Here is a 72,089-nt window from a genome sequence, read left to right on the forward strand (position 1 = left end):
CCATCCTCCTTCCCCTCTCCCTTTTCAGAAAACAGTGAACTCTAAACCCAGATCTCAGAGCTCATTTGCCTGATCATAAAAAGAGGCATTTCTTACTGATGAAGTATCTTTTCATCAAGCTGCCTAGCTAAGTCTTTGGATCCAAACAAAAGGGCTTCCTTGAGATACAAGGCATTTTCATTTTTTTAATAGCTGGACGCACCCTTATGGATCATAGTACTTTGGTTTATATCCAGCCACCTTTACTATATCTGTGATCTCAGGCAAGTCACTTTACCTCTGAAGCTCAATTTCCTCATGTGTAAAATAATGGGATTCCATTAAGTGACCCCTAAGGTCGTTCCATTTCAAAAACATGAGCCTGTGGTCTAGTCCAATTTCTTCATCTTACAAGTGGAGAAACTAAGGCCTAAAGAGCAGGACATGTTCAAGGTCAGAGTGGATTAGTAGTAGAGAAACAATCAGAACCCAGGCTTCCTGCTTACCAGTCCTGTGACCTTCCCACCAACTATATTGTTCCCTGAGAAAGGAGTTAAGCGAGTGCAATGGAATTTCTGACCTTTGGCATTCGGAGTATTTTTAAGCATCCCCTCTTTTGTGTTTCCGTCTCACTCTGTCACTCTACCTTCTAGGAAAGCTCACCATCAACATCTGGTTTTCCCTTCAGTACGGTTTTCACAATGGATACATTTCGCAATTCATGGATTTATTGTTCCTATAGCCCCTCCTTGCTTTTGATATTATTTCATTATGTACTTAAAGCCTGGACACTGTTCCCCAACTCTGGGGAGCTGTTTATAACTATTCTTTTACAGCTTTAAATCATTCACCACTGAGGATTTGGTTATTCTGAGAAACAATGTCTAGTCACTAAGTCAGAGTGTTGTAGATTCTGATGTTGGGAAAACTTTTCTTCATATCTAATTTTGATTGGTTTATCCTGGTAGGTAGAATAAGCAATAAAAAAAGTTTCAAAAGGATCTCCTCCTTTAGGAAAAAAAAAATGTGTATGTATGCATGCACGTATGTATGTATATATATATATATATATGTATATATATATATATATATACACACACACACACACACATATATATATAATTTGATTCTTACAACAACTCTGTGACATAGGAATTATTATTATCTTTCCCATTTTACAGATGAGGAAACTGAGGCTGAGAAGGGCCAAGTAACTTGCCCAAGGTCTCACAGCTAGTGAGTATTTGAGGCATTATTCAAAATCAAGTCTTACAAACTCCAAAATCAACACTCGGTCCACTTTGCGCCACCTATCCTTTGCTCAATGAATAGTAAAAGTGACTCATCGACAGGGCTTGTTAAGTGAAAATTTGGCTTCCTTGGCACTTTTATGTGAAGGAATTTCCTACATAGTAAGATTAGAGTCACCTCAGTAAGTCCTCAGTCTCCTCCCCCCCCCCAACCTGGCTCAGGGCTTAAAATATCATCATTAGAAAGTAATTACTATGAGTTAACACATTGACTGCCTATCCTAGGCATTCTTGTAAAAAATGCAACTACTAGTACCAGTAACATCTACTCAGAATTAGAGTATCAGTATGTTAAGGTTCCAGAGCAATATCAAGGGACTGCCTCCAAGGAGTTTCAGAAACAGTAGATGGGAAAAGAACTTCCTCGTCATGGACAATGAAAAATCCTCCTCTTAGCATCTTGCTCTGCCTTTCTACATCCTATCTAGCCTTCAAGACCCAGCTCCATCCCTATGCTCTCCAGAAAGCATTCTGTGAAACCTTTCTCAAATCCTACAGGCCTTACAGCCAACAGCTCTAGAATGCAATTTATAGTGACATGTTGAATTATCTTTCCCAGCATATACATTTCATCTCCCCTACTATATCATAAGCTTCTTAAGGACAGAGATCATAACTTGTGGCATCTCACAGTGCTTAGAACAGGGTCCCACATACAACAAATACTTAATAAGTAACTGGATTATGATTTAAAAGTAATTTTCTCTGGTTCTGATCTCATGAAATATAGAGAAGAGTCATCATTATCTGCCTAAGAGCCTCCAGTATATTATAGGATCCTTAGCTAAACTATCCTTGCAAACCAGATGCAATATGGGGTTCTGTAACAAACTTGCTTTGGGACCTAAACTCACGTTTTCAAACTTTATCTGTGATCCCTCCTCTTTATTACAAATGTAGAATATAGAGATTCTGGAGGACATTTATACCAACTCTCACCCATACTGAAAGGGCAAGACTGACTACATCTTCCTTAAAAGTTGTAGGGGTACGCAAATCACTCTGGCTCTCATTAATTGGCCAGCAGATGTTGTTGTTATTTATCCTTTATTCTCAAAAAGAACCATGACATCAAGGAGGTGATCCCTTGACATGCAAGTGAATTGAATTTAAGTGAGGAAGGGCTGTGAAGAGTCACCAGCCTCACTTTCTCCTCCAGAGACATCTGGGTCCACTGGGCAGATATAGATCAAGATGACTGCAGATGGCCCCTCTTGGCCAACAATAGGTCCCAGGTCAAGCCCCACTTGGTCAAGGTTTGGGCCCTGATTGGCTCAGAGTGAATGCAAATAGCAATTATTTCTGTTTTGGCCAGAAACCCTAAGGGTCTTACCTTCCCCAATGATTTTTTTTCTTTTTCTTAACTAGATAAAGAGACCATTCTCTGCCTTTTTTCTTACCTAGCTTTAATCACTGAATGGATGTTGCCTCAAGCAAACTGAGACCCATTAAATCCCTTAGCTTAAAAAGGCCAAGGTTTCCCAGTACATCCAAGGCCTTCTCCAGTCATCCTGATCCATTGGACCCAGATAGTTCTCGAAGAAAAAGTGAGGCTGGTGACTTTGCACAGCCCTCCTTCACTTCAATCCAGTTCATTTGCATGTCATGGCATCACCTGCCTGATGTCATGGTCTTCTTCAAGAATGAAGGACAAGAGGTAGTTAGGTGGCACAGTGAATAGAGCATCAACCCTGGAGTCAGGACTACCTGAGTTCAAATCCGGCCTCAGACACATAATACCACCTAGCTGTGTGACTCTGGGCAAGTCACTTAACCCCAATTGCCTCACTTAAAAAAAAAAAATGAAGGACAAACAACAACCACCTCCGGTAGCTCTAAAACTGAAAATGATATTAAAAGAACCAGAATAAGAAAATTGCCTGGCCATATTAGAACAAGAGGGAAATACAAAAATACTAAGAATCCACTGATCACTTCCTGAAACTCCCAGGAATGTCATAGCTGAAAATCTAGAATTTCCAGGCCAAAGAAAAAAGAATTTGGCAAGCAATCAAAAAGAAAGAAATAAAATACCAACGAACCACAGTCAGTCAGGATCATACAAGATTTATAAGCTACCACTATAAAGAAATGAAGAACATGGAATATACAATACTTCAAAAGACAAATCATATAGGCTTACAATCAAGAATAACTTACCCAGTGAAACCGAATCTAATATTCCAGAAGCAAAAATGGACTTATGATAAAATAGAAGACCCCCAAGAATTCCTGATGAAAAGGACTAAGTAGAAACCTTAAAATACAAAATGGGAGACAGGCTAAATATGAAAAGATAAATAAATAATGTGAGTAATTAGAAAGAACTTTATAAGGATGAAACATTTGCCTTCTAAAGGGAAGGGAATGACATGTGTCCCTCAGAACTTTAATTTCATAGGAGTTGAACAAGACAAAGGCCTGGGCATGGTTTTCTTATGTTTCAATGATCTTAAAAGGACAGAAAGGGAGGGGAGAGGAAGATACACTAGAGAAGACAAAGGGAGGAAGGACAAAGGAACTTATTATCACACTTAATCAGTATGCCCAATTGGAATCAAATGAGGAAAGGATAGGAGAAGCAAGCTTTGCTTGAACCACACTTTCATTTGAATTGGACAAAACATACACTTACACAAACACACAGAAAGGTGTGGTATAGAAATATATTCAAACCAAAAGGAGGGAGCAGAAGTATGAAAAAGGGGAGTAGGTCCAGGAAGGGATTAGTCACAAACAAAACAAACTCTAAACTCAAATGAAGAGATCAATAAATAGGAACATAAAAGGTAAGAAATAAAGGTAAAGAGCCATGATTAAGAGGGTTTGGAGAAGAGAGGGAAAAGAATGAGAGTAAGTATAGAGGGAATTATAGAATCAATTATCATAAATGATAATGTGAATGAAATTTATCCAACCTTAAAATAGAAGACCAAAAAATGGATTAGAAAATAGAATATGTTGTTTACAAAAAACACTCTTGAAATATAAAGACTCATATAGAGTTAAAATAAAAGGCTGGAGCAAAATCTATTAAGATTCTTTGTTGTTGTTGTTCAGTCATTTTTCAGTCATTTCCAACTTTTCATGACCCCATTTGAGGTTTTCTTGGCAGAGATATTGTAGTGATCTGTCATTTCCTTCTCCAGCTCATTTTACAGATGAGGAAACTGAGGTACACAGGGCTAAGTTACTTGCTCAGGCCAAACAGTTAATAAGTGTCAGTGGCCAGATTTGAGCTCAGGAAGATGAGTCTTCCTGACTTTAGGCCCAGCACTCCATCCACTGCTCCACTTAGCAGCAGTAAGCTTCAGCTGAACTCAAAAAAGCAGATGTAGCAATCATAGTCTCATATATGGCAAGAGTAATAGAGTTAATTTTTTAAAAAAGAAACATTTTGTTGAAAGGTGTCACAAATAATAAATTAATATCAATACTTTGCATATATACACTAAATGGCATAGCATCTAAATACTTGAGAGAAAATTTGAGTTAAAGGAAGAAATAAATAGTAAAACTACAATAATGTGGGACTTTGGTATAATCCTTTCAGATCTAGACATATCTAAACAAAAAATAAACAAGAAAGAAGTTAAGGCCCTGAAGAGAATCTTAGGTAAATTAGATATGTTAAGTCTTTAATGATTAATGAATAGGAATAGAGTATGCATATTTCAGCTGTAAATGACACCTTTACAAAAAATGATCATGTACTTGGGCATAAAAACTTTACAAACAAATGCAAAAAAAAGCCAATATACTAAATATATTCTTTACTGGCCACGATATGATAAAAATTCTCTTTTCTAAAGGGCTATTGAAAAAAGAATTTAAAAAGTGACTGTGAACTAAATAACTTAATCCTAAAGAATTGGTGGATGAAAGAATGAAACATAGTAACTATAGATAATTTCATTAAAGATAATAACAGCAATGAGAATAACATACCAAAATTTGTGAGATGCAGTCAAAGGGGTCTTTAGGGGAAATTTTATTCTTCCAAACACTTTCATCTAGAAAAGAAAGATGAGTTTAACAAGTTTAACAAGTAATAAAAAAAAAACTAGAAAGCAAACAAATAAAAACCCAAATTAAATACCAAAATAAAAATGCTCAAATCAAAGGAAAGATTAACAAAATTTAAAAAAAAAAGAATTGATAAAGAAAACTAGGAGCTGAGGTCTTTAAAACAAAACACATTAGATGATTTGGTTTTTTTAAGAAAAAGGAAAATCAAATTACCAGGATCAAAAAATGAAAAATAATTCACAATAACTGAAGAAATAAGGGCCTTTATTTTAAATTATTTTGTCCAAATAAATATGCCAATAAAACAACAACAAACAAAATTAATGTTTGTACAAATATAAAATACCTAGATTAACAGAATAAGAAATAGATAACTTATAAACCCAATTTCAGAAAAATAAATCTAAAAACCCATAAATAAATTTGCAAAAGAAAAACACTATCCAAATCCAGATGGAATCACAAGCCAATTCTATCAAAATTCAAAGAAAAATTAATTCAGATATTACAAAAAAGTCAAAAAAATAGAAAATGGAAGAAACTTACCAAATTCCTTCTATGACACAAATATAGTCTTGATATCTAAATATAGGAAAGTCAAAACAGAGAGAGAAAATTAAACACCAATATCTCTAATAAATAGTGACGTAAAAAATTAAATGCAATATTAGCAAAAAGGTTACAGCAATATATCATGAAGATATATCACTATGAGCCCATTGGTTTTATACCAGGAATGCAGCAGCCATATTAATTAAAAAAAAGTCCCTATTATTACATCAATAGATGCAGAAAAAGCTTTTGATGAAATACAACACTCATTTCTGTTTAAAAAATCATTAAAAACATAGGAATAAATGTGATAAATTAGTATGTAACTAAAACCAACAGCCAAACTTATACATAGTGGGAATAAAATAGAGTCCTTTTAATAAAATCAGAAATAAAGCACTTGCCCATTGTCCTGCCTTAGAGGCAGGTGATACAATGGATCCTGAAATCAGAAAGACCCAACTTAAAGTCAATCTCAGACACTCACTGTATGGCCTTAGTTAAGTCACTTTAACCTCTCTTTGCTTCATCTTTCTCAACTGCAAAATGAGGATAATAATAGCACCTACCTCCCATAGGGTTGTTGTGTGAATCAAATGAGATATTTTTAAGAAGCACTTAGTACAATGCCTGGCACATAGTAGATGAGACAGACAGATAGATAAATAGATAGATAGATAGATAGATAGATAGATAGATAGATAGATAGATAGATAGATAGATAGATAGACAGATATGCTTACCCTCTTCCCTTCCCATTGTCAACATTACTATTTGATATAGTGTTAGAAACGTTAGCTGAGTCAATAAGACAAGAAAAAGAAACTGATGCACAGATAAACAATAGTATTACTTTTGGCTGATGCTATGACATACTTAGAAAACCCTAGAGAGTCAACCAAAAAATAATTGAAACGATAAAGTCATCAAAGTTCCAAGATATAAAATAAATAATCAGCATTGTTTTATATTACCAACAAAACACAACAGGAAAGGATAGAAAAAACCCATTCAAAATAACAACAAAATATACAAAATATTCAAGACTCCATTTACTGTGACACACTCAGGAAATATATAAATCCAAATAGAAAACACTCTGCAGAAATAAAAAGACCCAAATAATTGAAGAAATATTCATTGCCCATGGGTAGATACAGCCAACATAATAAAAATAAAATGACAATACCACATAAATAAATTTACTTATTCAGTGCTGTAACATTACCAATGGAATATTTTATAGATCTAGAAAAAATAATAACGAAATTCACATGGAAGAACAAAAGGTTGAAAATCTCAAGAGTAATACTGCAAAAAGGTGGGAAGGAAGGGGGTCTATCAGTGCTAGATCTCAAACTGTACTAAAATGTACTCAAAATGTAATCATTAAAACAATGTGGCATTGTTGGAAGGGGGGGTGATGGGAGAAAGTAAGGAAGATGAGACAGAGAGAGAGACAGAGAGAGATTGAAATTAGTTAATGCAAAGGAAAACTCACTATATGATAAAAACAACTAGAAAAACTGAGAAGCAAGCAGTCTGGAAAAAATCAGGTATAAACCAATACTCCAGATACCATGATCAAATGATATATGACCTAGATAAAAAAGGTCACATGGTAAACAAATTATAGGAGCAAGGAAGGAATTACCTTTCAGATACGTAGATATGGGAAGAGTTCATGACTAAACAAGCAATTCAGAGGATCACATAAAATAAAATGAATTATTGTGATTATATAAAATGACACTATCTTCCTTATTTTTCCTCTAAGAAGATGTTCCATATCTGGGCATGTTTACTGCCATACATAAAATAAATACACGCATAAAATGCTCTCCCTCTCTTATCTCCATCTCCAGGCTTACCCGACTTCCTTCAAGTCCCAGCTAAAATCCCACCTTTTACAAGAAGCCTTCCTGATCCCTCCTAATACTAGCAGAATTACTTCCTCCAGTCTGCTGAACACCTATGCCCCACTTAATGCAACTTAGATTGCATTAATGATTCTGATTCCTAGATAGAGGCTGTGCTGCACAGTAGGTAGAGCAGTAGGCACAAAGTCAGGGAAGCTGGATTTGAAGCCTTCAGTGCTTTGTAGCTGTGTGAGTAGGGGCAAGTCATTTAACTTCTCAGAACTTCTATTTCCTCTTCTGTAAAAGGAAGATAAAAATATCTGCACCACCAACTTCACAGGGTTATTGAAAGAAAGAACTACTAGAGGATGCTAGAGCCAGAGCTAGAAGGAAGCTCGGTGGTCATTGAGTCCAACCCTGTCACTTTACAAATGAGGAAACTGAGGTCCAGAGAGGGTAACTGACTTGCCTAAGGCCCCACTGCTAATAAGTAGCATAGGTGGGATTAAAGCTTACATCCCATCAGATCAAGTTCAGGAAGAATGTTTGGAATTCTTTCTATTCTTTTTAGAGGCAGCCAGGTAGTGAAGTGTGTAGAGCCCTATACCTGGAGTCAGAAAGACCTGAGTTTAAAATCCACCTCAGACACTGAGCTGTGTCATTTAAGCTGTCTTACTCAGTTTCCTCAACTGTAAAATAGGGATAATGATAGCACCTACCACAAAGGAATATTTGTAAAGTGCTTAGCATAGTACCTGGCACATAATAGGCACTTAATAAATGTTTGTTTCCTTCCTACTATACCTTACTATCTCCTAATTATATTGTAATAATGGCTCAACAAGTTTGCACTGAGATCTTGAGTCTTAGTAGTCATGCCCACTCACCTTGTCTTTTTTTTTTTTTTGCTTTTTGATGAGGCAATAGGGGTTAAGTGACTTGCTCAGCGTCACACAGCTCGTAAGTGTCAAGTGTCTGAGACCAGATTTGAACTCAGGTGCTCCTGACTCCAAGGCCAGAGTTCCATCCACTGCACCACTTAGCTGCCCCCTCACCTCATCTTTTAAAAAAAAAAAAAGACATTTTTATCTTGTTCATTTTTATTTTGCTCCCAGATATAGAACCTTTCATTTAATATTGATAATTGTATTTTATTAGATTTAGTCTACCATTCTAGCTTTTTTAAATTTTATAGGATCCAGACACTGACATCTAATATAGTGGTTATCACCAACAGCTTCATAGAACAGTCCATAAAACTGACTTTATCCAAGTCATTGATAAAAAATGTGAACCATCTCAGGCTCATCATAATAACCAAACCCATACTTCAGTTCACCCCTCCTTTTTGAGATGCCTCTCCCCAGCAGGGGTGCAGGGAATAGCAGCACACCTGGCTGGGAGTTGAAGCCTTGCTTCTAATCCTGGCCCTGAAGCTGATTTGCTGTGCAACTTTTGGCAAATTCTTTCCCCTCTTTGTGAGTCAGTTTCCTCCTCTGTAAAATGGGGATATTGGCCTAAATAAGCTCAAAGGTGCTTTTCAGAGTTAATGTTCTATATGTCCCTTCTGATTTCAGTTACGTTATCTGTACAAGTTGGTTAATTCTGTCAGCTAAACTGTAAAATGATGGAATTGGACTAGATGACCTCCAAGGTCCCCTTTTCAAATTTAAATCTATGATCCTACAATGCCATGCAGCAAACTCAACGATCCTTTTCCCCAAGAATCTTGCCAGTACGCAGTCTTGAATACCCTCTGCCTAAGCTACTACCTAGTCTTAGTACTTCTATATTATGCTCTGGCTTAGACCCCCTGGGGAGAGATGAGCATAGTGCCTCAGGTTTAGAGGGAGCTACAATAACATCTGTTCCAGACTTCCACCTGTCTGTCTCTGAGCTTTCAGGGGCTCGAATTCTCCTCTCTCACTCTCTCTCTCCACAGGACTAAATTGCATTCAGCTCCTGAGTCCCTCCTTCCAACAAAGTAGTTCCAAGATCACCACTCCTCCAGGACAGAGGAAAAAGGGGAAGGAGGTGTTCTCAGAACCCTCAGATTCACAATGGAACATGCAACTGAACTATCAAATCTAAGAAAACAAATCAAAAACCCGTTGATAATTAAAGGAGTTTTCTCTCCAGAAAAGTAAATTGGCCAAAAAGTCAGTCTTCAATTAAAAAAAAAAGCCAAGCACAAGTTTGTTCAGGGCTGGAAGAGACCTTAAGGGTCACTTAGTCCAAACTTCCCCTTTCATGGATGAGGTACTAAGACACAGAGAAATGAAGTAACTTCACACAGGTAGAAAGAGGCAGAGAGAGCATTTAAAGACAGCTCCTGAGACCAGGTCCAATCACTGTTCCTTCCCGCTGTACCACGATAGCTTTCCACTCTTTACAGCCTGTAGCCAAATCTCTATTTTGAGGGATCGTTCCCTCATTCACCCCTAGATTGACTAAGCACTTGACTCATAGCCTGGGTCAACTGGAATTAAGTATTTTTAAAGTCCCAGTCATTTCCCAACAGGTGAAGCCTCACCTCTTCCCCAGGCCAGGCTTGGATCGCTCACACCACAGCTGCATTTGTCCACCCTGCAAGCTTCCCATTGTGGGAAGCAACCCAGTTCAGTCCACTGACCCCTGGAACCCTCACTGACAGAACCACTTCGGAGCCTTGTAAAGAAGTAGTTAGGTATAAACAGCCTCCAGCACCTACAGTGTAAGAAGCCCCACCTCAGCAGTCACTTTGACACATGTCCAAAGAACGACGAAGTTAAGCCTCCATCCCCAGGCTGTGATCTCCCCTCCCCCCCCCAGGGTTCCCCCCTCAAAAAAAAAAAAAGGAAGAAAAGGAAGAAGGTGATTGAGAAATGATACGATTCGGGTGCAGTTGGTGTTCTGGACCCAAACAGTCTGTGTGATCAGACGGGACTGGGAAGGTCTCCTCCCTCCTCTTCCCCCCCTCCCAACTATGTTGAGAAATTGCAGTGAGTCAGAGTTGTTCTGCATATTAATGAGTTCGCTGTGAGGGCAGCGGGAGCTGTTTTAAAAGAGGAGGAGATCCGAGCTCTGGAGAACTGAGAGCAAGCGAGAGCGCACGGAGCAGATACGCAGGAACTGAAACTGACCAGGGCGCAGGAGCACAAGAGACCTGCAACTCTCCCCAAACCTGACTGCCCGAGCGCTCCGGAAAAAGCGGCTACCAAGAAGCCAAGCGGGTAACGAGATTTTCCCAGCTCCCTAGAGACACCTGAGCTCTGGTCATGAAGCTCTTGACAGGACTGTTGCTTCTGCTGCTCCTTGTGTTGTGCTGCGTCGGGGTGGAGGGTAAGTCCGGCGAGCGAGCCAAAAGACCCCCAGTTTGGGCTACACACACACACACACACACACACACACACACACACACACACACACACACACCACCACCACCCACCACCACCACACCACACACACACGTACGTCCTGGCTGGCCCTCTCTGAGCTTTGGAGAGAGAGAGAGTTTGTATCTACTGGAAGAAACCGGGTTTGGGGGAGGGAGGGGGATGGGGAGGACGGACATTCGGTGCGCCCTAATGGACTCCCCCGCTTACTCTGCCTTCATTCTTGGGTTTAAATAAATATGGAAGCTTAATGAAAATATGAATTTCAGGTTATTTAAATGTTGGCTTCCCAAGGGTGACTTTGACCAAGTTTTGTACCTTAATTTCTCCCGAGCTCCAGAGACAATCTCTGGACTGTGAGTCTGGGGAAGAAAGGGAAAGAAAAAAGGGGGAGGAGGAGCGAGGTGGGCTAATCTATGTTCATCCTTTTCCTTGCAAACATGAACTTCGTGATGTGATGGAGCTGCTTGCTCTATATAAGCCCCTGCAGGTAAGGAACTCCGCACTTATCAGACAATCTCCTTCAGGGTCAAAATGCAAATGCTCAAGAAAAGGACCAAAGATAAGATACAGTGATGTCAAGAAGCTGGAAATGAAACCAAAGTACCCGCACTGTGAAGAGAAGATGGTTATGTGAGTCTCACCTTTGCAACTTTATCTTGTCCTCATTTCTGTCTAACCCAATGCCCAAGCTCTATGTGTGTCTGGAATCGCTGTTAAGAGCATGTTTCCATGCCTTTTCATTCTTGTCCAAGCACAAACTGTAGGCGAGTGTGTTAAGCACCAGCATTTCAAACAAGCTACAACACCAGGCTAAAAGAAACTGCATTTTCTAAGGGACCTACAATTATGACAATATTTCTGAAGATGGGATGGGGCCCTTGAAAGATAACAAGTTAAAATATTTGATTCTTAAGTAGAGAACCACACACACACATACACACACACACACAAGTTCCCAATAAAAAGACTAACAAGTTTATTTTTCTCGAAGCCAAAAGTAGGTTCTGTGTTTGAATCAATTGGAATGAGAATTAAAAGAAAATATGACAATTCATTCTTAGACTTTTGTTTCCTTTATGCAGACATTTTAAAAATATTGATGTTCTTGTCTTTATATCACCTTTATTGCCAAATATATCATTCTCCCGCCTCTCCCCAGAGCGTGATTTTTTTAACAAAGAATGAGAGAGACACAGAGAGAGAGAGAGAGAGAGGGAGAGAGAGAGAGAGAGAGAGAGAAGGAAAAAAAGGGAGGAAAGGAAAGAAAGAGCTCAAAATTTAGCAAAAAGCCCATCAATAGAATCTGACAGTTTATTCGATGTTCTCCAGCCTTAGTGCCCCAAATCTACAAGAAAAAAATGTAGAGAGAAGAAAAGAAATATATTTTCTTCCCCTACCCCACCACCCCACCCCAAAAAAAGCTTTCTTCTTTGGGACCAAGTTTGATTTTTAGAATTGTGTAGCATTTAGTTTCAAGGGATACTTTTTATTCTTATTTCCACCACCACCACCACCACCCATTTCCATTGTTATAACCATTGTGTATATCATTTTCCTGATTCTGCTTACTTCACTTTGCATTTAATCCTATAAGTCTTCCCATGCTTCACAGAGACTTCTTTAATATCCAAAAATATCTTCTACAACTGATTCAAATTTACTTTTAGAATGGTTTCTACTAATCAGCTGCAAAATATGTGCTTCTCTAAGGAATGCATCTGTAACTCCCGTGGCAAAATCCCTTGCTCAGGATAACATTCGATAGAGTTGTCTCCGTGCATGTTGAGAATGCTGAAAATATTTTAAAAACTGGGGCAGACTGAAAGAACACAAAGTTTCCTTGCTCTTCTCTTTCAAATTAACCACTTGGGGCCAAAACAACTATTTCCCCATTAGTCAACTCTTGGCCAAGAAGGGAGTCCTTGGCAAAGTAGAACTCAAATATTTGCTGCTGATCAGTCACCCCTTCTTTCAACCCAGAAACAGGTCTTATTTTATTCCCAGTCTGGATAGGCACTGTCCAGCTCAGCCAGGTCCCTAATGGGCCCCAAAGGGTTTCTGAGATCATTACAGCCAACATTCACAACCTGGGACTTGAAATGTGTTAGTGAGTTTGGGGAAAATTCAAAAATCGCCCTGCTTAGGCTGTTTCTCCCCAACCCCACCCCTCTTCTCTTTACTCCTATACCAGCCCAAAGAAGATGCCCAGAAAAGCTTCTAACTGGGCTTTGTCTTGAGACTGAAGAACTCAATAGCTTGGAGAGAAAGAGGAATGGACATAAGACCTTCCTTTCTTCAAATCTGGTAGCATAAAATTAAAAACCAAGGATTCGACCTAAGGTGGAGTCTTGTAAGTGCTACTACCTATACAATGGAAATATTAGTTTACTTGATTCTCTGAGTCATCACTTTCCAAAGACCATAATTCCTGTTTTCACTCATACTTCAGAAGCTAAAAGTTGGGGCATTAGATGTAATAGAATCTCAGTATTAAAGAACCCTCAATGAACAATGTCTTGCTCAGAGTAGTCCCTAAATAAATGTGTGATGAATGAATGGAGAAATGAGTGAATGAGCTGGATTCTAGAGGGAGATGAGATGGTCCCAGGTCATTTTGTTGTATTTTCCTGTACTCTTCTTTTAACTGATAATTGTGACATAAGATCATGTTAAGGAATTAACATTAAAAAAAAATCAAATGTCTAGTGATAGCCTTGACAGAAATCATTGCTGATCTAAATAATAGCCCAGCAGCCCAATAAAAAACAAAAAGCTGCAACTCCTAAACAAAGAATCATGTTCAATAGAACTTATATAGGCAAAAAAGAGATCAAATAAATTCTAGAGATATTTTCTTATTTATTATTATTTTTATTCATTAATTTATTTTTAGTTTTCAACATTTACCTCCATAAGCTTTTGAGTTTAAAATTTTCTTTCCCTCCCTCCCTGCTTCCCTCCCCAAAATGGTATGCAATCAGATATAGGTCTAGAGATATTTTCGATGCAAAGAAGTTTCCTGGCTAAGCCTGAGTGAATCAAAAAATTTAAGTGACCAGTTTGCACTCTCACACATTCCCTTACCATTCCAGTTAATTAGGTTTGGGTGGCAGCAAGCTGACTTTCACATGCCTCATTGCACCTCGAAGAGATTCAGGGAGGGAGATGAAGTATGTGCACTTCACATCAGAGGAGAGTCAAGGGCATTGTAGCATGGTTGATAATAAGTTGTGGCCTCTTAAAATAGAACTCTCCAGGAAAGGCTACAAGAACCGAGTGCAAGTCTAGTTATACCTTTCCAGGTCACTCTTGGGGCTAGTGCCCCAAATCTGAAAGGGAATAAGTACAGTTTACAAAAACATTTCTTTTAAGGAGAATTGAGTTCTTCCAAACCTGCATGATTTCAAATCTCAGGGCTGTGAAGGGCTCTAATGCTCAGGATGAAAGTCTTCCTTTGATCCTGGAGGTAACCCTGGGTCCTCCGAGGTTATACCAATGCAGCTCCAGCTCCAGCATGCCCTGCCATGCTGGTTTCAAGGATAGGCCAGTAATAGTTGGCTGTGCGTCTGTCCTCCAAGCACCAGACTATGTCTAGGAAGACTTGTCATGGGACCACCTTTAATGGATAAATGGATTGGATAATGGATTGTTTGGCAACAGCCTCTCTTACAGGCCAGTCCCAAAGTCATAGAGGTCATAATCAAAGGCACCAACAGCTTCTTGAAGTTGAAAGCTTCCTCGAAACAAGTTTTCTGATGAGAACAGTGCAAATTTTGTTATAGTTGCAGATGAGGAAACTGAGTCTCAGAGAAGTTAAGTGTAACTGAGCCAGTATTCAAATCTGGATCTTCTAACACAAGTCCAGATTCCAACTTTCTATGCTGCTTCTCCAACTAAAACTTGGAAACAGGCAGCAAGGGTATAGAAATCCTTCCATTCCTAGGATTATGGGCCAAGAAAGAAATGCAACAGGTATTTATTTCTGGGTACCTGATACCGTACTAGGCGCTTGAATAGCATAAGAAATTACAGGATTGCAGAATACCAGAGTCTAGAGATCATTGTATCCAACCCCCTCATTTTACAGATGACTCTTAGAGAGTCAAAGAAAATTGCCCCAGAGTCACACAGCTGGCAGAGCTAGGACAGCATGCTGGAGTGCAAAGATTTCTGGATGTGGAGTCACAGAAATTTGACTTAATCCAGCTCTGCTACTTACTAGCTGAGTGACCTTGGGCAAAGCAGTCTCCAAGACTCGTTTTCCTCATGAGAAAAATGAAGGATATAAACTAGGTGATGCCTAAGGTCCTGTCCTGCTCTAAATCCTGTCCAGCTCTATTCCTCACTTAAAGCCAGGTCCTCTAGCCTAAAGTCCTGTACTCATGGTCCCTGTCCACAAGAAATTACAAGAGAGGTAAGGCTGACTTCAGATGAAAGAAACAGTAGCTCCTTTTCTGAGTCTTCTCATAACGTTCTCTGCATCTGATGTCATCAGCTACCAAAATGCATAGTACCAAAAAGGAGTAAGAGCGAAAGTCCAGGTCCCTGACCCGGGATGTGAACTTTGGGTGGGGACACAAGATAAATACAAAAGAGACAGCTAGAGAATATAAAAGTGCTAACAAGGAAGAAAGCAATTTGCTCATGAGCACCGACACTCTCAACGGAATGGATGAAACTATGCAGAATAGTTTTTGTTTCATGACAGGACTCACTATTTATTCATAGTATTTGTGTCTAGGAAATTGTTGGGGTCTGTCCCTTTAGTCCCACTACTATAATTGGTCCTCTACCTGCTGGCCCAACTTTGTCTCCTGACATTCCTTTTCACAGACCCTTTACCCCAACCAGCATAGGCTGATCACTGTCCCCTAAACAAAACTTGTGGGGCAGCTAGGTGGCACAGTGGATAGAGCACCGGCCCTAGAGTCAGGAGGACCTGAGTTCAAATCCGACCTCAGGTACATAACACTTACTAGCTGTATAACTCTGAACAAATGACTTAACCCCAATTGCCTTTAAAAAAAAAAAAACCTTGTGCTTACTTACTCTCTTTGTTCATGTTGTTTCCACTTGCCTGGAATATTCTCCCCACCTGTACAAACTTTTAAGATCGTTGAATTTAGAACTGCACCTTTGTTATTGTTGTTGTTGTTTAGTTACTTCAGTTGCGTCCTACTCTTTGCGGCTCCATTTGAGATTTTCTGGACAAATACACTGGAGCAGTTTGCCAGTTCCTTCTCCAGTTCATTTTACAGATGAGGAAACTGAGGCAAACAGGGTTAAGTGACTTGTGAAGGGTCACACAGCTAATAAGCGTCCAATGCTGGATTTGAACTCAGGTCTTCCTGACCCTAAGCCTGCCACTCTATCCACTGCTCCACCTAGCTGCCACTTTAAACCTTAGCAATCCTTTTACTTCCCAGAACGGAAGGGGATGAGGCTTGCCTAGGATCATAAAGTGACTAAGCGTAAGAGCTAGGATTCAAGTTCAGGTCTCTTGATTCCAAATCCAGCCAACATTTTCCTGATCTCCACAACCCGCATGGCCCTCTTTCTCTCAGCTTGCTCCTGCAGCACTTGCTCCATTTGCCGTGTTCTGCCTTGGGTAGTCTATTGCTGCTTCATGTGAGATAGTCTCGTTGCCCCAAGCCGTGAGCTTGCTAATGGCAGATACCTTCTATCGTATTTCTCTCTGTACCCTAAGCTCTGAGCACAGTGTGGAGCACTCAGCAGATGTTCGATAAATATTTAATTGATTGACGTGAAGGCAGAAAGCCTATGGCAGTGTGTCTAATTCTTATTTCCCTACCACACCTGATTGTGTGTTTCAGGATCCTAATTCATTCAGATGAGTTCCCAGGTCAGTGGGAATTAGTTTAGGCACCAACTTGGGGCTGAGGCTCTGCAAGTATAGACAAAAAAATTATCTCTGTGGTATAATAAAAGGAGCACCACATTTGAGTCAAAGAACATGGGTTCAAATCCTAGCTCTGCTGTATGCGAACTTGGTGACTTAGAGAAAGTCACTCTGCTTCTCTAGACCTCGGTCTTCTCATCTGTAAAATTAGGGAGTTGGAGTGGATGATAGCTAAGGTCTTGTCTAGCTCTGTTATCATCACATAAGCCTATGATCGCTGTCTGTTCTTCATTTCCTCCCCCTAACCCAGGTGTAAGGCCGATAATCTTTGAGCTCTGCTGCGCATCCTGCACATTGCACATAGCCAACCCAAAGAACAATGCGTGAATTCCAATCAGAACAAGGGACAGTTTTCTAACTGCTGAAAGCTTTTCCATTTTAATCAAATTAAACAACCATACATCAGATTCGTACTAAATACCAAATACTGTACTAGATACTGGGAGTGCAAGGACCAAAACAAAACAAAACAATCCCTGTCCTTGAGGAGCTCACGCACTGGAATAGAGTTTCCCTGCTGGAGCACACTCCCAGAATCCACCAAAACAAATTTCATTCCATGCAAAACATTCTGGGAAACACACTTATTTACCGTATGAGCTTAGCACTGACTTCTAGAACACCTAGTCTTAGGTGGCAAGATATAACTTTAACACAGGGTGATGCTGTGAATATAGAAAAAGCAATGCCTCATGTTTATAATCTATTCAAATATTAAAAATAATCACAGCTGACATTTTTATCGTGCTTTGCAGTCTACAAAGCATATACATACGCATGCAAACATGCATGCCTGCATGCCTGTATATACATTTACATATATATGTGTATATATAAAATCAGGATAGTGCCTAGACCTGTAATTTCACTGATATGAGCAAACTCTTTCTACTAACATAGGCCTTCTTAGCAACCCATTGTCTTAGAGAGATGTTTAGGGCACTGAGAATTTAAGTAACTTTCCCAGGGTCACACAAACAGTATCTTTCTGAGGTGGTACTTGGACACAAATCTTCCTGGCTCCCAGGCCAGCTTTCTATCCACTGTACTCTTGCTACCTCTTATATTAAACATATACATATATATACACACAAATATATATGTATACACATATAGGCACCTATGTATATACCTACACAGCTATGGCTATACATATACATGCATATGTACTTATATGTCTATAAAAACATATGTATTTATATGTGTGTATGTATATGTGTATTCCTATATATGTATAAACATGAGTGTATAATTTTATCCTAGTAAGTGAAAACCTAGTGAAGTAGATATTACAGTTGCTAATTATATCCCTATTTTACTGTTGCAGAAACTGAAGTAAAGTGATGCAACTTAGCTAGTAGGTATACAAGTTGCAGTGCCAGTCCGAACCTCCAGTTTTCTAGAATTACAGACTTTCATCCAAGTCTGTAGTATGGACCCCCTAAGCCTGTGTTAGCTTATGCAGCACAATGGATAGAGGGCTAGACTTGGAGTCTGGATAACTTGAGTAAAATCCTGCCTCAGATACTTACTGTCTTTCTGACCTTGGACAAGTCACTGAGTCACTTTTAGCCTCAGTTTCCTCAGCTCTGAAAGGAGGAAGTTAGACTTAATGGCCTCTAAGATCCCTGTCAGCTCTAAATCTATAATCCTATTAACCTTCTTGGCTCCTCAGAAGTCAGATGGAACTAACTGAATGCCTCTTCCCAGGAGCAAGCAATGATCACTTCGAAGCAACTGCTCCTCCTCCTCTGTTAGCAGGTGGAGAATTTGAAACGTAATCAAATATGTCACCTCTGCTTATCCTCAAACACTGAAGAATATCACTGTTGACCCTAAGCCAAATATAAACTCCAAGAACTTCTCAGAGAATACAGTTTGGAAGATCTGAGCTTCAAATACGAAAGTATAAAGCAGTTATCACCACAACTCTAGACATTGGTGTCCCTGGTCACAAATCCAACATTTGAAGGAACTTCCTTCAAGGCCTCCAGCTGAAGCAGAATCTTAGGCAAGATAGCCCATAAGACTCATTTTATGAAGCTAATGATTACCGTTATGATTTCTGCTGCCTTGATACCTCCTAATGCAGACATTTCTCCATTTCAGCAGAAGAGTCAGCACTGAAAAAATGTGGGTAAATTGATTGCTATAAATTGAGCCCTGTCTTAAATGTTTCAGGGTGCTCCTTGCTTAATGAACCCTAGGGTTCCCAGTAGGACTCTCCTGAAGGAGCAAAAAGTCATTTTTAATATGCATAATTTCTCAATCCTTTCTCTTCTACCAGTCTGAATTTTCATAAACACTACCAGATTTCCTTGAAGTTCATCCCACCCGTGTATGACCAGCTCTTTGCTGCTTGTCACTGCCAAGGACAGAGATTCCCCTTAGGACCTAAAGCCATGGAATGTTATAGCTTTACTGGGTGACTAGTCAAACCTCGTCCGGTTAGAGATGAATAATCTGGAGTCCTGCAAAAATTCCCACCCAGCCTCAGCATTATTTAGCTTTTATGGCTTTCCCCAAGCCTTTCAGTTGGATACTAAGTAAGGCATTGTTGATGTTGAGAGAAAAAGAGTGAGGGTATGAGTTCTGAATGGGTTTAGATAGGAAGCATGAGGGAGAAGACCACAAGGAGTATTACCTAATGTCATCTTGGACTAGATGGTCTATTAGGTCCCTTCCACTATTTTGGCTGAAGACTTTCCTGCAAAGTAGCATATTCACATTTATGGACCTGCCACAGGCAAAAGGCTTCTGGAGAGGAGAGCATAAAGGAGATGGGGGAGAAAGGGCTTGCTTACATTACAGGCTGATTCTATTGAGACTTGCAAAGTTTACAAGTTAGAGCTAAACCCTTGCTGCCACAAAGCTCGTCAGAAAGCCAGTTCACCCAGCAAATAGACTATTCCACATTAAAAAGTTCATCTACTATATACTTTCTGCAAGGTGAAATAAAAATTCTACAGTCAAAATGGTTCACAGAACAATTTCGGACTTCACTGAAACTTTTTAAAGTCTTGGAGATGCAGAGCCGAACTTTCCCCTCCACATGTATTTGCTGTTCCCACAATGCCCCTTTACTGTGCTAGAAGGGAGAGCCTCCTCCTGCCCACTGCAAAGCTTTGCCTATTTCCTCTCCTACTCCACTAAAGGCAGGACAATAGCTGGTAGAGGGCTCACACATTCTAATGAACGAACTCTCATTATGCAGCAAATTCCCCAGAGGGCTGACCTCACCCGCCTCGGGCAGGTGCGGAGGTGGGTGGGCGTGGAAAGGAGTAACTTCTCACCCAGGCTGCTTTTCCAAACTCTATTACAGCATCACTACGAAGAGCATGTCACGGTACCGAGGACAAGAACACTGCCTACATCCCAAACTCCAGAGCACAAAGAGATTCATCAAGTGGTACAACGCGTGGAATGAGAAACGCAGGTGAGTTTCAAGTAGGAGTCCTGTGTAGGGGAAAGAGTAGTTTTGCATTTAAAGAGCTCAGTGATCCTGGGTGAATCTTGGCCTCGGTTTTCCACTTCTGTAAAATGAACGAATTGGACTAGATGATTCATTCATCGCGTTGAATTTTTTTAAACACTTGAACTAGGCTATGTTCTGGGGAAGATATAAAATTTAAATTAAATGGAGTCTGCTTTCCTGGAAGTCACAGGCTAGTAGAATAATACTCAAAAAATAAAATTACATACATAAGCTCATTAGAAAGTTGCAGGACAAAGTGCTATGTAAAATCTTCACTGGGGAAAGGTCTTCACTAGAAGAGGTGGCATTGGAGTTGTATTTAAATGATTCATAGGAGATAACAATTGCTCGAATTAAGAGAGTACTTCAGCATCAGCAATGTATTTTAAATATGTTATTGATCCCCATAGCAACTGAGAGGTGTGACGGATGCTTTCCCCCTTTCATAGATGAGAAAACAGATTCATAGCAGCTAAGTGACTTAATTCAGGTCTGAAGTAGGATTCAACAGACACGCGGGTATAACAAACCATGCACAGAGGCTGGAAAATGAAGACAGATCCAGTTTGACTGGAGCAGAGAGTGTGTAGAAGAGAGTAATATGAAATAAGGCTGAAAAGATAAGGTGATGGTAGGTTACAGAGAACCTTAAATGCCAGGGAAAGTCTTTGAACTGTACTCAGCACATCGTGGATTCCTTCTAATTCTGACAATCCATTATTCTGTGACCTGTAAAGTTGAGATTTTGGAAATCAGGAGAAGTGACAACAATGCTATTGTTCATGGCAGAAGTAGGTAACTGACATGTGTGTAGCACTTAATATACATTGCTCCATTTGAGACTCACAGCAACCCTGTGAAGTACGTGTAACAAGTATTAGTATTCCCATTTTGCAAATGAGGAAACTGAGACAGAAGGGTTAAGTGCCTTTCCAGCACTTAACCACAAGTCATCCCACATGGGTCTTCTTCATCTATGGCAGAGGACAGTCCAGAGCTGAGAAGCAGAAAAGAGGGAAGAAGGAGGTGTACTAAACACATGTGGAACAAATATTCCTTTGCACATTGGAGCCCTTTATACTCAGCCACCTGCATGAAACTGCCCCAGAGGAGCATTAGATGCTCAACTATGCCCCCACCTGCAACAGAGGTCCAGAGGCCCGAGGCTTATTCCTCAGAATAAATTCTAAGGGATTGGCTGCCCCAAGTACTCCCATTATACACAGAAGGTCATTCCCAAAGACAGAGCCTTGAGCACGATGTCAATACCTGGGCCTACATATTCTCCCTCAAAACTGCCCAGTCTGCATTAGCTCAAAATAGCAAAAACTGACAGTAAGACTTTATTTTCTGGAAATCTGATGGGAATAAAGCTTTCTTTTCTGGGCTTTTCCTTACCTAGGCCAGTGAAAGTCTTGAAAATGGTTTGTACTCCTCTCAATTCTCACATCCAAAACGAAAAAGCTCAGCCTATCTGTCACCTGCAGGGACTGCTGAGAATGTTTCTGATTGCTTTGAAGCCTTCAGTAACGTTTCCCCCCATGTTCCTCCCTCCCTAACCATCTGGGTCAAAGATTTCATTAGGGGAAGGGAGGGTAACCCAGACTTGTGATATCATTGATGATGGTAACTCTTAGTGAGGAAAATCTCCATGCATGGCAGCAACTTATAGTGTGAGAAAGTCACCTGGGAAAATTGAGAGGTACAGTGATTCACCCAAGATCACCTAACCAGTATTTATCAGCAGGGTTACTTGAACTCAGGTCTTTCTGATTCTGATGGCCAGCTAGACCATGCAGGCTCTCAAATATCTCATTAATTCAATTCAATTCATTTGTTAAATTACCTGGAGTGTGCAGAACCCAGGTCTGTCAACCTTCAGTGTAGGACTTTCTGAACAGCATTGTGCTGGTTCTAATCTTGTGATATGTCAACTGGGACCAAAGCAGTAAAAGGAAGAGAAGATGGTGCTCCTAAGGCCTGTGGCAGGCACGCAGAAATATTCCAGGACTACTGATTGACTGATGACCAAGAATCCTCAAAAAATTAATACATTGAAAGTATTGCTTAATAGCTACTCACCAAGATAAGAAATTAGTCATTTCCTTTATACAGTGTGGCACCATAGAATGGTTCTTGGGCTCAAAGTCAGAAGGCCTTGGTTCAAATCCCAGTCCTGACACTCACTGCCTGTGTAACCACAGGCAAGTCTCCTATAACCTCTTTGGACCTTAGTTTCCTCAGCAGTAAAATGGGAGAGTTGGACTATGATCCTTTCCAGCCTTAAGTATATAATCAATGCAATCATGTGATCCTATGGGCAGGTCAATAAGGATAGGAATTGTGTGTATACATATAAATACATGTGTACATATGTGTCATATGTACACAATGCATAAATGCATATACACATGTATGTGCACACCTGTATATAAGTGCATTATATACATGCATGTACATATGTTATAAATAGAGATGTGTATCTGTACACATACACACATAGTTTTGAGGAAACAGAGATGTGAATGTATGGTCAGGAAGGCCTGAGTTCCAATACAGACTCAGATACTTACTAGCTGCGTGACCCTCGATAAGTTCACTTGACCTCTCTTTGTCTCAGTTTCCTCTACTGCAAAATGAGGATAATATAACACATACCTCCCAGTGTGGTAGAGAGGATCAAATGAGATAATAATTGTGAAAGTGTTTAGCATAGTGCCTGGCACATAATAGATGCTTAATAAATGTTGGGGGGGGGTTCCTTCCTCCATGAAGAAAAACACCTCAAACCTACAACTTTCAAAATACTACCAGAGTATTTGGTGTATCTTCTCTCTGTCCTATTTTCTGTCTCTCTTTCTCTCAGTCTCTCTGTCTCTGTCTTTGCCTCTCTCTTTCTCTCACCATTAAGCAGGACACTTCATTAGAAGGAAAAGGAAAAGGCAGTCAAGATTTTTCAAAATATTCCAAGACAGATCAATAAAGCTTTCCAGACAAATGAGATTATTTGAATACTAAAATTATTTTCACCTCTAGATATTTTCTTGCCATCAAACCCACTTTGTTGTAAATTTTTACCAGTTTCTAAAACCTGTAGCTTTTTGGTTTTTTTGTTTCTTTCTTTCTTTCTTTCAAAAGAATTCTCAGGGTTGAGAGCACTTTTCTTCACCATCCCTATAGGTAATAACCTCCTACACCACTAGTAATTCTGGGGTTGCTACATTTCATTTTGCCCCAATTGCAGCAACTATTTAGGGCTATGGAAGAAGTCCCATCTCACTTTGGTCCTAGATTATTCTTGAGGTCTGACTCTAAAATCACGTGACTAAATCTCTAACAAACAGACCAGAACTCAGCCCTCCACATGAGTGTTGTCATCTTCAGAGCCAACTCCATGGATGACTACACACTTCTTCCTGTGGTATTGACACTGCTTGGCATATATTAACTCCCCTCTGGGATCTGGCCTCTAGAGCCTATTTACTGTCTTCATATCATACGGGCCTCAATGTAGGCCCACTAACAGCTATAACTAGCAATTCGGATCCTGAGCAAGCAGGACTCCAGAATCAAACAGTAATTAAGATAAATTCAGTTGAGTGGGAGAAGATAGTTAATATAGTGGGCTCACAGATGGTCATTACTAAAATGCCTACCTGTTATGGGAGCTCCTATTTGAATGAATTATTCTTGCTAACTAGATAAATTCAGTAGTTTCTAAAACAATGCATGTGTTAAAATTTTACTCCCTTTGTATTGTGATGCCCTGGGGCACAACCCCAATTGCACTGCCTTAGTAGTGGAACTAGACCCACCTCATCTGTGATTCAAACCACGGTTTCCTAGGTTCCTCACACATCTTATTCGTGCAACTTGTCTCCTTCCAATAATCCAATTTACTCTCAAAGGAGGAAGATTTACCCCATTAATGCAATTCAAAAAAAAATGTGTCACCAGGTATGATGGCTCTTTGAGCCTTGAGCCTGAGCAGTTTGCTGTAGCACCATTAAAATATGTGTCTAGGTTCCCAAGGGAACTACTCTGAAAAGGACAACATTCATTTAGGTAAGTCCTTTTCCCTCTCTAGACCTCAGGTTCCTGTTCTGTAAAATGGGAGGAGGGGGAATTTGGACTAGATAATCTATAAGGCTAATTAATTAATCGATCTGCTAGCAAGCATTTATTAAGTGTCTACTTGTGCTAAGACTATGCTAGACACTTTGGCTTCAAAGGTGTCTTTCAGGTCAAAGTTCTAGCATGTTTGTTGGAACAACAATCTTTTACAAGCCATACCTCATGCATCAGAAAGAAGACTAGGCTATTTGAACACTAGGAAAGAAAAGAAAGAACCCATTCCTGAAGCAGCATCTGTCACTGTCCTGTAACAGAAACCACCCCTTGAGTACTTGTGGGGCTTTGCCATATTCCATCTAATGGTCAAAGTCAGTGCATTGAGAGACCTATACCTGTTTTTCCTTTCCAGGGTCTATGAAGAGTAAGACAAGAATATCCTAATGAAAAAGTCAGAAATTTTTGGAAGACTTGATCAAAGGACTCTACAGAAAAACGTTTCTTTCTCACAGACATAAGATACAAATTATATATTGTTACAAAAAGCACTTTTTACCAACGGTCAGTTTTTACATTTTATAGCTATTTGCAAAAGGCTTCCAAGTGTCCTGTCTCTTGCATTTCATAGCTCACAATTGTCTGCTTTTTACTGAATTTGTGAAAATCCATGTCTTTCATTTTTTAAAAGTGCTGTTTTGTATTCATTCATCCATCACTATGATTGCAACTGAGCTTTATAAGCTCATTAGCTGAACAAATAATCTATGTGGTGGTATTCCATAGTGTAGTGCTCTGTTAATTGTAGCCCTAGGAAGATTTACACTTCTGATTTCATAGTGACTTTCTACAGAGGGGAGAAGGCACACAGCTTACAAAGTACCCTGCCATAATAATGTGTTGTTGTGTGTCTATGTAATATGGGTCCACACAGCTGGCAGAACTGAATGAGCATCACTCTTGTACATATATTCTTTACTGAAATAAAAGCTGATTGCCAGGGAAATGTACTTAATGCCCCCAGTTAATTTTTACACATATTAGAAGTGGGGAATAATCCCAAACTAAATTCATATCTAAGGAGGATGCTAGATTCGTCTCCCATCGTATGGTGATATGAAAGGTATACTGCTCTGATCTCAAGTATTTTATGCTTCAAGAACAATAGGTTTGCTCGCTTTCTTAGTAAAAATCCTTCAAGGAACTGTTACATATATATATGTATATATATACATATATATGTATATATATACATATATATACATATATATATGTATATATATATATGCACGTGCACACAGGCACACAAATATATATACATACAAAGAATGTGACCCCCTGTACCAGAAATACACACACAATCTCTTGTCATTGTGAATGTAACGCTTCCATGGATAATAGTACAGTTCTGTCTCTTTTTTTAAAATAAAGTAACAAAACTACCTTTCCCTTTGTAAATATACTCTAGGCAAACTGTGTATCATGTTCTTTCAGTATCATGTATTACATTATGAAGTTATCATATACTATTTAAATGTCTGAAATAGAGTTGCATGCAGTTTTCATATTCTTTCTAAGACAAAAGGAAAAGTAATAAAAAATATATATTTAAAACATATCCCAATTGTGTAACAGAGAGGTTTTGCTTTGTTTTTTTTTTCTTTGAGCTATTATAATTATATAGGGGCAGTGTGGTATAATGGATAGAATACTGGGCTTAAAGTCAGGAAGACTTAAGTTCAAATCCCACCTTTGAGACTTACTATCTGTGTGACCCTGACAAATTACTTAACTTCTATGTGTCTCAATCAACTCCTTAATAAATCTACTAAGTCATGGACAGGTCATAATCTATTGATGGAGGAAGTTTCCAGTCAAGGAGTTACCTGTACACACAAAAATCATAGATCCTTTGCATATTCGCACATATAATAATGGCAAAACATTTACCATATTTTGAATGTTTGTGTATCTGAGAGGAAGTTATATTAAGAGAGTAAAGCTGGAGTTCTGTAATGCAACACTAAAATTGCATCCATGGATTAGTTGAAAACATCATTAAAAGCAAAATTCTTACTGGTAGAAAGTTAGTGCTTCGGCTATCTATGTACCATCAATGAAACAAAGGAAAAAACACTGGATTTGGAGTCTGGACCTAGGTTCAAATCCAAACCTTAGGTACTTACTTCTTATGCGACCTTAGGAAAGTCACTTCCTCTCTCTAGGCCTCAGTTTCCTCCTTTAAAATTAGAGTTTGGGGTCAAGAGTATGGACTTGTTGATCTCTAAGGACCGATTATGTTTAAATGCTCAGACATTACATTTCCAACTTTCACATTTAAAGCAGTTAAAACTGGCTCCATTTTGAACCATGCTAAAATATGTTGGTAACGTTTCAGCAAAGGATTGAAAAGAAGATAGACACTGGAGTCCAGATGAGGGGTACAGAAAGCCAAAGCCATTCCTCAGGGCTTCACGTTACTATTGCACCTCGCAAAAGGAATACTAATAGTAGACAAGCCAATAGTTTCTTTGAATGATTCTAAAAAAAGCTCAAATCTCATCTGATCTCTAAAGTAACTCCCAGTGTGAAATGCTATGAATCTGTGATTGTCTCAAAGGCTTCTCTTATGCTCATCATAACCTAGTCTCACCTGGATCAAAATGTGAGAGTGGAGTTACGGTGTGGTTTATTTATGAAGTGAACATTCCTAGCTGAGAACAATCCTGGGTCCTCTACTTCTTGAGGAAGATTCTGGGTCATGCAGTCCCCTGGGATCATCCCTAGGTCCCTTGCTCCCCTGCATCACTCTTTAATCCTTAGTTCTTCAAGGGATAAATATCACATTCTTTATTCCCCTAGGGAGAGCCCTAGATCCACAATTTCCTCAGAATACCCTGGGTCCTTCACTCTTCTGCAGATGCACCTGGGTCCCTCACTACTTTAGTGAGTTTCTGGTAGCAGAATCCTAGACTCTAAAAGCTAGAAGGCACCTTACAGTGAATGTCATAGTTCAATTTACTAGCAAGACGTATACAACAGTGGATGCGGAGGGACATATATCAAGAAATGACTTGAATGTAGATTTGGGGGGAGGGGCAGTTGAACTAGCTGTCGGCCCTGGAAAAATTAAGTCAACAATCCAAGTCAACAAGCATTTATAATCACTTGCTATGTGTAAGAACTACTCCAAGCACTGAGAATACAAAGAAAGGTTAAAAACTGCTCTCAAGGTCTTCGTAGTTTAATGGGAGAGAAAACATGAACACACCTGTGCACGAATGCGTATATTTATAATGCAGAATAAAGTATATTTAATCACAATGATGTTGCATTCTCCTTGTGAAGGGGAACCTGGGGAAGGATTTTAGCTGAGGCTTGAAGGAAGTCAAGAAAGACAGGAGGTAGGGATGAGAAGGGAAAGCTTTCCAGGCATGAAGGTCAGTCAGTAAAATGGCACAGAGTCCATCACTGGGCTTAAACTCCAAAAAAATCCATCAGTAAGAAGAAAGCCCTCATATACACCAAAATATTTATAGTAACATTTTTTGTTATACCAAAGAATTGGAAACAAAGTTGATGTCCACTGATTGGGGAATGAAAGTAATGGAATATTAAAAGTGTGTTATAAGAAGTGATGTTGAGATGAATACTTTTCTATTATACTATGTTATGGAAATACTTGTTTTCTCCCATGAATTAAAAATAAAATAAATAAAATTAAAAAAAAAACAAGTGTGGACTTATATGAACTAGTAAAGAGTAAAGTAAGCAGAGTCAAGAAAACAACATACACAATGACTATAACAATGTAAATGGAAAGAACAATAACCCACCAAAAAAAAAATCAAAAGTGAATATAACAAATTTATATAGATCAAGATTAATTCAAATGAAGAGATCTGAAAAGACAACCTCAATCTCTCCCCTTTGTGGAGGTGAGAATGTTTTCAGATTTTTTCCAAGTATCCATCAGTTATACTGATTTTTTTCTTCTTTAAAAAAAATACTACTTATTATATGAGATGGATCTCTGAGAGGAGGAGGGGGATACTGGGGATAATTATGATGTAAGAAATAGAAGACATCAATAAAAAGTGCATTTTTAATTTTTTTTAAAAAAGAAAATACATGGAGTCCAGAGATGGAGTGTCTTGTTTAAGACATTAAGGAGACCAGTGTCACTGAATCAAAGAGTATGTGGAGGGGAGTAAGAAGTAAGAACCCTTGAAGGGTAGGAGGAATCCAGGTTATGCAGGGTTTAAAAGACAAACAGAATTTTAGATGTAATCTTGGAGGTGACAGGGAGCCACTGGGGTTTATTGAATGGGGAGGGGGTTGATCAAACATGATCTTAAGCAAGATCACTTTTGATAGCTGACTGGAAGATGGTCTAAAGTAGGGAGAGACTTGAGGCTAGAGACACTGACTCAGGCTATTGCAATAGTCCAAGTGTGAGCTGATAATGGCCTTGTACCAAGGTTATGGCAGTGTCAGAGGAGAGAAGGGGCATATACTTGAAATGTTGTGAAGGTGGAAGTCACAGGGTAGGCATAGGGACAAGAATGAAACAGAGTGAGAAACCAAGGATGAATCTAGCTTCCCAGTCTGGATGACTGAGAGGGTGGTGTTTCCCTTGAAAGAAAAAGGGAATTAGGAAAAAGGAAGGGTTTGGGTGGGGGGAGGTAATGAATTCAGTTTGGAATATGTTAAATTTAAGATGTCAATGGGACATGCAGTTTGAGAAATCAGTAGGCAGTTAGAAATGTGAGACTGAAGTTTAGGAGAGAAATTAGGATCTCTGGGAATCATTAGCATGGAAATGATCACTGAATCCCCAGGAGCTAATGAGAAGCCTCCTCCATCAACTTGATTAGTTTATGCAGCTCGGGCTTTTGGAAGCAACTAAGGGCCATCTCCCTAGGAAATGTGGGCATGTCTACTGGTACTTTGCTAACAAAACATAGGGAACTCAAGTTGATTGATTGACTGAGACCAAGAGGAGCAGTCTCTTATCAGAGGAACCATCCCACCTCATGATTTATATTTAAAAAAAAAAAAGAGAGCTATGAGACAAGCTTTCTTGTTCTTTCTTGTTCCTCTTCTCCCTACATTCTTGTTCCTATAGTACCCCTTCAGTTCCCCAAGTCATACTAGCATTGACAGATTGGGTCCCTAGAGGGTTGACTATGACCTCTGGTCATGAGTGACTGTTCCTAACACTAACTATATCACAGACCAATCCCACACTGGTGTACTTCCCATTAAAATTCTACTATTAGCTCTAGAGCAAAGACATTTACTCAGATGGTCTAGGTAGTTACAAAGCACTGCCCTCCCCACCCCCATTCCGGCAAGCCTGGGGTGCATTCTTATACAAATCTGTGGAGAATCTGTGATGGGGAAGGGGAGTAGAGAATATAAACTTCAGTGAGTTAACCACAATGATTGTCAGGCAATGCATAGGAAACACAAGTGACCAAGGCAATGCATAACTCCAGAACTACAGGATCTCAGCATCTTTTCTCTCTTGAGAAAATCCTCCCAAAGTTCACTCTAGGGTGTGGCTTAACTAATAAGTGAGTCATTCTGCTCCTTGGCTGGGCTGACTTCCTATAGGACACAGCATCTTAGTTGGACCAGTGGCTGAACTAGGCTTTTCACAGAGCCCAGCATCACTGCTAGATCCTCTGCCAGGAAGGATCACTGGTGGAACTGGCTCCTCACACAGCATGAATGTTGTCAGAATGGATTAGGCTGGCTTCTCACAGAAGGCAGTGTCTAGTCCAGACGGGTTAGTTCACTGAATTCCCTGAGCTTACTCTCTGATGGGCAGCTGTAGGATCCACTAGCTCAAGCGGTAGATTTAGCAGGGGTGTTACTGGACTGTTTAGCTGAGAAGCTGTGCCGATTTTAATGGAGTGCTTCTTTGCTCTTCAGAAAGGGCAGAGGCCTTTAGCCTAGCAGAAAGCTTCACTCGTTCTACTCCCCAGAGCTTCAAATCTGAGGTTTGTCATCCCCCCCGCCCCAGCAAACGGGTGAGAGAGACGCAAACTCTCTGATTTGACAATTCTTCAGGATTTAGATTGGGTTTTCTTAGTGTGGGCCCTCATCCTCACTTATGGTGACTTTTCCACATTTCCAAAATTCCTGTTGTACTGTGTAAATAAGTCATTGCTGGAAAAAGAGATGAGGTAGGTTGTGTCCAGGGAGCAAGTTCATTATTTCTACAGATGTTTTCATATGCAATTGAGCTTGTGCTGTTTTTGTTGTTGTGTTTGTCCTTCATTCTTGAAGAGGACCATGACATCAGGGAGATGATGACATGACTTGGAATTGACTTTGTTTTGAGAGAGGGAAGGCTGTGCAAGGTCACCAGTCTCACTTTCTCCTCCAGAGCCATCTGGGTCCAGTGGCCAGTGGCCAGATATTCGTCAGGACAACTGGAGATAGCTCAGGATGCAATGGGAGACCCTGGCCCTTTTAAGCCAAGATCTTTTCAGGTTCTCACTTTGAGTGAGGCAACACCCATTCAATGAATAGGCCTCAAGCATCAAATACTTACAAGGTGAAAATGCTTAAAAGGTCTCTTTTTCTTTGCCTTCTTATGACCTTCAACTTTGCTAGAGTATAAATGGGGTACACTCTTATGTATTCTGTTCTGCAATACCACAAGGAGGGAGGAGGGACACTTTTCCCTTCCCATCCCTCCACAAGAACTTAGATAAAGAGCTACTCCAATCAGAAGCACATAATGAGCTACATCTGCTTACCCAAGTGGATCCTGGATCTCAATTTCCTAGCTTTCTTCTGCCTTCCCGTTGTTTTTTTTTTTCTGAGAACAATACTTTTTCTGACCTTTTTCAGAGGTCATACACTTGATAGTGAACTTTTCCAGCCCAAGATATGGTAGAAACTGGGGCAAATAAAGAGTTTCTGCAGAGGCACATATCAGAGACAGATGTCTACACACTTCCTTCATTCACAGGGTAGTTCTTGGGAAATATTTATGGACCCTCAACTTCTGAGTGGAGATGGGAGATTTTTGATTCCCCAAACAAGCATCATTCTGATATCTGGCCTTCAAGCCAGAGAAAGAAGATTTTCTGTGCAGAGCCAACTTTTGAGAGTTGTTTCAAGGCAAGAATTCCCAAGTTTGAAAGTCCAGAGGCTCATCCTCTAGAAAGAGCATGTTTCCTGAGACAGTGTGTCCTTGCGAGAAAGAAAAGGGTAGTTTACAGGGCTTCTGCACAGCCCCCCTCCGTAGAGAATACAGTCACTGAGTCATTCAATGAAAGTTCAATGGAAAGGGGCTTTCTTGGTCAGTAGACCCTAAAACTATATCTACTTTTCAAGGGAAGGATAAACCACAAGATGACGCTAAGTCTGGAAAAGATAGTTTATATATAATCTCATGGGAGAGAAGGATTTCACCAAATTATCAGGGAGAACTGATGTTTATCTAAGTGCTTTTATATAGCTCAGAGTCAGATTGGCATTGGAGATAGAGAGCCAGCTTGGGACTCGAGGAGATCTCAGTTCAAGTACCGCCCTAATACGTACTGGCTGTGTGACACTGGGCAAATCGTTTAACCTCTCTGTGCATGAGGCAGCTCTCTATGATCTATAAATTGCAGAGAAGATGCTAGAAAGATTTATAAGAGGAGTTCCTCACCTTGGAGTTTCCTAGGATGGTGAGATCACAGGCCCAATACCTATCCTTATATGTATGTTTGTGCAGCAGATCATGACACTATTTTTAGCTTAAATGTGGAAGAATGGGCTATGGGGTTATGTTATATGGGTTATGTTAGGCAGCAATCACAGAAAAATATACTCTTGACTCTTTAACTCATTAATTTTTATTCCAGGTTAAAAGGCAACCAATAAATGATAAGGAAATTTTAAATTAATAGAAAATCACAATCTTTCTCTGCGTATATCTCTCCCTCCTCTCTCTCAGTTTCTGTCTTTATCTGTCTCTGTCTCTCTGTCTCTTTCTCTCTAACTTGGTCTCATAGGCTTAAATGAGCATAAATGTTACTGGCTACACAATTTATTAGCAATAACAAATAATAGTTACAACAAACAATGCATTTAAATCTTTCCACAATACTGAGAAACAAACAACAACAAACTTTCAACAACAACACTGAGAAAGACCAAAGAATCACCTCTAACAATCAACCACAATTGTTAACTTCTCCACAGACCATAGTCCAACAAGTCAGCTCTATCAGGATGTCATTTAAAGTATCTTCTCGAGAATTCTCTTAAAATGATTTTTTTTTTGCAAGATAAGAGTTAATCCACTCAGACTCATGAGAAAGAAGGTCCCTTGGTCCTTTTTCTCAGCATCTCACACAATCTCAGGAAAGATTCTTCGTCCTTTATCTTAGTACTCAAAAAGTCTCTCCATCCACAAGAGTTAACAGTCTCCCAAATGACAGTTAAACTCTCAGTCTTTTCACAGACTCCTCACAGATGACAGTTAAATTGTAACTCCCCAAGATTCCATTCCCTCTTAAAGATATAATAACAGAATCCATAGTCTCTGTGGGATGGGTTATTGAATCTGGGGTTACATGTGTTTTCTGCATCTATCTGTTTATGGGCATCTGTGACTCCTTTGCATTTTCTGCATTTTTTTGCAGGGTAAAATAAAGACTCTCCTGTGCCTGGTATGCATTTAGTACCTTGAGTACTTTATGATAACTGGGAAACTTTTAACCACATTTGGGGAAACATTTGCTCTGAGTGAATCAGGATATTTTCCTAGGGAAATTTCAAGTAGAGGCAATAAACCAAGGGAAAAAATTAACCCCCTTTGGGTTAGAGCCCAGGATCAAATCTAGTTCTTATGACACCAGAGTTTTTGGAAACTCCAGGATATGCAATATACAAATAAGTTCCTTTGGACTTCTGAGTGAGTACAGATGAGGCAAAGGAAAGAAAGGGGCTGAAAGAGAATGCCTGGGTGAAAGATGATATGATTTAGGGTTTATGATTTAGATGTGACTACAATGCCTAGCTGATACTAGCATTCCAAGGTTTTAGGGACTAGTGATTTGTTGATTGGAAAATTGTATTAATATTGAGATGACTTGAACAAGTTGCATGTTGTGCCCCTCTTCTCTGGTAAGAAAGGAAGTGATAATGTAGACTAGGATGTCCTCAGGTATTAGGAGGAAAATTCACTACAAATGACACTTAGCACAGTGTCTAGCCCATCGTATCATAGGCACTTAGTAAATGCTAGTTGATGACAGACCACCTGACTGAGTCACATCCCAAAAGGTAGGAATTAGAAGCACTCAGAATAAATAAAATCAAAATGAATATTCAAACTACCAATAGAGAAAGACAGAAAAACTTTATTATGCCTAAAGGTACCTGAGACAATGAACTAATCAATTCTAAATCAATCATTACTAAATTTGTTCTAAACCCTCTACAACCTTAAAATTGCCCTCATCAAATTTACCAGTGATCTCTTAATTGCCAAATCTATTTTTTTCTTCATTCTCATCCTTCTTGACCTCTTTGAAGCCTTTGACATTACTGACCAACCTGTCCTATTAGACCTAGACTGAGTTTTTGTGACTATACGCATTCTTGGTTCTCCTCTTACCTGCTGTTCTTTTTCAGTCTCATTCATTATATCATCATCCACATCACGCCCACTAACTGTGGTTACAGTCCGAGGTTCTAAAAGGCCTCTTTATTCACCATACTGTCTCATTTGGTTACCTCACCAGCTCCCATATGTTCAGTTATCACCTCTATATTAATAATGATTCACAAAACCTTTAATATCCAGCACCACTCAGTCCCACATCATTAATTGCCTATTGAACCTTTCAAACCAAATAGCTCCTTAGGCAAGTCAAAATCTACATGTCTTAAAAAGAACTCATTATCTTCCCCACCCCACTCCCCAAATCCACCTTTCAACTAAACTTCTTATTACTGCAGAAGGAACCACCACCCTTCAGTTAACCCAAGTTTAAAACACTGGAGTCATCCATGACTCCTCACTCTTGCGCAGTCCACATACCAATCAATTGCCAAATCTTGTCATTTCTATCTCCACATTTTCACTTGTCATACTATCTCCATACAATCACTTTCATCTGTGCCTTTCTCTCCATGCACACAACCACCACCTTCAAATCCTGTTGCTTGGTTTATGGCAATATCTTCCTATTCGATCTTCCTCTCTCAAGTCTATCCTCATTCCAATCCATTCCCCATGCAGCCAATAAAGTCATTTTCTTAAATTACCCATTTGACCATATTATACCCCAATCAATAAACTCCAGTGGCTCTCTATTTCCTCTAGTATCAAATATAATGTTCTATGCCTGGCATTTAAAGCTCTTTGAAACCTGCTTCCTTCCTACCTCCATGCACCCCTCAATCTAGACAAATCAACCTAGTGGTTGTTTCTTACAAAAGACATTCCATCTTCCATCTCCAGGTTTTTGCACTGGCTGCACCCTGTCACTGTAATGCTCTACTTCTGTGATTCCACCATTCAGAATCCCTTATCCTCTTAGAGAAAGTCTCTCCTGGTATACCAAACTGTTAGCGCCTTCCCACTCATAGTTACCTCGTGCGTACGCTTTGTATATGAACTGTACATACCTATAAATGCGCATCATCTCCATTACAATGTATTTTCTTTTCTTTTTATCCCCAGTACTTAGCACAATGCCTGGCATATAGTCAGCAATTAATAACCCCTTCTTGATTGGCTGATTGATGAATTACACATAAAAACATCAACTAGACCAGCATTTAAATTCATAGAGGAAATGTTAACTAATTTGAAAAAATAATAATATTCATTCAATAATCTTAGATTTTAATTTTCCTTTCCCAGGGTGGACAAAACTAAAAAAAACAAATAAGCAAAAATGAATAAAAATTGAATAAACTTGTGGACAACTGAGCTGAATAATTTGTGTTGCCTTTTAGATGAGAATAATAAAGAATATGAATAATTTTCACATGATATCTTTATACTTATATACTATGTGCTAGGGCATATTTATACAACAAAAATAGTAATTCAGGGAAGACAAGAAAAAGATATTGACCTAAATGAAGATGAAATAATGATATCCCCAGTAATGACTGGGTCACTATGGTTTGTGGGACTGATGAATAAGTTTTTTATATTTCACTTTGCTCTATACTGTCAAAAAAAATTTGTTCAGCTCCATATCTTCTTGTTTAAAATTTATTTTATTTTTAATTTATGGAATAAAATAAGCATTTACATAACAGAGTATAATAAAAAGAAGATTACATATGAAATTGTACATCTATTATATATAACCTGCTATTCATTTTATAATAGTTATCACATAATTTTTTTCCTTTTTTTCTTCCTTCCCTATAGATAGCTACCATTAGACATAAATAGGTACACACACGCGTACATATATATATATATATATATATATATATATATGTATGTATATATATATGTATGTATATATATATGTATGTATATACATATATATATATATACACACATACACACACACACACATATATATACACATATGTGTGTAGGTAAAATTATTCTATACATACTCCTGCTTACCAGTTCTTTCTCTAGATGCAGATAGCATCTATCTTCATATATCCTTTATTTTTAATTTGTGCATTTATAATAGTCAAAATTACTTAGTTGCTCGAAATCATTCTTAAAACAATATTGCAGGGGCAGCTAGGTAGCACAGTGGATAGAGCACCGGCCCTGGATTCAGGAGGACCTGAGTTCAAATCTGGCCTCAGACACATAACACTTACTAGCTGTGTGACCCTGGGTGAGTCACTTAACCTCATTGACTAGCCAAAAAAAAAAATAAAAAATATATATATATATATGTTACTGTATACAATGTTCTCTTGGTTCTGCTCACTTTACTCTTTGCCATTCTGTTCAAGCCTTTCCATGCCTTTCTAAGATCATTCAGTTCATCATTTCTTATAGCACAGTAGTATTCCATCACAACCATACACCACAACTTGTTCAGCCATTCCCCAATTGATGGGGATCCCTGCAATTTCCAGTTCTTTGACACCACAATGAGAGCTGCCACAAACATCCCACTCACATTCAAAGTTATAATTACTATTTGTGAATGTCAGTCCACTTTTTACTCACTTTTCCTTCTCAACCTCTCTTTTTACCCTATCCCAGTTACCTTTTCTTCCCTCATTCTCCTATTCCTCATTTTATCCACTTTTCTAAAAGTCCCTCCCTTATCTTCTCCCCTCCCCCACCTTCCTATTTTTCAATCTGTTCACCTTTCTAAAAATCCCTCCCCCACAGAGGCAAAAGTTGTGGCAGTAGAATTAAGAAGATTTGACAATTGATTGGAAATGGATGGTGGGAGAGTGAAGAATCAAAGTTGACTGATAATATACTTGGGTGACCAAAAGAATGGTGGGGACCTGACAGAAATAAGTAATTTTGTGAGAGGAGTGGGTTTGGGGGGATAAGAATAATGAGCTCTGTTTAGGACCTTTTGAGTTTTAGATTTTTATGAGACATTCAGGTGGAGACAGATGTTCAACAGACCATTGATTATGTGTATTTGAGTTCAGGAATGTTGGAGATGTAAATCTGGGAGTTATCTACATAAAGATGACAGCTGAACTCAAGGGAGCTAATAAGATCATTAAAAAGGAAGTATAGAAAGAAAAAAAGTGATGGGCAGAATTGTAGTCCAGTATTTTCCAATCGTGATAGGAGAGAGGAAGAGGGAGGGAGGGAGGAAGAGAGAGAGAGAGAGAGACAGAGAGACAGAGAGAGACAGAGAGACAGAGAGAGACAGAGAGAGACAGAGAGATCTTGAAGGTACATATTTTTGCATAGGTTCTCCTCTTGTAGAATGTCAGCTTCTTGGAGGTCAGGGACTGTGTTTTTGCCTTTCTTTGTATCTTCAGTGCTTAGCACAGTGACTATAATAAATGCTTAATAAATTCATCTTGACTGACAAAAAAATGACTGGGTCAAAGAATAAATCATAGAAACAATGAACAACAATGTGAATTATTCTCCTTTTAACCCCCATTAAGGATCAGAAAGTTTGTTTCACTTGTGGCTATTATGTAATAATGATAAAACGACATACCAAAACTGATGGGATGTTGCTAAAGTAGTCCCCGGGGGGGGGGGAATATACCCTACAACATATATTAATTAAATAGAAAAAAAGAAATGATTAATAAACTAAACATGAAACTTTAAAAATTAGGAAATCAACAAATAAAATAACCCAAAATATGCATGAGTTGATTTTTTTTATTTTAATTTAATGTAATTCTTTTTTATTCTTGGAATTTAAACACCCAAAAAAATAGCATCTCCATGTCCAAAACAGAACACAAACACACGCCAAAAAAAAGGATTCTATGTGGAACCTATAATCTGCATTTCATATTGCCTACTTTAATTCACAGATATGGTGCTAAACTGATCAAACTACCAAAGGAATACATAAAAGAGGGAAACAAAATAGTGACATAATTTTGAGAAACAAAAGTACTAGAAGATCAAGGGAAATAATGAAAAAAGTAAGAAAGAAGAGGAATATCAAATTATATTATAAAGCAATAAATATTTAAATAGTTTAATAATGGTTAAAAACAGAAAAGGGCAGCTGGTGTAACAGTGGAGAGAGTGTTAGACCTGAAGTCAAGAAGATTCATCTTCCAGAGTTCGAATCTTGCCTCAATTCCTCATGTTAAAAAAGAAAAAAAAATGAGCTGGAGAAGGAAATGGCAAACCACTCCAGTATCTTTGACCAAAAAAACTCAAATGGGGTCATGAACAGTCAGACACAACTAAAACAACTAAACAACAAAAACAAAAACAAAACAAAACAAAACGGAAAAACAGATGCGTTTTATCTGACAAACCCAAGAGCATAAATTACTTGGGGAAGAACTTTATGTTATAAGAACCACTGGGAAAACTTAGAAAGCTGTTTCACATGAATTAGGTTTAGACCACGTTCTTATACCATATAACACAATAAGCTCAAAATGGATTTGCAACCTGAATAGAAGATGTCACATCAATTTTAAAGAAGAGAATTACGTCAGATATTCTCAAAACTGTATCTGATTAAGCAGTCAAGAGACAGAGAGGACAAATGATAAAATGGATATTTTAAGTTAGATGAAATTAAAGAGTTTTTGTATGAACAAATTTAATGCAATTAAGTTAAAGAGAAAAGTTGATCAAGGGGGGAAAGCTTTGCAGCAAGTATCTCTGATAATAACTTGATATCCAAGATATTATGTAAGTATTCAAGATGTTTGTAAGCATATGCATATAAATATATGTAAGTATAAATATTGTAACTATATATCAATGTATGCATATATGTTTAGATCGTGTATATAAATACTTCATGTGTGTGCTATGTTATATGCTTCACATTATACATGTGTGCATGTGTGTAAACACATGCATGTGTGTATGAATGAAGACCAAGGGAGCAGGGGGTCTTCCTTTCTTCCCTTCCCCCGAGGTTAGGAAAATTATGTAAGCATGAGCAGGCAGAAAGAGAGTGCTTTTGGAGATCCCTTCCCACCACTCCAAAAAAAGGAAAAAAGGAAGGAAATAAGCATTTATTAACTACTTACATTAGGCAGAGCACTGTGCTAAGTGCTTCATCAATTCTTTTGATGATTAAAGCCTGGAAAAGAGCTGCAGGGGTGCTCTGGCTCCCTAGCCAAGCTTATCATATCCTCTTAATGTACAGGAATAACTGGTATATTACCTTGCTTCTATGGTATATAACAAGAGATTTATGCTGTGCTATTATAACAGCAAGGTTTCCCTTTTCTGCTACTGCAGCTCAGCTCATGTCCAATCTCTAATGTCTCAGAAGGGTTGGGAGAAGAGGAAATGGAGACTGTGGACCACTGATGTTAAGAGGAATGATGCTAACATATTTCCTTGCTATCACAATGCTTATTATATTAAGTAAGCTGTCCTTGTTCTTTACTACTGCTATACTGTCTAACTAATGGATTATAAATGACCCAATCTGAGAAAAGTGGAGTTTCCTGGGGATGGGGCCAATGGAACCAATAACAGTATCTATCACCTGGAATGTTATCTAGGTAGATAGATAGATAGACAGACAGACAAATAGAAAGATAGATAATGTATTAAGTGCTTACTAAGTGCCAGGCACTGTGTTAAGCAGGGGGGGTACAAGTATATGCAAATATCCCTGTCCCCAAAAAGCTTACATTCAAATAGAGAAATGATGACACATAACTACCTCCAGAGAAAGAACTGATGTTGTCTGAACATAGACTGAAGCATGCCATTTTTCACTTTTCTTTCTTCCTTCCTTTCCTTTTTCCTTCCTTCCTTCCTTGTTTCTTTTCTTTCTTTCATTTGTTCTTTCTTTTTGTCCAAGTCTTCTTTTATGAAATGACTAATGTGGAAATGTTTTATATGACTGCACATGTAAAACCTATATTGGATTGCTCGCCATCTTAGGGGGGAGAGAGGGATAGAATTTGAAACTCACAACCTTAAAAAAATGTTAAAAACTGTTTTAACATGCAATTGGGAAGGAAATAAAATATTATTTTAAAAAATAAAGAAAACCTGGAAATAATGAGAAGTATGCTGGTCTGGAAATGGTAACTGGAAAATTATGGAGAGGCCTGGTTTAAAGAAACATGAGACGACAACTCACCTATTTTTATAAAGCCAAGGATAGTTCCAGGAGCACAGTGCAAGGTTCTGGGGGCAGGGAGGTTCGGTGTGAAGATGTGGTAGGTGGGTGGAATGCAGGGAGAGGGAGAAAGAGAAGGAGAAGGAGGAGAAGGACAGGGGGAGGGGAAAGGGAAGGAAAGGAAGAGAAATCAATTTATGGGGGGAAAATTTTCAAAGGAACTTAGCATCATGATATTCAATAAGACCAAAACCCCAGTCACTGTGGGGAAGAACTGACTACTTGACAAAAACTACCGGAAAAATTGAACAGCAGTCTGGCAGGACTTAGCTCAGCATCTCACTCTGCATCCTCAGGTAAACTTGAAAAGAATACTTGATCTAGATATAAAAGGTCATATCATAAATAAATGAAAGGAGCAAGGAAGAAATTACCTTTCAGATATACGGATAGGGGAAGCAACAGAAGGGATAAAATGAACACTTTTGACTACATACAATTTTAAGTTTTACACAAACAAATCTAATTAGTTAAAACTAGAAAGAAAGCAGGTAACTAGGAAAAATCCTTGCAATAAGTTTCTCTAATAAACATCTCATGTCCTAGATACTTGAGGAACTAATTCAAATGCGTGAGACTAAAAGCTATTACTCCGCTAGATAAACGGACAAAGGATATCAATAGTTTTCAAAGAAAGAAATCCATATAAAAATGTCCTAAATCACTAGCAATTAGAGAAATGCAAATTAGAACAACTATGAGATTCCACTTCATTCTCATCAGACTGACAAAAGAGAAAAATGAAAAAATGTTGGCAGGGCTGTGAGAAAGCAGGCCCATTGCTGCCCCATTGGCAGAGCTAGTCCAGCCATTTCATAAAGCAATTTCAGTCTGTGCCCAAAAAGTTTCTAAACTGTGCAAACTCTTTGACCCAGCAATATCACTACTAGGACTATATGATCAAAGAAAGAGGAAAAGGGGTGCCTAGATATACAAAAATATCTACAGGAACTCTTTTCATAGTAGCCCCCAAATGGAAATTAAGGGGGTGTAATTCTACTACTGGAGAATGACTAAACAAACTATTGTATGTGGATGTAATGGAATATTATTATGTGATAGAAATTATGAAATATGTAACTCAAAGTTTTTAAAACACATGTTAAAAATAAAAAATAAAATAAATATCTTTTTTAAAAAAAAGAAATTCTAAGTAAAAATTTCAGGGACAAATTTAGATTTGTTGTCAGGAAATACTTCCTAATCATCAGAGCAGGGACTCTTAACCTAGGGCCTGAGAATTTTAAGAAATATATTATTTTTATTACTAATTCAACTATTTCTATTTCAATAATTGGTGTCAATTATGATCTTATATATTTTATTTTGTGCATTAAAACAAACAGCATTCTGGAAAAAAAAAGAAATTATGAAATAGTTTCAGAGGAAAGTGGAAAGCCTTCTATGAACTATTATAGAGTAAAGTGAGCAGCACTAGAACAATTTATTCAATGGCAACATTATAAAGGAAAACAGTTTTGAAAAACTTTACAACTTTAACCAATGCGATAATAAATATGATTCCAGAAGAATGAAAATGAAACATGCCCTTGACCTCTTGCTAGAGAGGTAATAAACTTAAAATGGAGAGAGAGAGAGAGAGACATACATTTTCAGACATGGACAATGTGGGGATTTGTTTTTGCTGGACTGTGCGCATTTACGTTGAGGGTTTTATTTTTCAGAAGAAGGGAGATGGGAACAAGCATTTATTAAATGCCTTCTATGTACCAAAGCACTGTGCTAAGTGCTTTACAAATATCTCTTTTGACCATCACAACAATCCTGGGGATGTAGGAAACTGAGGCAGACAGAAGTCAAGTGACTTACCTAAGGTCACACAGTATCTGAGGCTGGATATGAACTCAGGTCTTCCTGATTCTAGGCTCAACCCTCTATACACTTCACTAAGTAAAGTTTTTGTTGTGCAGTGAGGGAATAGTGGAAAGGATAGATTATAAATACAAGTAAAAAATAAATAAATTTATTGTAAAAATAAAATAATGGAATTATATTAGATGGCCTTTGAGGTCTCACAGCTCTAAGCCTATGTTTCCATATATGGTCCAAGTTGTATAGGACCTAAATTCCTATAAGTTTCTTCATAAGTTTATTAAAGTATAATCAATAAAATTATTGTTATTCAATCAAATTAACTAACCTCTTTTTGCTTAGAGAGAGGTTGTAGCCATCAAAATACTGGTAAAAAAAATGAACTCATTTGGTGATAAATTTAAAATAATCTTTTTAAAACATGGGATGAATACTGAAATACGTGCCAGACATTTTTATTTATCAAAATGAAGCTAATTTCACATTTGATAGAGTGATTTCAGAGGCTTATACGGGAAGGTGTAATAATAATATGTTTCTCCCCATCTATTATTATTTCATCTCAAATATGCCAACATTCTCAGTAGTGTCACATCTAAATTATGGCTAAAGATGATTATTTTTTTCAAATAGTAGCTCAGGTTAGAAAACCAAAGTAGTGGTTTAACAGAAAGAATTTCACTTAAGTACTCTTCTAATGCCACATCAGAGTGAGTTATTGGAAGCCTGTGTCTGCAGAGGACAAGCTCCAGCAGGTTCTACCACCCTGGAAAAGACAGACCTGAGCACAGGATTTCAGATGGACTCTTTGCCCTTCATCTTGGAATCGGGCTAGCTAACCTCAGAGAATCTCCTCCCTAGATGATTGGTCACTAGTAAATTGTTAGGATTTGGTTTTGGTTTTTGGTTTATTTGTTTGTTTGTTTTTTCAATAAAGCAAGGAAGAATTTCTCGCACTGATGAAATGATAGGTCATTTAGTATTAAAGCAGATTATGAAGAGATGTGGGGCAATAAGCCTTGACTGACAAAGGTTGCCACTGGCTTTTAGGAAGACTATAGTTACCAAACAACGCTTATATGGTTATGATTGCAATGGAAACCCAGAAATTAGAAGCAGGATGAAATAGCCTTCATCTGGATATGAGTTCTATTCTATTCTCCTATGCTTTGGAAGTTCACGAAATTCATCTCTGTAAGGCAGTCTAGAAGGAAGAAAGGAAATAAACATTTAATTTCCTCACTATGTTTCAAGCACTGTGCTTGGGATACAAATACAAGCAAAAAGAAAAATAGTCCCTCTAGAAGTACACATTCAAATGAGGAAAAATAATGCCCAAAAAAAGGAGCTGAAAAGTGTAATGAAGGCAGGGTGGGGAGAGACACCAATAGCTTTGAAGTCTAGAAGAAGTCACAAACAAAGCCAGAAGTAGAATGGAGGTGAGGCAGCCTTGACCCCTCCACAAAATGGAAGCTTTGGGAGGAACCTACCAATGAGAACATTGGGGGAGGGGGAGAAGAGGCTTGCAGAGGGATATTCCACAGTGAGTGGGCTGCAGGGGGTGGTAGGCTATTCCAGGGCAAGGACTGAGGGAAGTTCCAGGATAAGCCAGTAGTAGAGAGACCATGGTTCTGAAGTCCAGAGAAAGTCAAAAACAAAGATGGGAAGAGAATGAAGAAGCATTTTAATTTTAACCTACAAAAGAGAAAACCTGATGGGAGTGAGTGTAACATGACAGCTGTCATATCTGATGTGGAAAATGTGATTATATGTTATATGCTATACATAATATAGTATATTATATATATTTAATCATATGATATATAATTATATTTCATGGGATATGGAAGATAGAATTATCCTTGTTCTGCTTGACTTCAGAGGATAGAAATTTGGGCTTGAAGTGAGGAAAAGCTTCTTAGTTAGGGTAGTTAGAACTACCCCAAAGTGGAACGATCCATCTCAAAGGTAGCCAGTTCCCTGTCACTTGAGGTCTTCAAACTTAAGCTGGAGGATCTCTTGCTGAAGATATTATAGGGAGGATTCTCGCTTAGGTATAGATTAGACTACATAGTCTCTAAAGTCCTTTCCAGATCTGACATTCTATAAATCAGCTATTAATCCACAAGCATTTAGTAAGAGACCGTTATTTGTCAGGCATTGTGCTAGATGATGAGGATAAAACCATAAAACTGAGGATAAAACCATAAAATTCTTGTTCCCAAGGAGTTTATGGTATATTAGGGTAGATGGATCAGGGTAAGACTCATAACCCAAGAAGGGAGCAAGAGACAGGGGTCTCCCAAATAAGCTGAACCTTGGGTTCATATGGATTCGGTTCAGGTCATAGAGTATCTTAATGCCAAGGTGAGGAGACTGAACTCTGCCTCATTATTCCCACTGGGGACCCAGATCTTCAATGAAGAGGTCTTAAATAAAATTTTAAAATAAAGAATCTCCCCTAGAAGAGATTAATAGGATTCCTTCTACAAAATCACTCAATGCATAAAGTAGTAGACATTAGGTGTAGGTCAACTATTTCTTTCCTCTACCACAAAATATATTGTGGAATTTTTTTTCTTTCAAGTATACTGAGTGAGCAAAGGCCCTCTTAGCTCAGTGGCAAGTACTTTGGGGATCAAGAGAGCTAAGGGTTAAAAGACCCTAATAATCTGTGACTCTGAATTCTTCCTTTGCATTATCTATTTTAGGTAATATTTAACATTTTAAACTGCTATATTCAGAAGGCAAAGGAGTTAGGATTACAACCAAGAATCACTTATCCAACAAAATTGAATATAATCTTTCAGGGAAAACAATGGATATTTAATGAAACAGAGAACTTTCAAGCATTTCTAATTAAAAGACCAGAGCTGAATAAAAAAAAATTACCTCCAAATGCAAGACTTAAGGGAAACATAAAAAGGTAAAAAGGAAACAAGAAAGAGAAATAAGAAATTCAATAAGGTTAAACTTTTATATTTCTATATGGCAAGATAATATTTGTAACTCTTAATTTTATTACCATAAGAACAACTAGGAGTATATATAGACAAAGGGTGACTTTGATGAGATGATGTCCAAAAAAATAAAATAAAGAGATGAGAAAGAAAATTTCACTGGAAGAAGAAGAAGGGAAATTGAATGGGGTAAATTATCCCACATAAAACAAGCATGAAAGAGCTATTATAATTAATGGGGGGGGGAGCATGGCAAAGCTTAAACTTTACTCTCATCAAAATTGGCTCAAGGAGGGAATAACATACATACTCAGTTGGATATAGAAATCTATCTTACCATATAAGGAAATAAAAAAAGATGGGGACAATAGAAGAGGAAGGAGGAACTGATAAAAGGGAGGGCATATTGGGGAAGGTGGTGATCAAAAGTAAAACACTTGTGAGAAGGAAAAGGGCGGAATGTAAGGGGGGAATAAACAAGTGAAAAAAATAGCATAGAGGGAAATACACAGTTATCAAAACTATAAATGTGAATGGGATGAACTCACTCATGAAACAGAAGAGGATAGCAGAGTGATTAAAAACTAAAACCCTACAATATATTGTTTCCAAGAAACACACTTAAAGCAGAGAGATACACACAGTGTTAAGGTAAGGGGCTGGAGCAGAATCTATTACGCTTTATCTGAAGTAAAGAAAGCAGGAGTAGCAATCACAATCTCAGACAAAGCAAAAGCAAAAATAAATCCACTTAAAAGAGATAAAGAAGGAAACTAGGGGCAGCTAGGTGGTGCAGTGGATAGAGCACCAGCCTTGAAGTCAGGACAACTTGAGTTCAAATCCAGCCTGAGATCAAACACTTGACACTTACTAGCTGTGTGACCCTGGGCAAGTCACTTAACACCAATGGCCTAAAAATTTAAAAAAAAAAGGAAACTATATCTTGCTGAAAGGTATCATGGACAATGAAGTCATATCAATACTAAACATATATACACTAAATGGTATAGCATTTAAATTCAGAAGAAATAAAATGGTAAGGGGATAGCGAGGAAAGAGAGGACAAAGGAGGCATCTCCAGAGGGGAGGGTGAGGGAATAGATTAAAGGGGAGGTATAGGAGGGTGTTTAGATCAGTGGGAATGGGAGGATAAGGGAAGGATCCTTGGAGTGGGGTAGGTTAAGTATTAGGAGGGCAAGGTAGCAGGCAGAAGTAAAGTAGAGGAGTCAGAAGGGATAGGAAACAAAAGATATGCACAAACATAAAAACAAAGATCAGAAGTTGAATTTGTTAGGGAAAGCATATGTCAGTAAAAAGTGCACAACATAGGGCAGCTAGGTGGTATAGTGGATAGAGCTCTGGCCTTGGAGTCAGGAAGATCTGAGTTCAAATCCAGCCTCAGACACACAACACTCACTAGCTATGTGGTTGTGGGCAAGTCACTTAACCCCAACTGCCTCATCAAAAAAAAAAGTGCACAGCAGAGAACAAAAGAAAACTTACAAGGAAGCAAAGAAAAGATGGACAACTCACAACACAAGATGTAGTATTTATCATACAGTCTTTCTTGAAATGAAAATTTATTGTTACATATTTTGAATCCTCTCTTATGTTCTGCTACGCACATGACATGCTTTTTTTTCTTACTTTGCATTTAAGTTCCAATAGTTAAGTTTGTGATATTTTTTTTTCCCTTTCTCTATTCTGTATTCATGTTCTGGTGTTTGAGTCTAAAATAAAATTAAAAGAAAAAGAAATTGAACATGCCATCAATGAACTCTTAAGAAAAAGTCCCCAGAACCAGATGGATTCACAAGCAAATTCTACCAAACATTTAAAGAACAGTTAGACCCAACGTTATATAAACTATGTGGGAAAATAGGTGAAGAAGGAGTTCTATCAAATTCCTTTTATGACACAAATATGGAGATGATACCCAAATCAGGAAGACCCAAAACAGAAAAAAAATTATACACCAATTTCACTAATGAATATTGATGCAAAATTTTTAAATACTAGCAAAGAGATTACATTAATATGTTACAAGGATCATAACACAATGACCAGGTGGGATATACCAGGAATGCAGGGCTGGTTCAATATTAGGGAAACTATCAGCATAATTGACCATATCAATAACAAAACCAACAGAAATCGTATAATTATCTCAATAGATGAAGAAAAAGCCTTTGACAAAATATAGCATCCATTCCTATTTAAAAACACTAGAGAACATAGGAATAAGTGGAGCTTACCTTAAAATAATGAGTAATATTTATCTGAAACCATCAGCAGTTATTATCTGTAATAAGCACAACCTAGAAGCCTTCCCAACACAATCAAGGGTGAAGCAAGGATGCCCATTATCACCTCTGTTATTTAATATTATACTCAAAATGTTAACTATAGCAATAGCAGAAGAAAAAGAAATTAAAGGAATTAAAATAGGCAATAAGGAAACAAAACTATCACTTGTAGCAGATGATATGATATACTAAGAAAATCCTAGAGAATCAACTAAAAAGCTACTTGAAATTATTAAAATTATCTGAAATTAGCAAAGTTGCAGGATACAGAATAAACCCACATAAATCATCAGCATTTTTATATATTACCAATAAAGCCCAGCAGCAAGAGATAGAAAAAGAAATTCCATTTAAAATAACTATACACAACATAAAATACTTGGGGGAGGTATTCTACCTGCCAAGAAAACCCCAGGAGCTATATGAAGACAATTATAAAACACTTTTTTTTATACAAAAAAAGTCAGATCTAAACAATTGGAAAAATATTAATTGCTCATAGGTAGGCTGAGCCAACACAATAAAAATGACAATTATACCTAAATTAATCTATTTATTTGATGCCATACCAAACTATCAAAAATTATTTTATAGAGCTAGAAGAAATAATAACGAAATTCATCTGAACAACAAAAGCTCGAGGATAGCAAGGAAATCAATGAAAAAAAATGGGAAGGAAAGTGGTCTAGCCATACCAGATCTAAACAGTATTATAAAGTGGTAATTATCAAAACAATCTGGCCAAGAAATAGAGTGGTGGATCAGTGGAATAGATTAGGTACAAATTACATTATAGTAAATAACCACAGTAATCTAGCATATGGTAAACTCAAAGATCCAAGCTTTTGGAACAAAAACTCAGTATTTGACAAAAACTGCTGGGAAAAACAGTATGGCAGAAACTAGGTATCAACTAACATTTCACACTGTATACCAAGATAAGGTCAAAATGAGCACATGATTTATACATAAAAGGTAATACTATAATCAAATTCAGAGATCATGGGATAGTTTATCTGTCATATTTATGGATAAGATAAGGATTTAGGACCAGGAAGATATAGAGACCATTACAAAACATAAAATAAATAATTTTGGTTACATAAAATTAGAAAGATTTTGCACAAACAAAACCAATGCAACCAAAATTATAAGGAAAGTGAAAAACCGGGTGAAATTTTTTGCAACAAGTGTCTCTGATAAAGGCCTCATTTCTCAAATATGTAGAGAATTGAGTCAAATTCATAAAAGTACAAGTCATTCCCCAACTGATAAATGGTCGAAATATTATGAACAGGCAGTTTTTGGACAAAGAAATCAAAGCCATCAATAGTCATATGTAAAAAAAAAATGCTCTAAATCACTATTGATAAAAGAAAATTAAAACAACTCTGAGGTACCACCTCACAACTATCAGAGTGGCTAATATGATAAACAAAAAAAAAGAGAGAAAAAATGTTGGATATTGGAGGAGATGTGGGAATACTAGGACACTAATGTACTGTTGATGGAGTTGTGAACTGATCCAACTGTTCTGGAGAGCAATTTGGATACCAGCAATACTAAGTCTATATATCCCAAAGAATCTAGAAAAAAGGGGAAAGGATCTGTTTGCACAAAAATATAGCAACTCTTTTTGGGGTGGCTAAAAATGGGAAGTTGAAAGGATCCTCATCAATTGGGGAATGGCTAAACAAGTTGTGGTATATGATTGTAATGGAATGTTATTATGCCATAAGAAAATAGGATGATTTCAGAAAAACCTAGAAAGACTTACATGAACTGAGGTACAGTGAGCAAAACCAGGAAGATGCTGTACACAGTAACAGCAATATTGTTCAATAAAGAATGTTAATAACTTGGCTATTCTCAGCAATACAATGATCCAAGAAAATCCCAAAGGGATTAATGATGAAGCATACTATCTGCCAATACAGAACTGATATTGATTGAATACATACTGAAGCATGCTATTTTTCACTTTCTTTTTTTTATTTTATTCTAGTCTTCTTGAACAAAATTACTAATATAAAAATGTTTTACTTTTTTTTTAAAAAAAACTACTATATTAACTCACTCAGGAGAATGTAAGTGCCTTGAGAGTGGAAACTGATACATTTTTGTCTCTATCCCCAGCAACTGGATCAATGTCTTAAACATGGTAGGGACTTAATAAATGCTTTTTGAGTGAATGAATGAATCATTGAATTTTCAAACCAGTAAGATATCACAGTACCACTTTTGATATAGCATTTAAATATTTTTAAAAGTTTCTTGGACACTATTTTGAATTTGTATTCTGTTTTCTCCTCTACCTTTGTAATGCTTCCTCTAATGTATGAATGAGGGTTCTGAAGTTAACATATTTTAACTATGGTGCCCATGGCATTATTGAGGAAAAAAATCTATTGGATTAGGACATATTAAACATCCTATCCACTTTTTATGTATCCATCCCTAGAATATTCTCTCAATTAAATTATCAGGTTCTGGTTTGTGGAGGAAAACAAAAGGAAGGTAAGCAGCTGCACTTCAAGATAGCACTAAAATTTTCCTTTGGCAATGTTTTTGGCATGCACTCTAATCAGGGGATTACCTACTTCAGAGACTTGGTAATAGGATATGGCGCTTTCTGACACATAGCTCTATTCTAGCATAGATTAATGATGACTGAAAGCCATCAAGCAGCATGTAGATGGGTAGGAAGAAAAAAAGAAAGAAAGGAAGGAAGGAAGGGAGGAAGGAAGGAAGGAAAGAAGGGAGGGAGGGAGGGAGAAAGGAAGGGAGGGAGGGAGGGAGGAAGGAAGGGAGGGAGGGAGGGAGAAAGGAAGGGAGGGAGGGAGGAAGGAAAGAAGGGAGGGAGGAAGGAAGGAGGAAAGAGGGAAGGAAAGAGGGAAGGAAGGAAGGAAGGAGGGAAGGAAGGAAGGAAGGAAGGAAGGAAGGAAGGAAGGAAGGAAGGAAGGAGGGAAGGAAGGAAGAAAGGAAGGAAAGAGGAAGGAAGGAAGGAAGGAAGGAAGAAGGAGGAAGGAAGGGAGGAGGGAGGAAGGAAGGGAGGGGGGAGGGAGGAGGGAGGGAGGAAGGAAGGGAGGGAGGAGGAGGGGGAGGGAGGGAGGAAGGAAGGGAGGGAGGGAGGGAGGGAGGGAGGAGGGAGGGAGGGAGGGAGGGAGGGAGGGAGGGAGGGAGGGAGGAAGGGAGGGAGGGAGGAGGAGGGAGGGAGGAGGGAGAGAGGGAGGAAGGAGGGAGAGGAGGGAGGGAGGGACGGAGGGAGGGAGGGAGGAGGGAGGGAGGGAGGGAGAGAGGGAGGAGGGAGGGAGGAGGGAGGAGGGAGGGAGGGAGGAAGGGAGGGAGGAGGAGGGAGGGAGGGAGGGAGGGAGGAAGGGAGGGAGGGAGGGAGGGAGGAAGATTATCAATAAATCATTAAAATCAATCAATCAGTAAACATTTATTAAGCCCCTACTGTATGCCAGGCACTGTGCTAGGCACTGAGGGTACAAAAAGAGGCAAAAGACAGATCTTACCCTCAAGGAGCTCACAATCTAACGCAGGAACAACACGCAAGCAAATGTATACGAACAAGCTATGTACAGGGTAAATAGGAAATAACCAACAGAGGGAAGGCACTAGAATTAAGGAGGGGTTGGAAAAAGCTTCCTGTAAAAGATGGGATTTTAGTTGGAACTGAAAGGAAGCCAGGGAAGTCAGTAGGTAGAGTTGAGGAGGTAGAGCATTCCAGGTGTGAGAGACAGCCAGAGAAAAAGCTCAGAGAAGAGAGGTGGTGTGTCTATTTCTAGGAGTCAATAGGAGGCCAGTGTCACTGGATCAAAGAGTATGTTTTGGAGAGCAAAATGTAAAAAAATTGGAAAGGGAGTAGGAGTCTAGGTTGTGAAGGACCTTGGATATCAGATGGAGAATTTTCTGTCTGAGTCACCGACTTATTGAATAGGAGGGTGATATAGTCAGATCTGAGCTTTGGAAAAGTCACTTTGGTGGCTGAATGGAGAACGGATTGGAGTGGGGACAGACTTTGAGTCAGGCCCACTTGTCTGTACAGAATAAAATAAATGTACAGCAGAAAACCAAAAAAAGTTCAGAAGGGTATGAAAATAGGGAAAATTTGTTATTTTTCAGGTAAATTTAAAATATGAAAAACTGTATATAACATGTTTCCCATTTCATATATAATCCTCATTTTTCTCATTTTTTAATATTGAAATGATTGTTGATGATTGTTAATAATAAAAAGATAAGATTTAAATGAAAATACAAACTTCTACTATTTATGAGGAAATAGAGAATTGTTCACTTCTAGAACACATTGTAACATTAACTAAGGCTAACAAAATCTTGCCAAAGTAGAGCTTTTTTAAAGACTAATTTAATTAATAAGTTAGATCATTGTTTTATGCAAGTACATGATTGTATAAAGTATATAAAGTGATGTGCAAATCCTAAAGGGCTGAATCATATAAGTTTCTGTAATTACTAAAGGTACTTTAAAACACTTCCTTAGATGAAAAATTTTCTTCCTGCACTTCCCACCACATTTTATTTACTTTACTTATTTGTTTGGGGGGGGGGAACCCTCCAGTTTGGGGTGGAAGTGTGTGCTATATTATGTAAACATCAACTCTGTCCAGTCCAATTGTAAAATATTCTAAATCCTGAATTAGTGGAATTAAAACATTAAAGCATTCCCTGAACTGCAAATGTCTATGGCATGAAATCCTTGAAAATAAAGTATATTATCTGTGTTGCTATGGAGATAAGGAGAAACTCACATATGATTTCCCAGAGCCCACCTGTTGGTTACATTTTTTTAACTTGGACTACTGGAGGTATGGGGTGAGGGGGGGAGGCGGGCAGAAGAGGGTTACTGGGAAAAAGGAGCCAGAGGAATTATGTAGTGAGTTCAAGTGTTTGTGAGTTCATCCTCTGTCTTGAGGCTATGAGGGCAGCAAGACTCAATGTGCCAGGTTCCCTGTTGTGTGTTCCCTTCTATCTCTCTTCTACTTTCATTAGCTTAGGCTGCTTCTGCTGCTTCTGCTCTTCTTGGACCAAGAGAAGTATGAACAGAGAGGCTTCTGAGAATGGAGAGCTAGAGTTGGTGAGACATCATCCTGTCCCTTCCCAACCCTTTACCCTTCCTCTCCAGACTGAAGTAACTCCTGTCTTTAAATCCTCTGGGTTTTGTAGCTCACTCCTCCCCATGAAGAAGAGGAATAGGAATTAATGGCAGAAGTCAATAAACACAGGTTGCTTTCTACCCAAATAAATTGTTTCGCTCCCCTTGTCTCACTCTCCTTTCCTTGTAGTTGTTCAGTTGTTTCAGTCGTGTCTAACTTTTCATAACCCTATTTGGGGTTTTCTTGGCAAAAGATGCTGGTGGCTTGTGCTGGGGGTGGAGTCGCTGGGGTGGGGCTTTGCTTAGTTACATGGTCTGCACACTTGCCTGGGGGCTTCCGGCTTGCCTGAGGTTGGGGCCTCTCTGATGGATTGCCCCAGGCTTGAAGCCTTTCTGCAGGTTCTCTGCTGTGAGGCTGGCTACTGCTGCTGCTGTTGCTCTTGGACTATGCTCCCCTCCCACCCTAGCTAGACAGACCTGTGATGCTTTGCTGGTAAGCTGCTTGCCTGCTCCTAGATCAATTCCAAGGTAGTTTTCTAGTTTTTTGGAGAGGAATTTGGGAGGGTTTCAAAAGGTTCCTTCCTTGCTCTGCCACCTTGGCACAGGAAGTCCCCCAATGTAGCTTACTTGAGGCAGCTAGTTGACAGAGTAGATGGAGTACTAGGCCTAAACTCAGGAAGATTAATCTTCCTGAGTTCAAATCTGGACTCAGACACTTACTAGCTATGTGACCCTGGCCAAGTCACTTAACCCTGTTTGCTTTAGTTTACTCATCTGTAAAATGAGTTAAAAAAAAATGGCAAGCCATTTCAGTATCTTTGGAAGAAAATCCAAATGTGGTCACAAAGAGTCAGATAACATTGAAACACCTGAACAACAAAAACAAAATATTTAACTTGCTAATGAACTGCATCTTAAAATCTTCTATCCTGCTTCCTAGACATAGTAGCATTTATTGGTTATCACAAACTGAGCACCCCAAGTCACTTGTTTCTCTTCCAGTCATAAACCTCCCAATCATAGTCTAGCCAAGCCACCCTCGTCCTCAATTTGCACCATAGTTCAGGTTATACCCACAGACTAGTAGACTGTAGAGTTCTCCAGTCCAGTGTTCCAAGTTCAAGAATGGAGGGTATCTCTCTCCATTGATACCATTTTTCTCCTTCTATTTCTTGCTATCTTACCCTTGGCACTACCACCTGTCTCCTCTGTTACTTCCACCTTTTTACTGGACTAATTCTGAAGCCAATTGGAAATGTCCCAGTACTGGCAGTCCCTGAGGAAACATCAATCCTAGACTCCAGAGCCATATCCCAACAGATTTATCCACTATACTATTCCATCTTTGATATTTCCACTCATGGTACTTATCTGACTCAGTATGCCCTGACTCGGTAGGCTCCACTGTATCTCACAGAAATATCTGAAGAATCCACCTGTGAGGCTTTAAATTGAATATGCGTGGAAGTGGCATCTATGGAAACATCTCACTAAAGACAAAAACCACCCACTCAGAAGTTCTCACCTAGTGAATTTCACCTAAAAGCACAACAAAAGCAAACTGCTTTAGGAACTATTTTACTCAGTTTTTTTTTAATGCTTCATTATTTATAGACCTATTCTTCAAAATCATTTTTTTCTTTCTGCCATTGCGTTGTCCCATTTCCTTGTTAACCGTCAGTTACAGATTTTGCTGCTCAACTCACCCAGCCCCTCCTCAACCTCTCTTCCAAATAGGCAGAGTATATATGAGTGTCATCACATTGATCTGGAGCCTAGAATTCTATGGACTACCAAGCAATGCAGCATTGATAGAACCCCCTTCCCTGCTGTGCTGTGGCATACATGGCATTTCTTCCCCAATAGGAGATTCCCAACAATTTTAAGTAAGACCATCTGAAGATGAGGAAACTGTGTCCCAAAGAGGAGACTTGCTGAAGGTCTTACAAGCAGCAAATGGCAAAGCCGAGATTCAAATGCAGTACTTCTGACTCCAAATCTAATATACTTTCCACTGTATCATATTTTCCCCCAGACATAGATCTGTAAACGACATGGAACGATAAGTGCAGGCCTGTACTTGAGTCAATAAGGCCAAAGAGAAGGGTCTCAGTATTCAAAGAGGAAAGACCATTACTCCTCTCCCCCCCAAAAAAAAAAAAGTTGTAAGAAAGAATAATCTTTGTCCCAGTTACTTTCCTACCAGTTTTACCAGATACAGCATCTCATTTCCATATACAATGCATTAGCACATGGTATAATATGCAGAAAAGGAAATAGAGGCTCCATAAAAACATAACTAAATGTTTGGGGCAGGGGGCAGAGGAGGGGGCAGAGAAGCAGCGGAAGAATCTGATAAAACAAAATGCCTGGGAAAAGGTTAAGAGCAAAGACCTAAAGAGACATCTAGTGGCCAACGAATCGGTTGCACGTCTTGTTTCTCATAAGAGCTAAATAATCGTCAATGGCGTGTCTAACTAATGTTTCGAAAAATGGCAAACTGGGACAAATTCTGCTCTGCCTAAGTCTTTTGCCTCCATTGCTTATCATAAGAAAAGGCTCATGATTTTCTTTCAGGAGAGAGACAGGCAAACAAACAGACAAAAGACCCTACTTTTTATTTATTTTGTATTTATGTGCAAATTGTCTGTCTTCTCCTACCCACCACCCAGTAGACTGTAAGCTTGAGAGCAAGAACTGTTTCATTTTTGTCTCTCTATTCTCAGACCTAGTACAGTACCTGACAGATTGTAAGTACTTTCAAAATGTTTGTTCAGTTGAATGGAATAGACTAAGAGGTAGAAGCAGAATGGCCAGAGTACTATACCAGCGGGGTCAGTGGATGTCCATTTGAATCCTGCCTTGAATATTTCATTGCTATGTGATTATAGCCAACTCATGTAACCTCTGAGAGGCTCAGCTTCTTCATCTATAAAGCAGGGATAAAAATACTGGCACAACTGATCTCATAGGGCTATTGTATAAAGTGTTTTTGCAACCTTTTAAGGGCTATGATAATCTAAATCATTATTTACTCCTTGAATTTGCTCTACTGTGCTTTAAACCACTCAGACATTTCCTCTCAATGCCTCATCTAAGTGAACCACAATCAATTAATAAATATTTATTAAGTGTCTATGATATGCCAGGCACTATGCTTGGCTGGGGACACAGAAAGAGGCCAAAGACAATCCCTGCCCACAAGGAGCTTACAATTTAATGGGATACAGCACTACTCCCTGCCCTTACAGGACTATTTCCAAATTGAGGGTTTTCCATCTGAAGAAATAATTCACTCCTGGGAGGGAGGTCAGTGGGCATAAAGAAGAATTCAGTATTTCAGGTCCTGAGGGAGCTACCTCTTGCCGCTGCATCAAACTCAGCACCTTAACTGGAAGGATGTCAGACCCATGTACAATACAAAACTGAAGTCCACCTCATCCAGCTATTAAAATCCAGCCCATATCTTTATAGAAGTACTTTTCTCACCATAGCCTGGAACAGCAGGGCTGAATCAGGAGGGCTGGGTTTTAAATTATCTCTTTCTGTATAGTATTGAGAAGAGGTGAGACATACGAACGCTGAGCTCCTAACTGGAGTTTTTTAAACTATGATTTAGATCATTCGCCTTCAGCCTTTCCAATCTCACCATGCTGGGTCCTTTTTCCTCCTCCACTCTATTGTTTCCTCCCATGTGGGGACCCAACCCTAAGACACCTAAGGCCTGATTGAAGTCCACAAAGGATGGAGTAAAAAATGCTCGGTCTAAAGTTAGGAAACTCTTGTTCAGGTCCTGGCTCTATCACTTATTTTCCATGTAACCTTGGGAAAAATCTCTTCTCATTTCTGGGTCTCAGTTTCCTTATCCCTTTAAATGAGAAGATTGAGACAGATATAATAGTTAACATAATTAACAAATTAGAGGAGAAAGTAAGATCTATAATAGGGGAAGAGTTCATGACTAAACAAGCAATAGAGTAGAACACACAAGATAAAATAAATAATTTTTATTACATCAAATCAAAAATATTTTGCATAAACAAAACCAAAGAAGTTAAAATGAAAAGAGAAGTAGTTACCTAGGTAAAAGTCTTTGCAGTGATTTTCTCTGATGAGAATCTCATTTCTAAGACATACAAGAAATTGATTCAAATTTAGGTGAATAAGATCCATTCCCTAACTGATAAATGGTCAAAGTAACAGGAAGCTCTTAAAGGAAGAAATCCAAGTTATTTGGAGACACAGTTGAGAAAAAAAATTATACAAATCATTAACAATTAAGGAAATACAAATTAAAGAAATTTTAAGGTTATACCTCATACCTATCAGATTGGCAAAGATAGCAAAAAGAAAAAAAAAAGAAAAAGGAAAATGACAAATGTTGGAGGGATATGTTAATGCATTATTAGTGGAACTGTCACTCATTCAGCCATTCTGGAAAACAATTTGGAACTATACCCTCAAAGCTATTGAACTGTGCATATCCTTTGATCCAGCTACACTACTACTAGGCCTATAATCCAAAAACATCAAGGAAAGATAGAAAGGATTCATGTATAAAAATATTTGTAGCAGCTCTTTTTATGGTAGCAAAGAAGTGGACGCTAAGGAAGAGTTGATCAACTGGGGAATACCTGAACAAATTATGATATGTGGATATAACAGGATATTTATAAGAAATAAAAGGGAATAGTTTCAGAAAAACCTGGGAAGACTTGTATGAACTGATACAGAGTGAAGTGAACAGAACCACGAGAACAGTTTATACAATAATAACATTATAAAGACAACTTTGACTTTAGAACTCTGATCAGTGCAATGACAAACCATGATTCCAAAAGACCCATGATGAAAAATGCTCCCCACCTCCTGACAGAGAGATAATGGACTCAGAGGATTAGAGTAAGACTCTTTTTGGACATGGTCAATAGGAATTTACTTTGTTTGTCTATTTATATTTGTTATAAGATTTCTTCAAGAATATGTTGGGGGGGTGAAATGAAGAGGAAACATTTTTATTCATTGAGGAATTTTTTTTTATGGGCTAGTTGAGCTCGATGGCTTTTTAAAGTCTCTAACTTTAAGAGCCTGAATGTTCTTGTGCTTTGTCTCCCCATCCCCCCACTTCCAACTAAATCTAATCTCTGATATCTGAGTCATTTCCACCTTTGTGTTAATTAAGCCAAAGGTATTTCTTCTCCCAGAGGGATCTTCATTTTAGTCATCTATCTCTATGACATGTTCAATAAATAAAACATTCATTAAGGATTATCCGTTCCAGGTTCTCTCTAAGCATCAGCAACACTATCCAAGCAAACAAGACACAATCTCAAGAAACATATTCTAACAGGGGAAGACAATACATACGGGGGAGCTGGAAAGAAGGAGAGGGAAGGAAAAGTACCCATGGGGACAGTTAGTAAAGTGAGACGGGGAATAGTCCAGATATGGATGAAGTAAATCAGGGCTGCAGTCCTCCTTAAAGTAATGGTCTCAGGGAGGGAGGCTCTTGTCCCATGTTAAAGTAATTTCAAGCAACAAAGGGAAGGGAAAGCAGATTATAAAATTGCTATACAAATATGAGTTATTATTATTATTACAATGCACTGTTTTTCTAAAACAGGTCTGGGGTATGGGGACAGAGCCACAGGGTATTGAACTGTGTAGAATTAGGATAAAGCTGGGAGTTGAGGGATATTACAAGGGATAACCAGAGCCGGGCAGGAAGGTAGGGGATACTGAGGAATCAGCTAGATGGTTTGGGTGGGTACAAACTAGACAGGACCCTGAAAGCTGAGTCTATTTGTGCTGTAATTCAGGAAAAATAAGAAAGGGATTTTTTAGGTAACCGTATTCCACTACATGTACATAGGACTTTATAGTCTATAGAGGCCTTTTATATGCATTTAGAGTGAATTTCTTTCCTTAATCATATCTTACAAGACAAAGAAGGTACATGTTGTTAGCTCCATTTTACAGATGAGTACACTGAAGGACTGAGAAGTTAAATGACTCAGACAATAGGTATCAGGGCCAGAATTCTAACCCAGGTCTTCTGATTCCTAGTCCTGTTCTCTCTCCACTATATCACACAGCTTTTCTGATTAAACTTGGGTGCAAAGTAATTGGTCTAAAAGTCAAGTCACATGAGATGTATGAGAGTGGAGGGGGAAAACTTGTTCCTTAGCAAGATATCCCAATCAGCCTCCTGAGGGGATAAATCCTCCTGAAGGGCTTCTGAAGAGTGGGAGGGTGGCAGAAGAAAACTCTAATTGCCTTTCTTTGATGTTCTCAATTAAGGATTCTGAAGAAACCAATCTTTGTGTCTTTTCACAGTTAAAATTCCACATGGGAGAGAAATCTCTCTGTGCCGCCACCAATCCAGGCTTTGTTAGGTTTCTAGGCACTAAGTGGGCTGCATCTGAACACAGCAGGCCAAGAAAAAGAGGCTTAGGTTGAAAAAGAGAGATTCAACAACAGCCTTTTTCTCCTAAGTCCTGGCAATTTTGTGCTCACTTTTAATCTCCGGAAGAAACATCTGATTTCTTTTTTCCTCTTTGCACTGACACTTTGTTACTCCTTGTTCTGTGGCTGCTGGTGGAAACTTTTTCATTGATAGCAGTCCAGTTCACCTTTCCACCTCTCTGGGGTGATCTGCTTGGTTTTCCATCTTGTGATCTTCTTCACTAGTATTCTTTTATTTCTGAAAGCTTATATTAGAACCAATTATGATGTAGAAAAGGTTCAAGAGACATAATTTCTGGGTAACCATTTTATTAATTGTGCTAACAATAATTACTAAAAAGGGTCAGTGGCACTTTCTAATGTCAAAGACACCTCATGGAACCCACCCAATGTTTACACATCCTTGGAAAATTAGGTGTTGGGGGGGGTTGGGGGGAGGCAATAGACTCTGATTGGTTAACAAGTAATGAAAGAATTAATATTATAATGAGAGGTGGACCTATTCTAATGAAGGGCAGGGGAATGTGACTGATTATATCATTTACTTCCAAATCACCTCTAGCCTTGGGCAATCTAGAACAAGGATCTGTGCCCACCCAAACCTGAGTAGAACATAATGGGCTTCCCCACTTGGGTGGGGTCTGAACAAAATTGAGGAGAAAATTAATCCAATCTCATTATCAGCAATGTTCATCAGATGCTGGCTTGGCCATCATCTTGGCCAGTGACTTGCCCAGAAGGGAATGAAGATCTAGGAAGGAGAAAAAAACCTGGATTTCCCCAATAATTGGTTACTTAATAATCATTTCTTTTACAATGTAGAGATGTATGTATGTATGTCTGTATAAAATACATGTTTAAATGTAGTTTAAATTATTGATAATCATATTGAAGGCTACAATGGAAAAAGCATTAGCTCTGGAGTTAGAAGACTTGAGTTCAAATGTCGCTTGTGCTACTTTTTGCCTAGCTGACACTAGGCAATTAAATTTAAAATTCAAGACCTTGGTTTCCTCATCCATAAAATGAGAGGGGAAATGACATTTAAGGTCTCTTCCACCCAAATTCGCATCTCAACAAGGTAAAGAACATCCCAAGACCAGGTAACTCTTTGAAAGATCTTCTAGACCAGTTCTTTCCACAACAATCTTTTTCAGTCTAAAGGACAGCAAAAAAAAAAAAAAAAGGAAATTATAGGGCCTCAAAGGTTCACGTCACATCCATCTGCTTTAACCCCCCATTCAGTCTCTATGCTCCAACACTGGACTTTTTTTGCTTGTAACTAATCCCTCACGAATCTTACTTTGGCTCTTAAATTCACCCTACCCTCTTCTTGTCTGCACCTACTTTCATTTTGAATTTAAACTCTTTGTATGTATATATAAGAGTATGAGTGAATTCAACCCTCTTTTTTTAACTTCAGATGAAAGTAAGACTTATGTAATGCCCATTCCCCTCTTTTCTCCATGTTTGTATATTCTTCATCTTGTGTAGTCCTATCAGTACAGAGTAAACCAGCCTCATCTTCTGTCTTACTTAACTCCTCCTTTAACCCTTAAAGACATTTTTCCTTCTCCTCCTATTAGATGTAAACATTTCATCCTTGTATATCACCTTTCAAATACTCAACTGTATTTACCTTTTTAGTTTTTTCTTGACACCTTTGTTTACATTTCAAAGCTACTTTTCAGCTCTGGTCTTTTAATCATGAATTCTTGAAATCTTTCTGTTCTATTTAAGATCTTTTTTTTTTATCCCTTTAGCATTATACTCAGTTTCTCATAGTAAGTTATTCTTGATTGCAAACTTTTATCAGCTGATTTTGGGAATTCCGTATTTGAAGATCTTTATTCCTTTATAGTTATAGTTGCTAAATGTTGCATAATCCTACCTGTGGTTCCTTTGTACTTGACCTCTTTCTTTCTAGCTGCTTTTAGTATTTTTTTTCCTTTGGCCATTAAGCTCTGGATTTCAGCTATAATATTCCTTGGAGTTTTCATTTTGGGAGTTCTTTCAGAAGGTAACCAGTAGATTCTTGCAGTTTTCATTTTGCCTTCTAGTGCTTTTTTAGTTTTTATTTTATTTTATTTTATTTTATTTTATTTTATTTTGGAGAGAGGATACAATCAGGGTTAAGTGACTTGCCCAGGGTCACATAGTGTCTGAAGCTAGACTTGAACTCAGGTCCTTGTCACTCTGGTGCTCTATCCACTGTGTCACCCACCTGCCCACACCCTCTGGTTCTAATAGATGCAGGCAGCTGTGGTCTATGATTTCTTGAATTACGGCATCCAGATTTTCTGTTACTGTTGCTGTTGTTCTTTGTGATTTTCAATTAGTCTGATGAATTTTAGATGCTCTCTCCTTGAAAGGTTTCCTGATCAGTTGTTTTTGATAGGATATTCTTTACATTTTTTCTGGGGTTTTTTTCCCCATTGTTCTGGCATTATTTTAACATTTCTTATTGTTTCATGGGGTTGTTGATTTATTTGGCCTATTCTAATACTTAGGGAGTCCAGTTCCTAAGTAAGGTTTACTATCTTCTTTTCTAACCTACTAATCCTCATTCCCATGCTTTCCTCCTTAGCATTCATTGCATTTAATATCACTTTTTGTATCTCTTACTTTATTTTCCTCTAGGTGCTCCTGTCGCTTTTCTCTGAGGTTCTACTTAGAGTTATTCTCTTCTTCTGGGTTTTCCTCTTGGGCCTCACTTAATCCAAGGTATTTCATCTTTGTGCTTGGCCTTTTCTTCTGTTTACTCATATTGCAAGTTTCACTTTCTAGACTGGAACTTTGTGCTTAGGTCAGAATCTTCGCTCGTGTATTCTCTTAGGTGGTGTAGAAATTCTCTGTTTATTTCCTGATGTGATGGTTAAGACTTGGCCCACTTGCTAAGAGAATTCCTGCATTTTGCCTCAGTCTTCCCGTGTCTTAATTTAGCTTTTGGCCTTGACCTCTCTTCTGTCTCTTTTCTCTGCACAGTCCCCCACACGGAATTGGTGCTATCTCTTGCTATGACCCTGAATGGATTCAACCAAATGTTGTTTATTGAATTGGAAGATCTCCTGCAAGACTCAGGTGTTGACCTGTTCCTTTCTATTACTGGGGCTCCTTCTTTGGCTCTGACCTAAGCTCCTTGGGTGCTAGGCTTCACAGGCATTAATCTGGCCCTGTTTCCTATTGTGGTTGGGGTGTGTTGTCCCTGGGCTCTGGTTTGGGCACATGTTGCCTTGGTGCCAGGTCAAGAATGGGATACATGGGTGTTGAATTAACCACTTCTCCTGTGTTGGTTGGTTGGAAGGAAGAAGAGAAGGGCTGCTACCTTTGATTCTTTTCCCTCTCATCTTCTCCAAGAGTTTGCACCCACAATCATTCCTTCTGTCTCATCTTCAAGTTATCTCTATCTAAAAGTTCCTTCCTGGCTGCCTACAAACATGTCAAAAAAAAACCCCCACAATCTCTAGATTCTGCCATCTCAAAATACTATACTATACCTCTCAACCAAACTTCTAGAGGGAGGGAAATGATTATAGTCATTGATTCTTCTTCCTCTCCTATCACTAATTTTTCAACCTTTGAAATCTGGTTCCTGACCTCATCATTCAACTGAAAGTTACTAATGATCTCTTAATCACCAAATCTGATGACCTTTTCTCAATCCTCAGTATTCTTGATCTTATGTTACATTTGACACTATTGACCTTCCTCTCTTCCTGGAAACTCTCTCTGCTCTGAGTTTTCATTGTTGTTTTTTCTCTTGGTTCTTTTCCTGCCTATTTGACCACAGCTTTTCTTTTACTTGGTCATTATCCCTCTAACTATGGCCATGCTCCAAGGATCTGTCCAAAGCCCTCTTCTTCATCAGCTCCCAAGGGTTTAATTATCATTTCTATGCAAATGACTACCAAATATACACATCCAGCCTATCCTTTCTCCTGAGTTCTAGTGCTATGTCACCAGTTGCCCACCAGACATTATACACTCGATGACATGCAGGCGTCTCAAACTCCACATGTTGAAAAAACTCATTTATCTTTCCCCATGAATTCAACTCTTTTCTGAACTTTGCTTTTTTTGATGAAGCCAACACCATCCTTCCAGGTACTCAATTTCACAATTTCTGGCTCTCACTCACTCCGCATATCCAACTGGTTGGCAAGTCTTATCATTTCTACCTCCTTTTGTGTTTATGCTTTGAGGCTCTGCCCACTCCAGTCTATCCCTCACACAGTTGCCAGTGTGTATTCTATACACGGATATGACAATGTCACTCCCCTACACAATAATCTCCAATGATTCTTTAAAAGCTCTGGGATCCAATCTAAAAACTTTGGCATTTAAATCTTTGAATAATCTAGCCCCAACTTACTTTCTAGCCTTATTATGTATTATTTTTCTTTATCACTTTATGATCCAGCCAAACTGACTTTCTTGTTGTTCCTTACATCATTCTTTTGCATTTCTTTTCCCCATGCTTGAAATTCTCTGCTTCCTCACCTGCCACCTTTGTTTCCTAGTGGGGGGAGGGGGGAAGGTGGTAGAAGTTCATATGACATTACCTCTATTATCTAGCCCCTGCTATCTGTGACCACATTAACCAGTGACAATGAAGAAGATATAACCATGACTCAATTTGTCAATGATCAATTTCTTCCCTAAACCTTCAAAACTCAGCTTTAGCCTTTCACATGCAGCCTTTCCTAAACACTCCTTCCCCACCAAAAGTTCTCCCTCCTCCAAAATTGGCTTATATTTGTTTGGTACGGTATATGCTAATGTTTGTACAGATTATCTTCTCCAGTATAATGTAGCTAGCTCTTTAAGGACAAGCACTGTTTCATTTTTTTCTTTATGCCTCCAGCATCTAGTAGTTTTGTTGTTGTTGTTCAGTTATGTCTGCCTCTTCATGACCCAATTTGGGATTTTTCTGGCAAAGATACTGGAGTGGTTTGCCATTCCTTCTCCAGCTCATTTTAGAGATGAGGAAACTGAGGTAAACGGGGTAAAGTGACATGTATTTTCTACAGAGTGATTGGCCCATACACCACAGGGTGTTTGTTAACTCCAGAGTCTAACTAATTTAATATTTATCTTACAGATTTTCTGGGATTAACTCCCAGAGTTCCCGGGCATGGGAGCAGACAAGTAAAGAAAGGTTATGAAAAGTATTCATGTGGAAATATTAAAGAATTTGGAACTATTCACTAAAAAAAAAAATCAAAGTGGTGTCAGAAGACTTCACATAGTGGAAAGAGCACTGACTGGTAGTCAGGAGACCTGTATTCTGGTCCTAGCTCTGACACTGATTCCATGTGTGACCTTGAGCAAGAACCTTCCCCTCTCTAGGTATCACCTTGTTGCCATCTGTAATAGACTCCATGAGAGCCTATAAGACATCTCCTGTCTCCATAAGCTGATGATTTCTACCTGAAGTGTTGGGCAACTTGCTTAGTTTATTATGGGAGAAGACAATTGTAGGGGCAGAAAATGAGATAAGGGGTTATGGAGCTCCATGGACACAGATGTTCCCATGTCCAAGGAGCCTCATTTCTAAGGCTTGGAGTAAGAAGTCTAAGAAGCAGATAGTTAGGGACAGAGAAAATTAGATCAGAGAAATGTCATCTCTGGACCAATAGCTGGTGCTATTCAGTCAAAATTTGCAGAAGCCGATGATGCTAATGCCAGGAAGTTCTGTGTCTTGGGGTGGGCAGGGAATATAAGAGAAATCTACATAGTTTAGGACCTTTCTCCAGTCTCTGAGGAACCTACCAGTTAGCACAAGCTATACTGTTAATAAGGTGAGCCAAGGTGACCACTTGAAAATTATGATCATTCCATTTCCCAAGTCCTTCTAATGGAGGATGCTAAAGCCATCCTATTTTTTTTTTAATTTCACTTGAAAGACTTCTCATCACACCACCACTACCACCACAACCCTTGGCTTAGAAAAAGATTCCCATAATCCTGAGGAAAGACTAGAATTTGAGAAGGGTTATGGGGTTAGTGGGGAAAGATAATGAGTACTATTTTGGACATGTTGAGTTTGAGATAATATTGTAATATCCAGCTCAAAATATTCAATGGGCAATGGTAATGCAGAGAAAAGGGCAGGTTTTATAGAATTGGAAGTCATCTGCTTAGATATGTTAACTGAATGCCTTATATTCATTGTTTCTTATGGTACAATAATCTATTACATTCCTTTGCCATAATTTATTCAGACATTCCCCAATTTGTGGGCATCTACTTCACTTCCAGTTTTTTGCTAACACAAAAAAATGCTACTATAAATATTTTTATATGTATAGGACATTTCCCTCTTCATTTTACCTACATGGTATATATTTCCATTAACGATATCCCTGTGGATCAAAGGGTATGTACAGTTTCAAGAATTTTCTAGAATGGTTCCATATTGTTTTGCTGAATAGTTGGAGCAATTCACAGTTCTACCAATGACACGAAAGTGTGTCTATCTTCCCACATGTCCTCCAACATTTACCATTTTTATCTTTTGTCAATTGTACAATCTGATGATTGTGAAACCTTAGGGTTCTTTTAGCTTTCATTTTTCTTATTTTTAAGGAGTTATGGCATTCTTGCCTATAGTTGTTGACAATTTGCAGTTTTCTTTTGTGTCATTCAATTTCTTGTCCCATACACATTTTATCCTCCCACAGTGCCTTTCACAGATTCCACCCTTAATTACTATTTTTTAATTAATTGGAGAAATGAGAAAGTGGGCCTGGGATTCAGAGAATCTACCTTTGAATCCTGGCTCTCCTACTTACTAGCTATATAAACTTGCTAAGTCATTTCACCTCAGTTTCCTCATCTATACAATAAGGGGAGGGGGGAGATTACTTGATCTCCACATTCCCTTCGAGCTCTAACACTCTATGGAAATACCTGCCATAAAAGAAACAGATTTTTCTCTGTAGTATATATAAAGACCAACTCCAGGCATGGCAAAAACAATGTGCAAGTTCATTAATTAGGGACAGTTTTACCCTTCTCCAGTTAACTATAATCATTTGTTTATTTGAAAAAAGATCCCTTTGCTCTATTGCACTCACTGCTGCCAGTCAGTCAGAGATAATATGCTTGAATTTCACAAGTTTCAATGAACCCTGCACACTTGCATTTCCTCTCAGGGCCCATGATGACAGTCCTCAACCAAGCAGAGGCTCTTACTTAAGCTAACAAATGATTTCCTTTCATGCAGAACAACCAAAAGAAGCCTAATGAGTGAATGTGCTAACAGCTGCTCAGGACTGTAATAGCTCTTTAGTCAGGGAAGCCACCTGGACCTGCCTGGGTCAGGGGGGACATCCCACGTCAGTATTGGGTTCCCTGCTAATTGAGATGCTTTTTAAACACCCAGGCCTGATTGAAGCAGGTCCCCAGGAGAATGGGGCACATCATTAGCCCAAGTCCATATCCTATATAGCCTTTATCCTATTGTAAGTGTCACTAATCACAAAGATGCTTTCAAGGGCAGGACTGTGGTCTCCTCATAGTCTAACCATTCTCACAGAGCTTTGCCTGGTGGCAAACCTGTTGGTGGCTCTCACTCCATTGGGCTATCACCTGAGATTCTAGGATTGTCATTTTAAAAAACATCCAACAGATGACCCTGGTTGCTTCAAACACGCCTTCTTTCATTCAACAGACATTTACTGAGTACCTACTATGTGTCTGCTAAGAACCAGCTAGAGGAAAGTAAGATGAGACAAAGCCACTGAGTCTCAGAATTGGAACATCCTAGAATGGGGACATTCTAGGCCACCCATTCCTGAACTTGTATCACTTCTATAGTTGCCAATTTGCCTGCACTCTATAATATTGTGCAACCTTGCTAAGTTGACAACCCTTAGGACTGCGGTGTATCCATCTATAAAAGAAGGAATTAGACTAGTAGATGACATCTCGGGTCCCTTCTAACTCGAACATCCTGTAATTCTGTAACCTGTACCAGTAAGACACTGTCTCAGCTGCTTTACTTTGCTTGTCAACTAAGCCCTAACCTCCAGTAACATTCAGTAGAATCACAGATTCTTGCCTGAAAGGGACGTCAGCAGACATCTAGTCCAAAGCTGTACCTGTATGGAAATCTCCTCAACAATATCCCAGACATCTAGCCTGTTCATAAAGATATGTACTGACAGAGAAACAACTACCTCCTATTTTATCTGGAGCCAGAAAACTCATCCTGCCTTGGGATGGCTAGAATTTTTCCAAAGTTTATCTTTGCTAAATGTACTTTAATCCTTCTTATTAAGGATTCTCTTCTTTCTCAGGCAATACGAACTAAGCAGAAATACAATCTGGGAGAAAATAAGTTATTAGATACTACAAAAGAATGTAACTTACAAGAAGGGGATAAAGTGGAGAGAGAAAGTTTTAGTTTAACTGAGTAAGGGAAAAGAAGGTCAAAAGAGGAAAATAAACAAAGAGACAGAAAAAGAAATTAGCAAATTAAGTAAAGTTAAGAAACTTGGGGTAAACTTGAATAGGGAAAGAGCCTTGGGGGCGGAGCCAAGATGGCAGAGTGAAAGCAGTGACTTGCTTGAGCTCTCCCCCAAAACCCTCCAAATACTCATAAAAAATGGCTCTAAACAAATTCTGAAGCAGCAGAATCCACAAAAAGACAGAGTGAAATAAATTTCCAGCCCAAGACGACCTGGATGACTGATCAGAAAGGTGTATTGCGCCAGGCTGGGAGCGCAGCATGGCATGGGTGCACAGGCCGCAGCAAACCTGGAGCAGGCCTCAGAGGACTGAATCTCAGGCAGCTGTGGTGGTTTCCAGACTCCTCAATCCACGAATGCCAAAGACAACTTAGAAGGTCAGAGGGAAAAGTCTGTTTCTGTCGGCACTGAGACAGGAAGGTGGGGTTTCAGCTCCATTCCCCAAGAGCGTGGCCCTGGGGGGGGAAGCTGCTTCCCGACCTTCCGGCCCACAGACTGAGGGGCAATCCAGTGGCTGATCAGAGAGGGATTTCAGGGATCTCTTTGCCAGTGCTGTGGCAGGAATCTCTTGCTTTGCCCATGTTTGGATCTGAGCAGCAGTGCTGGGGTGAGGAAGAGCGCTGGCATGGAGCAGCTTGTAGTAGCTGTAGAGAGGAGCCCCTCCTCACAGTTACAGGACAGAAAGGAGTACTTGTGGTCACAGGCCAGGAAAGGAGTAAACACCTCGCCCCTTATCATACCACCTTGGAAGAACTGAAAATTTACAGGTCCCTACAAGTATCTCTGAAAACAGCTACACAAACCCCTGAAGCTTGGGACAGTACACTCTCCACACTGGAAGCAGACTCTTACCTTTAACAAAGAGTTTAAAACTCAAATAATTGGCTGGGATCATGAGCAAGCAGTGCAAAAAGAGTCAGACTATATCATCTTACTTTGGTGAAAAAGAAGATCAAAATATACAACCAGAAGAAGACAACAAAGTCAAAGCTCCTACATCCAAAGCCTCCAAGAAAAATATGAATCAGTCCCAGGCCTTGGAAGAGCTCAAAAGGGATTTTGAGAAGCAAGTAAGGGAAGTAGAGGAAAAACTGGGAAGAGAAATGAGAGTGATGCAAGAAAATCATGAAAAACAAGTCAACAGCTTGCTAAAGGAGACCCAAAAAATACTGAAGAAAATAACACCTTAAAAAATAGCCTAACCCAAATGGCAAAAAGGTCCAAAAAGCCAATGAGGAGAAAATGCCCTAAAAAGAAAAATTGGCCAAATGGAAAAGGAAGTCCAAAAGTTACTGAAGAAAATACTTCCTTAAAAATTAGAATAGAGCAATTGGAAGCTAGTGACTTTATGAGAAATCAAGACACTGTAAAACAAATCCAAAAGAATGAAAAATTAGAAAACAATGTGAAATATCTCATTGGAAAAACAACTGACCTGGAAAATAGATCCAGGAGAGAGAATTTAAAAATTATTGGACTATCTGAAAGCCATGATCAAAAAAGAGCCTAGACATCATCTTTCAAGAAATTATCAAGGAAAACTGCCCTGATATTAGAACCAGAGGGCAAAATAGAAATTGAAAGAATCCACAGATCTCCTCCTGAAAGAGATCCCAAAGGAAAACTCCTAGGAATATTATAGCCAAATTCCAGAGTTCCCAGGTCAAGGAGAAAATATTACAAGCTGCCAGAAGGAAACAATTCAAGTACTGTGGAAACACAATCAGGATAACACAAGATTTAGCAGCTTCTACATTAAAGGACCACAGGGCATGGAATATAATATTCCAGAGGGCAAAGGAGATAGGATTACAACCAAGAATCACCTACCCAGCAAAACTGAGTATAATCCTTCAGGGGAAAAAATGGTCATTCAGTGAAATAGAGGACTTTCAAGCATTCTTGATGAAAAGACCAGAGCTGAATAGAAAATTTGACTTTCAAATACAGGACTCCAGTGGAACATGAAGAGGTAAACAGGAAAGAGAAATCATAAGAGACTTATTAAGATTGAACTGTTTACATTCCTGCATGGAAAGATGATATTTATAACTCATGAGACCTTTGTCAGTATTAGGGTAGTTGAAGGAAAAAAATTATATGTATGTATGTATGTAGATAGATAGATAGATAGATAGATAGATAGATAGATAGATAGATAGAGGGCACAGGGTGAGTTGAAGATTAAGGGGTCATATCTGGAGAATAAAATTAAGGATGAGAGAGGATGATACTCAGAGAAGAAGAAAGGGAGAGGTAGAATGGGGTAAATTATCTCACAAAAAAAACAGAAAAGAAAAGTCTCTTACAGTGGAGGGGAAGCAGGGGAAGGTGAGAGGGAATGAGTGAATCTTATTCTCATAGGATTTGGCTTAAGGAGGGAATAACATACACATTCAATTGGGTATGGAAATCTGTCTTACCCTACAGGAAAATAGGGGGAGAAGGGGACAAGAGAGCAGGGGGATGATAGAGAGGAGGCAGATTGGGAAAGGGGTAATCAGAAGAAATACTTCTGAGGAGGGACAGGGTCAAAAGAAAGAATAGAATAAATGGAGGGCAGGATAGGATTAAGGGAAATAGAGTTAGTTTTTCACAACATGTCTACTATGGAAGTGTTTTGCATAACTGCACATGTATAACCTATATTGAGTTGCTTGCCTTTTCAATGAGGGTGGTGGGAGGGAGGAAGACAGAAAATTTGAAACCTAAAGTTTTAAAAACATATGTTTAAAACAAAAATGTTTTCACATGCTACTGGGAAATAAGAAATACAGGAGATGGGTTATAGAAGTCTATCCTGCTCTACAGGAAAATAGAAGGGGAAGGGGATAAGAGAAGGGGGGAGAGATAGAAAAGAGGACGTACTAGGGGAAGGGATATTCAGAATGCATGGCATCTTGGGGTGGAGGGAGGGGTGAGATGGGGCGAAAATTTGGAACTCAAAATCTTGTGGAAGTGAATGTTGAAAACTAAAAATAAATAAATTTATATTAAAAGAAAGAAAGAAAGAAAGAAAGAAAGAAAGAAAGAAAGAAAGAAAGAAAGAAAGAAAGAAAGAAAGAAAGAAGGAAAGAACCTTGCATCAGAGTAGTATAAGCAAAACTAAATTTCAGAGACAAAGTACTAACTTTTAAAAGGAAGTGAACAAAAATCAATAGAAAAGAAATAAGCAGAGACAAACCTAAGAATCATAACCTTAAATGTAAATGGGTTCAGCAATTCATAAACAAAAGAAAGTAGAGGGTGGATGAAGGAACAAAAACCACAATTTACATGAAACTCCTCCTTGCTAAAACAAACACCTCTTCACACAAAAGTGATCTCATTTCAACCTCTCTTCTCCAGTAAATTGTCCCTTCTCTTATCCCCATTCTCTCACTAATCTTCAATCTCTCCCTATCTAATGGATGTATCCTTACTGCCTATAAAAATTCCCACATATCCCTCATTCAGAAAAAAAAGTCCTTACTTGGTCCATCTATCACTCATAGCTATCACACTATGTATTTTCTCTGTTTTGTGACTAAATTCCTTGAGAAAGCCATAGACCATTGGGCTCTCCTCTTCCTTTCACTATATTCTTATGTCTCCTGACCATATTGTTCAACTGAATTTACTCTCTCCAAACTACCAGTGATCTCATAATTCACAAATCTAATGGTTTTTCTTCAGTCCTCATCTTTTTTAACTTTTCTACAAAATCTGAGACATAGCTGATCCTTCTCCTCTCCTTCTACCTGTCTAAACACTCAAGGGCCATGTACAATAGTCCTAATCTATATCTCACCACTGGATCCAGATGACTCTAAAGGAGAAAGTAAAACATCACCTCCCTGATGTCATGGTCCTCTTCAAGAATGAGGAACAAATGAGTAGAAATAGGAGCTGCTGCACTGGAGACCTAACTGGAATGGGCCAATTGGACAACACAATTCCTTCCTTCCTTCCTTCCTTCCTTCCTTCCTTCCTTCCTTCCTTCCTTCCTTCCTTTCTTTCTTTCTCTCCCTTTCTCTTTCTCTCTCTTTCTCTCTCTCTCTCTCTCTCTCTCTCTCTCTCTCTCTCTCTCTCTCTCTCTCTCTGTCTCCCTTCCTTCTGTCCACACAGGCTATCATACCCTTACTCTGCCCAAAGGAATGCAAATTTTGATCTCTGAAACCTTTAAACCCAAATCATTCTGTCTCTTATTGATTGGCCAATAGTAGGTCCCAGGCCAAGCCTACTTGGTCATTGTTTGGGCCCTGATTGGCTCAGAGTGAATGTAAATAGCAATTATTTGTTTTAGCAAAAAACCCTGAGAGTCTTCCCCTCCCAATTTTTTTTTAACTAGGTAAAGAGGCCATTCTCTGCCTCATTTCTTACCTACCCTTAATCACTGAATGGGTGTTGCCTCAGTCAAACTAAGACCTGTTAGAGACCTTAGCTTAAAAAGGCCAAGGTCTCCCACTGCACCTAGAGCCATCTCCAGTGGTGCTGGTCTATGTCTTGCCATTGGACTCAAATGGCTGAAGAGGAGAAAGTGAGGCTGGTAACTTTGCACAGCCCTCCCTCACTTAAATCCAATTAACTTGCATG

The 72,089-nt window shown here is 38.7% G+C and overlaps 1 protein-coding gene across 1 annotated transcript; it reads left to right on the forward strand.

Annotated features, from left to right (window-relative positions):
• Positions 1-10,747: 10,747 nt before the first annotated feature.
• On the forward strand, positions 10,748-26,187 carry CXCL14 (C-X-C motif chemokine ligand 14). Its single transcript, XM_020991401.2, has 4 exons — positions 10,748-11,050; positions 11,631-11,736; positions 20,349-20,462; positions 24,985-26,187. The coding sequence occupies exons 1-4, from the start codon at positions 10,987-10,989 to the stop codon at positions 24,998-25,000; spliced, it is 300 nt and encodes a 99-aa protein (XP_020847060.1). The 5' UTR covers positions 10,748-10,986; the 3' UTR covers positions 25,001-26,187.
• Positions 26,188-72,089: the final 45,902 nt, after the last annotated feature.

Source organism: Phascolarctos cinereus, unplaced genomic scaffold (assembly GCF_003287225.1).
Source record: "Phascolarctos cinereus isolate Bilbo 61053 unplaced genomic scaffold, phaCin_HiC Scaffold_2;HRSCAF=192, whole genome shotgun sequence".
NCBI classification, from domain to species: Eukaryota; Metazoa; Chordata; class Mammalia; order Diprotodontia; family Phascolarctidae; genus Phascolarctos; species Phascolarctos cinereus.

Bases quoted from the DNA above. Each gene is read 5' to 3' on its own strand.
- CXCL14 (XM_020991401.2), top strand. From the start codon at position 10,987: ATGAAGCTCTTGACAGGACTGTTGCTTCTGCTGCTCCTTGTGTTGTGC. The intron at 11,051-11,630 runs GTAAGTCCGGCG...AATCTCCTTCAG, and splicing joins GTGCTGCGTCGGGGTGGAGG to GGTCAAAATGCAAATGCTCA. The intron at 11,737-20,348 runs GTGAGTCTCACC...ACTCTATTACAG, and splicing joins TGTGAAGAGAAGATGGTTAT to CATCACTACGAAGAGCATGT.